This window comes from Diplotaxodon limnothrissa, linkage group LG16 (genome assembly GCF_057381915.1).
Source record: "Diplotaxodon limnothrissa isolate DT_005_m linkage group LG16, D_limnothrissa_male_GT1.1, whole genome shotgun sequence".
NCBI lineage: Eukaryota > Metazoa > Chordata > Actinopteri > Cichliformes > Cichlidae > Diplotaxodon > Diplotaxodon limnothrissa.
The window spans coordinates 13,216,798-13,288,238 of record NC_140611.1 but is presented as its reverse complement, the minus strand read 5'-3'; the positions used below and the strand labels follow the sequence as shown (position 1 = coordinate 13,288,238).

At 39.6% G+C, this 71,441-nt stretch overlaps 2 protein-coding genes across 2 annotated transcripts; both read left to right on the top strand.

The window, feature by feature from the left end:
• Nucleotides 1-32,364: 32,364 nt before the first annotated feature.
• Nucleotides 32,365-41,555, top strand: LOC146615841 (isocitrate dehydrogenase [NADP] cytoplasmic-like). The gene is made up of 6 exons (XM_085373732.1): nucleotides 32,365-32,478; nucleotides 33,308-33,429; nucleotides 35,230-35,521; nucleotides 36,635-36,737; nucleotides 40,429-40,606; nucleotides 40,699-41,555. Exons 1-6 carry the CDS (start codon nucleotides 32,365-32,367, stop codon nucleotides 40,940-40,942), a joined length of 1,053 nt encoding a protein of 350 aa, XP_085229858.1. The 3' UTR covers nucleotides 40,943-41,555.
• LOC146615840 (telomere-associated protein RIF1-like) lies at nucleotides 41,093-51,092 on the top strand. The gene is made up of 18 exons (XM_085374262.1): nucleotides 41,093-41,107; nucleotides 41,571-41,678; nucleotides 41,777-41,926; nucleotides 42,181-42,280; nucleotides 42,364-42,653; nucleotides 42,748-42,950; nucleotides 43,102-43,195; nucleotides 43,277-43,408; nucleotides 43,632-43,774; nucleotides 43,862-43,951; nucleotides 44,035-44,089; nucleotides 44,417-47,332; nucleotides 47,423-47,551; nucleotides 47,629-47,715; nucleotides 49,406-49,521; nucleotides 49,632-49,782; nucleotides 49,873-49,996; nucleotides 50,113-51,092. The coding sequence occupies exons 1-18, from the start codon at nucleotides 41,093-41,095 to the stop codon at nucleotides 50,400-50,402; spliced, it is 5,193 nt and encodes a 1,730-aa protein (XP_085230388.1). The 3' UTR covers nucleotides 50,403-51,092.
• Nucleotides 51,093-71,441: the final 20,349 nt, after the last annotated feature.

Sequence of the window (71,441 nt, the reverse complement as noted above, 5' to 3'; positions counted from 1 at the left end):
TGGAAAGTGTCTTTCTTGCACTGAGGTCTGCTTATTGTAAATATCTTGTACTTGTTTGAACACCTTTTAATGTTAGAGTCAGCCTTTGTGCTTTTCAGTGTTGGAAAGACTCTTTCTTGCACTGAGGTCTACTTATTGTAAATATCTTGTACTTGTTTGAACACCTTTTAATGTTAAAGTCGGCCTCTGTTCATTTCAGTGTTGGAAAGACTCTTTCTTGCACTGAGGTCTGCTTGTTGTAAATATCTTGTACTTGTTTGAACACCTTTTAATGTTAAAGTCGGCTTCTGTTCATTTCAGTGTTGGAAAGACTCTTTCTTGCACTGAGGTCTGCTTATTGTAAATATCTTGTAGTTGTTTTTACACCTTTTAATGTTAAAGTCGGCCTTTGTGCTTTTCAGTGTTGGAAAGAGTCTTTCTTGCACTGAGGTCTACTTATTGTAAATATCTTGTACTTGTTTGAACACCTTTTAATGTTAAAGTCGGCCTCTGTTCATTTCAGTGTTGGAAAGACTCTTTCTTGCACTGAGGTCTGCTTATTGTAAATATCTTGTACTTGTTTGAACAGCTTTTAATGTTAAAGTCGGCTTCTGTTCATTTCAGTGTTGGAAAGACTCTTTCTTGCACTGAGGTCTGCTTATTGTAAATATCTTGTAGTTGTTTTTACACCTTTTAATGTTAAAGTCGGCCTTTGTGCTTTTCAGTGTTGGAAAGACTCTTTCTTGCACTGAGGTCTGCTTGTTGTAAATATCTTGTACTTGTTTGAACACCTTTTAATGTTAAAGTCGGCTTCTGTTCATTTCAGTGTTGGAAAGACTCTTTCTTGCACTGAGGTCTGCTTGTTGTAAATATCTTGTACTTGTTTGAACACATTTTAATGTTAAAGTCGGACTTTGTTTTTTTTAGTGTTGGAGAGACTCTTTCTTGCACTGAGGTCTGCTTATTGTAAATATCTTGTACTTGTTTTTACACCTTTTAATGTTAGAGTCGGCCTCTGTGCTTTTCAGTGTTGGAAAGACTCTTTCTTGCACTGAGGTCTACTTATTGTAAATATCTTGTACTTGTTTGAACACCTTTTAATGTTAAAGTCGGCCTCTGTGCTTTTCAGTGTTGGAAAGACTCTTTCTTGCACTGAGGTCTACTTATTGTAAATATCTTGTACTTGTTTGAACACCTTTTAATGTTAAAGTCGGCCTCTGTGCTTTTCAGTGTTGGAAAGACTCTTTCTTGCACTGAGGTCTGCTTATTGTAAATATCTTGTACTTGTTTTTACACCTTTTAATGTTAGAGTCGGCCTCTGTGCTTTTCAGTGTTGGAAAGACTCTTTCTTGCACTGAGGTCTACTTATTGTAAATATCTTGTACTTGTTTGAACACCTTTTAATGTTAAAGTCGGCCTCTGTGCTTTTCAGTGTTGGAAAGACTCTTTCTTGCACTGAGGTCTACTTATTGTAAATATCTTGTACTTGTTTGAACACCTTTTAATGTTAAAGTCGGCCTCTGTTCATTTCAGTGTTGGAAAGAGTCTTTCCTGCACTGAGGTCTGCTTGTTGTAAATATCTTGTACTTGTTTTTACACCTTTTAATGTTAAAGTCGGCCTCTGTGCATTTCAGTGTTGGAAAGACTCTTTCTTGCACTGAGGTCTGATTATTGTAAATATCTTGTACTTGTTTGAACACCTTTTAATGTTAAAGTCGGCCTTTGTGCTTTTCAGTGTTGGAAAGAGTCTTTCTTGCACTGAGGTCTGCTTATTGTAAATATCTTGTACTTGTTTGAACACCTTTTAATGTTAAAGTCAGCCTTTGTGCTTTTCAGTGTTGGAAAGAGTCTTTCTTGCACTGAGGTCTGCTTATTGTAAATATCTTGTACTTGTTTGAACACCTTTTAATGTTAAAGTCGGCCTTTGTGCATTTCAGTGTTGGAAAGACTCTTTCTTGCACTGAGGTCTGCTTATTGTAAATATCTTGTACTTGTTTGAACACCTTTTAATGTTAAAGTCGGCCTTTGTGCATTTCAGTGTTGGAAAGACTCTTTCTTGCACTGAGGTCTGCTTATTGTAAATATCTTGTAGTTGTTTTTACACCTTTTAATGTTAAAGTCGGCCTTTGTGCTTTTCAGTGTTGGAAAGAGTCTTTCTTGCACTGAGGTCTACTTATTTTAAATATCTTGTACTTGTTTGAACACCTTTTAATGTTAAAGTCGGCCTCTGTTCATTTCAGTGTTGGAAAGACTCTTTCTTGCACTGAGGTCTGCTTATTGTAAATATCTTGTACTTGTTTGAACACCTTTTAATGTTAAAGTCGGCCTTTGTGCTTTTCAGTGTTGGAAAGACTCTTTCTTGCACTGAGGTCTGCTTATTGTAAATATCTTGTAGTTGTTTTTACCCCTTTTAATGTTAAAGTCGGCCTGTGTGCTTTTTAGTGTTGGAAAGACTCTTTCTTGCACTGAGGTCTGCTTATTGTAAATATCTTGTACTTGTTTGAACACCTTTTAATGTTAAAGTCGGCCTTTGTGCTTTTCAGTGTTGGAAAGACTCTTTCTTGCACTGAGGTCTGCTTATTGTAAATATCTTGTACTTGTTTGAACACCTTTTAATGTTAAAGTCGGCCTTTGTGCTTTTCAGTATTGGAAAGACTCTTTCTTGCACTGAGGTCTGCTTATTGTAAATATCTTGTACTTGTTTTTACACCTTTTAATGTTAAAGTCGGCCTTTGTGCTTTTCAGTGTTGGAAAGACTCTTTCTTGCACTGAGGTCTGCTTATTGTAAATATCTTGTACTTGTTTGAACACCTTTTAATGTTAAAGTCGGCCTTTGTGCTTTTCAGTGTTGGAAAGACTCTTTCTTGCACTGAGGTCTGCTTATTGTAAATATCTTGTAGTTGTTTTTACAAATTTTAATGTTAAAGTCGGCCTTTGTGCATTTCAGTATTGGAAAGAGTCTTTCTTGCACTGAGGTCTGCTTATTGTAAATATCTTGTACTTGTTTGAACACCTTTTAATGTTAAAGTCGGCCTTTGTGCTTTTCAGTGTTGGAAAGACTCTTTCTTGCACTGAGGTCTGCTTATTGTAAATATCTTGTAGTTGTTTTTACACCTTTTAATGTTAAAGTCGGCCTGTGTGCTTTTCAGTGTTGGAAAGACTCTTTCTTGCACTGAGGTCTGCTTATTGTAAATATCTTGTACTTGTTTGAACACCTTTTAATGTTAAAGTCGGCCTTTGTGCTTTTCAGTGTTGGAAAGACTCTTTCTTGCACTGAGGTCTGCTTATTGTAAATATCTTGTACTTGTTTGAACACCTTTTAATGTTAAAGTCGGCCTTTGTGCTTTTCAGTGTTGGAAAGAGTCTTTCTTGCACTGAGGTCTGCTTATTGTAAATATCTTGTACTTGTTTGAACACCTTTTAATGTTAAAGTCGGCCTTTGTGCTTTTCAGTGTTGGAAAGACTCTTTCTTGCACTGAGGTCTGCTTGTTGTAAATATCTTGTACTTGTTTGAACACCTTTTAATGTTAAAGTCGGCCTCTGTTCATTTCAGTGTTGGAAAGACTCTTTCTTGCACTGAGGTCTGCTTATTGTAAATATCTTGTAGTTGTTTTTACAGCTTTTAATGTTAAAGTCGGCCTTTGTGCTTTTCAGTGTTGGAAAAACTCTTTCTTCCACTGAGGTCTGCTTATTGTAAATATCTTGTACTTGTTTGAACACCTTTTAATGTTAAAGTCGGCCTTTGTGCTTTTCAGTGTTGGAAAGACTCTTTCTTGCACTGAGGTCTGCTTATTGTAAATATCTTTTACTTGTTTTTACACCTTTTAATGTTAAAGTCGGCCTCTGTTCATTTCAGTGTTGGAAAGACTCTTTCTTGCACTGAGGTCTGCTTATTGTAAATATCTTGTACTTGTTTGAACACCTTTTAATGTTAAAGTCGGCCTTTGTGCTTTTCAGTGTTGGAAAGAGTCTTTCTTGCACTGAGGTCTGCTTATTGTAAATATCTTGTAGTTGTTTTTACAGCTTTTAATGTTAAAGTCGGCCTTTGTGCTTTTCAGTGTTGGAAAAACTCTTTCTTCCACTGAGGTCTGCTTATTGTAAATATCTTGTACTTGTTTTTACACCTTTTAATGTTAAAGTCGGCCTCTGTTCATTTCAGTGTTGGAAAGACTCTTTCTTGCACTGAGGTCTGCTTATTGTAAATATCTTGTAGTTGTTTTTACACCTTTTAATGTTAAAGTCGGCCTGTGTGCTTTTCAGTGTTGGAAAGACTCTTTCTTGCACTGAGGTCTGCTTATTGTAAATATCTTGTACTTGTTTGAACACCTTTTAATGTTAAAGTCGGCCTTTGTGCATTTCAGTGTTGGAAAGAGTCTTTCCTGCACTGAGGTCTGCTTGTTGTAAATATCTTGTACTTGTTTTTACACCTTTTAATGTTAAAGTCGGCCTCTGTGCATTTCAGTGTTGGAAAGACTCTTTCTTGCACTGAGGTCTGATTATTGTAAATATCTTGTACTTGTTTGAACACCTTTTAATGTTAAAGTCGGCCTTTGTGCATTTCAGTGTTGGAAAGACTCTTTCTTGCACTGAGGTCTACTTATTGTAAATATCTTGTACTTGTTTGAACACCTTTTAATGTTAAAATCGGCCTCTATTTTTTCAGTGTTGGAAAGAGTCTTTCTTGCACTGAGGTCTGCTTATTGTAAATATCTTGTACTTGTTTTTACACCTTTTAATGTTAAAGTCGGCCTCTGTGCATTTCAGTGTTGGAAAGACTCTTTCTTGCACTGAGGTCTGCTTATTGTAAATATCTTGTACTTGTTTGAACACCTTTTAATGTTAAAGTCGGCCTTTGTGCTTTTCAGTGTTGGAAAGACTCTTTCTTGCACTGAGGTCTGCTTATTGTAAATATCTTGTACTTGTTTGAACACCTTTTAATGTTAAAGTCGGCCTTTGTGCTTTTCAGTGTTGGAAAGAGTCTTTCTTGCACTGAGGTCTGCTTATTGTAAATATCTTGTACTTGTTTTCACACCTTTTAATGTTAGAGTCAGCCTTTGTGCTTTTCAGTGTTGGAAAGAGTCTTTCTTGCACTGAGGTCTGCTTATTGTAAATATCTTGTAGTTGTTTGAACACCTTTTAATGTTAAAGTCGGCCTTTGTGCTTTTCAGTGTTGGAAAGAGTCTTTCTTGCACTGAGGTCTGCTTATTGTAAATATCTTGTAGTTGTTTTTACACCTTTTAATGTTAAAGTCGGCCTCTGTGCATTTCAGTGTTGGAAAGACTCTTTCTTGCACTGAGGTCTGCTTATTGTAAATATCTTGTACTTGTTTGAACACCTTTTAATGTTAAAGTCGGCCTTTGTGCTTTTCAGTGTTGGAAAAACTCTTTCTTGCACTGAGGTCTGCTAATTGTAAATATCTTGTACTTGTTTGAACACCTTTTAATGTTAAAGTCGGCCTCTGTGCATTTCAGTGTTGGAAAGAGTCTTTCTTGCACTGAGGTCTGCTTATTGTAAATATCTTGTACTTGTTTGAACACCTTTTAATGTTAAAGTCGGCCTTTGTGCATTTCAGTGTTGGAAAGACTCTTTCTTGCACTGAGGTCTGCTTATTGTAAATATCTTGTACTTGTTTTTACACCTTTTAATGTTAAAGTCGGCCTTTGTGCTTTTCAGTGTTGGAAAGACTCTTTCTTGCACTGAGGTCTGCTTATTGTAAATATCTTGTACTTGTTTGAACACCTTTTAATGTTAAAGTCGGCCTTTGTGCTTTTCAGTGTTGGAAAGACTCTTTCTTGCACTGAGGTCTGCTTATTGTAAATATCTTGTACTTGTTTGAACACCTTTTAATGTTAAAGTCGGCCTTTGTGCTTTTCAGTGTTGGAAAGACTCTTTCTTGCACTGAGGTCTGCTTATTGTAAATATCTTGTAGTTGTTTTTACAAATTTTAATGTTAAAGTCGGCCTTTGTGCATTTCAGTGTTGGAAAGAGTCTTTCTTGCACTGAGGTCTGCTTATTGTAAATATCTTGTACTTGTTTGAACACCTTTTAATGTTAAAGTCGGCCTTTGTGCTTTTCAGTGTTGGAAAGACTCTTTCTTGCACTGAGGTCTGCTTATTGTAAATATCTTGTAGTTGTTTTTACACCTTTTAATGTTAAAGTCGGCCTGTGTGCTTTTCAGTGTTGGAAAGACTCTTTCTTGCACTGAGGTCTGCTTATTGTAAATATCTTGTACTTGTTTGAACACCTTTTAATGTTAAAGTCGGCCTTTGTGCTTTTCAGTGTTGGAAAGACTCTTTCTTGCACTGAGGTCTGCTTATTGTAAATATCTTGTACTTGTTTGAACACCTTTTAATGTTAAAGTCGGCCTTTGTGCTTTTCAGTGTTGGAAAGACTCTTTCTTGCACTGAGGTCTGCTTATTGTAAATATCTTGTACTTGTTTGAACACCTTTTAATGTTAAAGTCGGCCTTTGTGCTTTTCAGTGTTGGAAAGAGTCTTTCTTGCACTGAGGTCTGCTTATTGTAAATATCTTGTACTTGTTTGAACACCTTTTAATGTTAAAGTCGGCCTTTGTGCTTTTCAGTGTTGGAAAGACTCTTTCTTGCACTGAGGTCTGCTTGTTGTAAATATCTTGTACTTGTTTGAACACCTTTTAATGTTAAAGTCGGCCTCTGTTCATTTCAGTGTTGGAAAGACTCTTTCTTGCACTGAGGTCTGCTTATTGTAAATATCTTGTAGTTGTTTTTACAGCTTTTAATGTTAAAGTCGGCCTTTGTGCTTTTCAGTGTTGGAAAAACTCTTTCTTCCACTGAGGTCTGCTTATTGTAAATATCTTGTACTTGTTTTTACACCTTTTAATGTTAAAGTCGGCCTCTGTTCATTTCAGTGTTGGAAAGACTCTTTCTTGCACTGAGGTCTGCTTATTGTAAATATCTTGTACTTGTTTGAACACCTTTTAATGTTAAAGTCGGCCTGTGTGCTTTTCAGTGTTGGAAAGACTCTTTCTTGCACTGAGGTCTGCTTATTGTAAATATCTTGTACTTGTTTGAACACCTTTTAATGTTAAAGTCGGCCTTTGTGCATTTCAGTGTTGGAAAGAGTCTTTCCTGCACTGAGGTCTGCTTGTTGTAAATATCTTGTACTTGTTTTTACACCTTTTAATGTTAAAGTCGGCCTCTGTGCATTTCAGTGTTGGAAAGACTCTTTCTTGCACTGAGGTCTGATTATTGTAAATATCTTGTACTTGTTTGAACACCTTTTAATGTTAAAGTCGGCCTTTGTGCATTTCAGTGTTGGAAAGACTCTTTCTTGCACTGAGGTCTACTTATTGTAAATATCTTGTACTTGTTTGAACACCTTTTAATGTTAAAATCGGCCTCTATTTTTTCAGTGTTGGAAAGAGTCTTTCTTGCACTGAGGTCTGCTTATTGTAAATATCTTGTACTTGTTTTTACACCTTTTAATGTTAAAGTCGGCCTGTGTGCTTTTCAGTGTTGGAAAGACTCTTTCTTGCACTGAGGTCTGCTTATTGTAAATATCTTGTACTTGTTTGAACACCTTTTAATGTTAAAGTCGGCCTTTGTGCATTTCAGTGTTGGAAAGAGTCTTTCCTGCACTGAGGTCTGCTTGTTGTAAATATCTTGTACTTGTTTTTACACCTTTTAATGTTAAAGTCGGCCTCTGTGCATTTCAGTGTTGGAAAGACTCTTTCTTGCACTGAGGTCTGATTATTGTAAATATCTTGTACTTGTTTGAACACCTTTTAATGTTAAAGTCGGCCTTTGTGCATTTCAGTGTTGGAAAGACTCTTTCTTGCACTGAGGTCTACTTATTGTAAATATCTTGTACTTGTTTGAACACCTTTTAATGTTAAAATCGGCCTCTATTTTTTCAGTGTTGGAAAGAGTCTTTCTTGCACTGAGGTCTGCTTATTGTAAATATCTTGTACTTGTTTTTACACCTTTTAATGTTAAAGTCGGCCTCTGTGCTTTTCAGTGTTGGAAAGACTCTTTCTTGCACTGAGGTCTGCTTATTGTAAATATCTTGTACTTGTTTGAACACCATTTAATGTTAAATTTTTCCTTTGTGCTTTTCAGTGTTGGAAAGAGTCTTTCTTGCACTGAGGTCTGCTTATTGTAAATATCTTGTACTTGTTTTTTAGACCTTTTAATGTTAAAGCCCGACTTTGTGCTTTTCAGTGTTGGAAAGACTCTTTCTTGCACTGAGGTCTGCTTATTGTAAATATCTTGTACTTGTTTTTACACCTTTTAATGTTAAAGTCGGCCTTTGTGCATTTCAGTGTTGGAAAGACTCTTTCTTGCACTGAGGTCTGCTTATTGTAAATATCTTGTACTTGTTTGAACACCTTTTAATGTTAAAGTCGGCCTTTGTGCTTTTCAGTGTTGGAAAGACTCTTTCTTGCACTGAGGTCTGCTTATTGTAAATATCTTGTCCTTGTTTTTACACCTTTTAATGTACACACACACATAAGCCAAGCCTACTCATATTAGTAACTATGCATACACAAAGTCAGACTCAGGGAGCATCTCGCCACACATTTATTCTCTCTCTCCTTCTCTTTATTTATGAACAAGTGACGTATTCTCTCCACCTGTCTAAGCGACGCACACAGCATACATCCCTAGTTATACACAAACATCTATGGGTACACTGAGGTTCATTACATGGAATATAAATGGAGCTGGCTCCAGAGTAAAGAGGTTAAAAATATTTAACCAACTCAAAAAACTACAGGCAGATGTCGTCCTTTTACAAGAGACCCACAGACCTCTTAGAGGTTCGAATGAACTTAAAACACCTGAGTTTCCCAATGTGTTCTCAGCTTGTTATAATTCTAGACAAAGGGGAGTAGCAATTTTAATACATAAAAATATTAATTTCACAGTACTCGATACAGTTATAGATCCAGAGGGCAGATTCTTAATCATTAAACTATCTATACTTGATAAAAAGCTATGTATTGCAAGTGTATATGGTCCAAATGTTGATGATCCCTCATTCTTTCACGGTTTTTTCAGTGCACTCTCTGAACACTTAGATGGCACACTTGTTCTTGGAGGCGACCTCAACCTTGGACTAAATGAAGACATGGATAGGCTCAGTACAGCGGGAACTCAGCGTAATTGGCAGTCCATAAATATAATCAAACAGTATATGAGCGACTTTGGTCTTTGCGATGCATGGCGCTCTCTTCACCCCACCAGTAAGGAATATACTTTTTTCTCACATGTCCATCACTCCTACTCTCGTCTGGATTATTTTTTGGTCAGCAGCTCACTGCTGAACAACATTTCAGACACTGAGATTCATCCTATAGCTGTCAGCGATCATGGTCCTTTATGTTTAACACTAATGCACAAGAATAATACTACGTCAAGAAAAAACTGGAGATTTAATATATCACTACTTAAAGATGAAGACTTTATTAAATATTTTTAAAAAGAGTGGACTTCATATTTGGACTATAATGACACTCCCGAAACATCAGCTTCTGTTCTATGGGAAGCAGGGAAAGCTGTGATGAGAGGTAAAATAATTTCTTTCTCATCACATAAAAAGAAAAAAGAAAACAAAAATATTCAGGAATTAGAAAAAAACATCAAATCACTAGAAGAAGCCTACGCGTCCCACCAAGATCAGGAAACATTGAACAAAATACGCAAAACAAAACTAGAATTAAATGAGATAATTGATAAAAAAAACAAAATTCTTAGTACAAAGACTACGCCTACAAAATTATGAACATGGTAATAAATCCGGTCAATTTCTAGCAAACCAGCTAAAAATAAATAAAGAAAAAACAACTATATGTGCTGTTCAAGATTCATCTGGGAACACAATATATGAACCGATACAAATAAACAACATTTTCAGGGATTTCTATAAAACGTTGTATTCACCACAAATAAACCCATCTAAAAAAGAAATTGATCAGTTTTTGGACAACATAACTCTTCCAAAATTATTGGACACTCAAGCAATGGCACTGGATTCACCACTGACACCAGGTGAACTCCAGGAAGCCCTGATAAGTATGCCCAATAATAAGGCTTTAGGTCCAGACGGCTTTCCTGCAGAATTCTACAAAGAATTCTGGTCGATTCTAGCACCAGTTTTCTACAGAACGTTGTTGGAAATTAAAGAAAAGGGCAGACTTCCATCAAATATGAATTCTGCAAACATTAATCTCCTGCTAAAACCAGGCAAAGACCCTGTATATCCCTCAAGCTATCGTCCAATATCCCTTATAAACGTAGACCTTAAAATAATCTGCAAAGCTCTCTCAAAGAGACTGGAGAAAATAACCCCCCTCTTAATTAATCCTGACCAAACTGGTTTCATAAAAGGTAGGCACTCATCAACAAATACACGTAGATTACTTAATTTGATAGACTACTCATACAGTAAAAACTTAGAAACTACAATATTCTCTTTAGACGCAGAAAAAGCATTTGACAGAGTTAACTGGAAATTTCTATTTGCAACTTTACACAAATTTGGTTTTGGATCCTCTTTCATAAACTGGTTAAAAATATTATATAATTCCCCAACAGCTTGTGTTAGAACAAATGACCAGACATCCTCCAGCTTCTGTCTCTTGAGGGGCACCAGGCAGGGATGCCCACTCTCCCCTTCACTGTTTGCAATTTTTATTGAACCACTAGCAGCAGCAATTAGACAGAATTCAGTAATTAAGGGCATAAAATGCAAGAACGTGGAACATAAAATCAGCCTTTATGCAGATGATGTGTTACTCTTTCTCCAAAATTCACAAACCAATATCTCTGGGGTGATTGAATTGATAAACTCTTTTGCAAGAATATCAGATTACTCAATTAACTGGTCAAAATCTACAGTTCTACCGATTAATTGCTCCCTCCATAATTCCTCTTCTACACCACTGCAATCGGGAAATATAAAATATTTAGGTATTAATGTTTCTCCCAAGCTTGCAGATCTAACTAAATTAAACCATATCCCACTTTTAAAGAAGGTAGAAGATGATCTGGCTAGATGGAAATGTCTACCCATATCACTCATGGGAAGGGTTGCCGCTATAAAAATGATGGTCTTACCAAAAATAAATTATTTATTCTCAATGATCCCAACCAAACCGCCACAAGATTGGTTCAGATCTCTAGATTCATGTATGTCCAAATTCCTTTGGAAAAATAAACCCCCACTTATAAGCTTAAAAACACTACAAAAGACCAAGGATAAAGGAGGACTAGAGCTGCCTAACTTTCAGCACTACTTCTTAGCCAACAGGCTTCAGTTTATCTCAGGATGGCTAAAACATACCCTCTTAGATTAACCTTGGCTAGATGTAGAACAAGCACTTTGCAATAATCTAGAGATCTCAGACCTACCATTTATCAGCTCAAACATCCAACGACATGAATGCTTTAAAAGCATCAACATCAGCTTTTCTCTGACAGCATGGTGGGAGTTTCTAAAATTGACGGCGTCTTCATTAATCCCATGCAAACGTACACCTATCTGGAACAACCCTGACATATTACAAAACAATAATATGATAAACTTTTCAGATTGGAGTAGTAAAGGAATCAAATACTTAGAACATATATTAGCAGGAACAGAATTTATTTCATTTGACGGACTAGTTACACAATATGGGATCAACAAGAAAAGATTTTTAGAATATCAACAAATTAAATCCATAGTAAAAAAGAAATTTAAACCGGGTCAAGTTGAACTACAAACACCACCAAGTGTGGTTCAATTTCTTACTCTTAAAACCCCCAAATTACTATCCAAAATATACAGAATGCTTTCTAAAATAGATGAATCAATATCACTTCCTATTGCAAAATGGGAAGCGGATTTATCAGTTAACTTAGACCTAAACTTCTGGTCTCAGATTTGCTTAAAAACCTTTCATCTAATTAGAAATCCCAGTCTTCAATTAATTCAATACAAAATATTACATAGAGTGCACTATACAGGTCATCGGATGTTCAAGATGGGCTTTACGTCTACCAACAACTGCTCACACTGCCAAACCAATTCACCGGACAATTATATCCACGCTCTTTGGTTCTGTCCACCAGTGCAGAAGTTTTGGCGCGAGATATGTGAAGACTTATCAAAGTGTCTGAAATGTAACATTCCAACCTCCCCCTTAGTGTGTTTGTTGGGCAGCTTAGATAATGTCACTACAGAAAAGAATATTGCCCATATGGTTTTCACTGCCCTATGCATAGCCAAGAAAACAGTCCTCATGAACTGGAAAAATAAAAACAATCTTAATTCTAACCAATATAGAAATTATCTATTAGATTACATTAGTCTTGATACAGCCTCTGCCACCACATCAGATCAATTGCTCTGGGCTCCTTTGATCAGCTCCATCACCTAGTGGGGGTGGGGGGTCATAGTTTGGTCCCGCATTCACTGTTGTGATTGGTGTGGGGGTGGGGACAGGCTTAGGGCGTCGGGGGGTCCCCGGAGGCATCTTCCTTGGGGGACTCAACCCGGGGTAGCGGTCATGTCCGGTTAGGGGCTCTGTTGGCTCTCAGGTGACTGTTTCCTCGCGGCTGCGTGCAGCGGGGCTAGGGGAGGGTCTGTGCTGACGGACGTGGGTTACTGACCTGGTAGCCTGGCTGCCCCTAGGTGGGTCCGGGATGGGCGTGAGGTTCTGGGGGCGCTCCGTCTCTGGGCTGGGGCCCGGGCCGGGCCTCGGGGGCTCGGGTCCTGGTTGGTGTGTTGCCGAGGTTGTGGGCGGGTGGGTGCATGGGGGCCCAGCCGGTGCATCGAGTCACCTGGGGGGCTCTTCAACTGGTGGGGAAGATTGTCACATCTTGCAGGAGCTTTCCTCTCCTCAGGGGCTCTCTCTGCAGGAGGGGGAGATACAGGAGAGGTGGAGGGGGAGATACAGGAGAGGTGGAGGAAGATCTCAGCCTGGGTGTTTATTGTCTTATGTAGTCTGGAAGAAGAGTGGATGGTGGGGTGGGTGCAGTTTTCTCTGTGGTGGGGTTGGGTGGACTGTCCCGGGCTCTGTGGGGCCGGGAGGCGCTGCTGCGCTGGGCCCCGGTCTGGATGGGCCTGGGCCCCCTTTCCCTGGCGGGTCGCGGAGTATGGGGTGCCTACTGGGGTCAGCGGGGGAGCTGGCCCCAGGGAGGGGTCACTTGCCCCTCCCTTCCTTCCCTCCCCATCTCCAGCTGCCTCCCTCTTCCCGCTCCACCACAACCACCCACACATGCAGGACCTTGGAGTAGGGGTATGTCACCAGGGTGCAGAGGAGGCTACCCCCCCCCCCCCCCCCCCGTCCCCCCCCGTCCCCTTCTGGCTGCCTGTGCCTCAATTTTATCCCACAACTTAGACATTCACATTACTCACACTCTCATTACACATACATATAGGATCTTGGGGGTGGGCACGATACACGGAGTCCAAAGTACCATCAGGGTGTACACCCCACCCCTGGCGTCGTTGCCCACCTCTCAATTTTAAATACACGTAGACATTGAGGGCTAGCAGGAGGGACCATGCGCTTACCTGCTGCTCTCTGGCAGGTAGCTCCATGCCCTCCTGGGTTTTAAATGCACCTTAGAACACACATGCATCAACACTACAATGAGCGGGTGGAGGGAGGTTTGGAGTCTTCTCTCACCCCCATTCTCTGCGACCTGCTGGAGCGGGGGGGCTAGGAGGAGGAGTTGGCCGTCCGACTGCGGTCTGGAGTGTGGGGCCTCCCTGCTGCTGCGGAGTCGGGGCGGTCTGCCTCCCCCCACCGCAGGGAAAAGGGTAACACCACCTGGGTCTGGGTGCAGTTCCCCCCTCCAGGGGCAAGGGTACCTAGACCCGGTTTGTAGAGTACGCTTGGGGAGTGTGATCGTGTGTACAGCGTCTCTTTATGTCTGTCTCCACGTTGGTTGAGTGTGGAGTAAGTGCATATGAGAGCATGAGGGTGGGATGGATGTTTGTATATGTGTGTGTCTGTATTTCTGTGTCTATATGTCAGGTTGGGTGTCAGGCGCCACCTCTCTGGGGACATCTTAGGCCCTCCAAGGTTTGGAGGCCTATCTCCCCCCACCACCACTTCCCCTGCCAGTGGCGGACTCCCTCAGACATCGGTGCGTTGGTGGTTCTTTGTGTCCGGGGATGGGCGTCCAGGTACACACCGGCTCACTCCTTGGCGGCCGCATATCGGGGCCTGGAGCCTGGGGCTCGCTCGGGCCACTTCGGAGGTGGGGTGCCCCCGGCCTCTCGGCCTGGGTCTCGGTCACTCAGGCACGGCTGGCTGCCGGCGGAGCTCACGGGCGCGTCACTGCAACTCCCCCTGGCTTCTGCTCCGCGGCTGCTGAGTGAGCCCTCATCTGGGACTCTCCTCAGCTCTTTCTGGGACAGTGGCGCGGCTGCCCCTCTGTTGGTCTTCCTTGGTCTCTTGTGTTCTGGGGGCCTCTGGATGTCTGGAGTTTTGATCTCCTCCATACCTGCTTCATGCCCTGGAGGACGGGGCTGTGGCCCCCCCACACCCTCTAGCAGATCATTACATGAAGGAACCTTTTAAAAAAAAAAAAACAAGCGCGTCCATGCTCACAGGTGTACACACGGGTGATCACACCCACAAACTACACCCTTTTTGGCTCCTACCTCAAAGCACACTGTGTTCTGTTGATCTTATGTGCTGCACAATAATATTTAATATTTAGTATTTACTGTCATATTCCCATATATCATTGTGATGTTGTTTATTCTACTACTCTTGTTCTCTTCTGCTTGTTTTCTTTTTTCTTTCTCAGCAGGTGACCCAGGTGATCGATATATGCATTTTTTTTTCTTATTTTTTTTTCTGCTCATTCTGTTGGTTTTTGTCTTTTGCCCTTCTCCCCCGTCCCTCTTCTCAGCTGTTTCTCTTTCCCTCTTTCTTTCTCCCCTTCTTTCCCCCAGTCAAGTCTGTCCCGTATTCAGTAAGTGAAAATAACATAAACAATAAAAGGTGAATCAAATGGACCATTACGGCAAGGCTGGGATGGTCAATTTGGTAAAGTAAATCCGTTGGGCATCTTTCTTTGCCTTTAGACAACAATTCTGATGGCAAAAGAGCCAAACGGGACAGGCAAAAAAAAAAAAAAAAAAAGTCTTTCTTTTACTGAGATATTGTAAATATCTTGTACTTGTTTGAACACCTTTTAATGTTAAAGTCGCCCTCTGTTCATTTCAGTGTTGGAAAGACTCTTTCTTGCACTGAGGTCTGCTTATTGTAAATATCTTGTACTTGTTTGAACACCTTTTAATGTTAAAGTCGGCCTTTGTGCTTTTCAGTGTTGGAAAGAGTCTTTCTTGCACTGAGGTCTACTTATTGTAAATATCTTGTACTTGTTTGAACACATTTTAATGTTAAAGTCGGCCTTTGTGCTTTTCAGTGTTGGAAAGTGTCTTTCTTGCACTGAGGTCTGCTTATTGTAAATATCTTGTACTTGTTTGAACACCTTTTAATGTTAAAGTCGCCCTCTGTGCATTTCAGTGTTGGAAAGACTCTTTCTTTTACTGAGGTCTGCTTATTGTAAATATCTTGTACTTGTTTGAACACCTTTTAATGTTAAAGTCGGCCTTTGTGCTTTTCAGTGTTGGAAAGACTCTTTCTTGCACTGAGGTCTGCTTATTGTAAATATCTTGTACTTGTTTGAACACCTTTTAATGTTAAAGTCGGCCTTTGTGCTTTTCAGTGTTGGAAAGACTCTTTCTTGCATTGAGGTCTGCTTATTGTAAATATCTTGTACTTGTTTGAACACATTTTAATGTTAAAGTCGCCCTCTGTGCTTTTCAGTGTTGGAAAGAGTCTTTCTTTTACTGAGGTCTGCTTATTGTAAATATCTTGTACTTGTTTTTTAGACCTTTTAATGTTAAAGTCGGCCTTTGTGCTTTTCAGTGTTGGAAAGACTCTTTCTTGCATTGAGGTCTGCTTATTGTAAATATCTTGTACTTGTTTTTTAGACCTTTTAATGTTAAAGTCGGCCTTTGTGCGTTTCAGTGTTGGAAAGACTCTTTCTTTTACTGAGGTCTGCTTATTGTAAATATCTTGTACTTGTTTGAACACCTTTTAATGTTAAAGTCGGCCTTTGTGCATTTCAGTGTTGGAAAGACTCTTTCTTGCATTGAGGTCTGCTTATTGTAAATATCTTGTAGTTGTTTTTTAGACCTTTTAATGTTAAAGTCTTCCTTTGTGCTTTTCAGTGTTGGAAAGACTCTTTCTTGCATTGAGGTCTGCTTATTGTAAATATCTTGTACTTGTTTGAACACATTTTAATGTTAAAGTCGCCCTCTGTGCGTTTCAGTGTTGGAAAGACTCTTTCTTTTACTGAGGTCTGCTTATTGTAAATATCTTGTACTTGTTTGAACACCTTTTAATGTTAAAGTCGGCCTTTGTGCATTTCAGTGTTGGAAAGACTCTTTCTTGCACTGAGGTCTGCTTATTGTAAATATCTTGTACTTGTTTTTTAGACCTTTTAATGTTAAAGTCGGCCTTTGTGCATTTCAGTGTTGGAAAGACTCTTTCTTGCACTGAGGTCTGCTTATTGTAAATATCTTGTAGTTGTTTTTTAGACCTTTTAATGTTAAAGTCGGCCTTTGTGCATTTCAGTGTTGGAAAGACTCTTTCTTGCACTGAGGTCTGCTTATTGTAAATATCTTGTACTTGTTTTTTAGACCTTTTAATGTTAAAGTCGGCCTTTGTGCATTTCAGTGTTGGAAAGACTCTTTCTTGCACTGAGGTCTGCTTATTGTAAATATCTTGTACTTGTTTGAACACCTTTTAATGTTAAATTTTTCCTTTGTGCATTTCAGTGTTGGAAAGACTCTTTCTTGCACTGAGGTCTGCTTATTGTAAATATCTTGTACTTGTTTGAACACCTTTTAATGTTAAAGTCGGCCTTTGTGCTTTTCAGTGTTGGAAAGACTCTTTCTTGCACTGAGGTCTGCTTATTGTAAATATCTTGTACTTGTTTGAACACCTTTTAATGTTAAAGTCGGCCTTTGTGCTTTTCAGTGTTGGAAAGACTCTTTCTTGCACTGAGGTCTGCTTGTTGTAAATATCTTGTACTTGTTTGAACACCTTTTAATGTTAAAGTCGCCCTCTGTGCTTTTCAGTGTTGGAGAGACTCTTTCTTGCACTGAGGTCTGCTTATTGTAAATATCTTGTACTTGTTTGAACACATTTTAATGTTAAAGTCGGCCTTTGTGCTTTTCAGTGTTGGAAAGTGTCTTTCTTGCACTGAGGTCTGCTTATTGTAAATATCTTGTACTTGTTTGAACACCTTTTAATGTTAAAGTCGCCCTCTGTGCTTTTCAGTGTTGGAAAGACTCTTTCTTGCACTGAGGTCTGCTTATTGTAAATATCTTGTACTTGTTTGAACACCTTTTAATGTTAAAGTCGGCCTTTGTGCATTTCAGTGTTGGAAAGACTCTTTCTTGTACTGAGGTCTGCTTATTGTAAATATCTTGTACTTGTTTGAACACCTTTTAATGTTAAAGTCGGCCTTTGTGCTTTTCAGTGTTGGAAAGAGTCTTTCTTGCACTGAGGTCTGCTTATTGTAAATATCTTGTACTTGTTTGAACACCTTTTAATGTTAAATTTTTCCTTTGTGCTTTTCAGTGTTGGAAAGACGCTTTCTTGTACTGAGGTCTGCTTATTGTAAATATCTTGTACTTGTTTGAACACCTTTTAATGTTAAAGTCGGCCTTTGTGCTTTTCAGTGTTGGAAAGAGTCTTTCTTGCACTGAGGTCTGCTTATTGTAAATATCTTGTACTTGTTTGAACACCTTTTAATGTTAAATTTTTCCTTTGTGCTTTTCAGTGTTGGAAAGACGCTTTCTTGTACTGAGGTCTGCTTATTGTAAATATCTTGTACTTGTTTGAACACCTTTTAATGTTAAAGTCGGCCTTTGTGCTTTTCAGTGTTGGAAAGACTCTTTCTTGCACTGAGGTCTGCTTATTGTAAATATCTTGTACTTGTTTGAACACCTTTTAATGTTAAAGTCGCCCTCTGTGCTTTTCAGTGTTGGAAAGACTCTTTCTTGCACTGAGGTCTGCTTATTGTAAATATCTTGTACTTGTTTGAACACCTTTTAATGTTAAAGTCGCCCTCTGTGCTTTTCAGTGTTGGAAAGACTCTTTCTTGCACTGAGGTCTGCTTATTGTAAATATCTTGTACTTGTTTGAACACCTTTTAATGTTAAAGTCGGCCTTTGTGCTTTTCAGTGTTGGAAAGTGTCTTTCTTGCACTGAGGTCTGCTTATTGTAAATATCTTGTACTTGTTTGAACACATTTTAATGTTAAAGTCGGCCTTTGTGCTTTTCAGTGTTGGAAAGTGTCTTTCTTGCACTGAGGTCTGCTTATTGTAAATATCTTGTACTTGTTTGAACACCTTTTAATGTTAAAGTCGGCCTTTGTGCATTTCAGTGTTGGAAAGACTCTTTCTTGCATTGAGGTCTGCTTATTGTAAATATCTTGTACTTGTTTTTTAGACCTTTTAATGTTAAAGTCTTCCTTTGTGCTTTTCAGTGTTGGAAAGACTCTTTCTTGCACTGAGGTCTGCTTATATTAAATATCTTGTACTTGTTTGAACACCTTTTAATGTTAAAGTCGGCCTTTGTGCTTTTCAGTGTTGGAAAGACTCTTTCTTGCACTGAGGTCTGCTTATTGTAAATATCTTGTACTTGTTTGAACACCTTTTAATGTTAAAGTCGGCCTTTGTGCATTTCAGTGTTGGAAAGACTCTTTCTTGCATTGAGGTCTGCTTATTGTAAATATCTTGTACTTGTTTTTTAGACCTTTTAATGTTAAAGTCTTCCTTTGTGCTTTTCAGTGTTGGAAAGACTCTTTCTTGCACTGAGGTCTGCTTATATTAAATATCTTGTACTTGTTTGAACACCTTTTAATGTTAAAGTCGGCCTTTGTGCATTTCAGTGTTGGAAAGACTCTTTCTTGCACTGAGGTCTGCTTATTGTAAATATCTTGTACTTGTTTGAACACCTTTTAATGTTAAAGTCGGCCTTTGTGCTTTTCAGTGTTGAACAGACTGTTTCTTAGCTCACCCAGCTGCAAAACCTGTTTGCTCAACATGGGGATATTGAATTCTATAAGATAAACCCAAAAATATGTGCGTGTGTGATGATATTTTATTGTGATGTGTGGAGATTAAATTATTCAGGAGAACTCTCCCCTTAACTGCTCTGTTACTGTACCACCTTAATAAACGTAAAAGCAAAATGTCTTGTGCTTAAAACTCGACATGAAAGTTAAAATATATATGTTCAGTGCACATAGATATATAGTGTATATAGTTACATAGTTAAACATATCACACAAAAAACCACCACAATCCCCCCCAGTGGTACCTGGAGGTACCACCGAAAAAGACCCCATAACTAAAGAAGAACAAAAATCGTGAAAACTCATGCGTGCGCTGTTTTTTGCTAACATACTTTAAAGCAAGCTCTAAATAGAACATAAGAATTTGTAAATAGAACATAAGAATTTGACCTACAACTGTAGGTCATTTGACCTACAGTTGTAGGTCAAATGAATAAGCCCTTCCTTCTATCAAAAACCTCATAGTTATCAACATAACATTTTCCAAGACTCCACTTCTCTTGGTTAACCAATTTAAGACATTTGATTCCTCTTCATTTGCAAATCAGACTACACAGTATCCTTAACAGAATACTCAAGCAACTTATTAAAAGCCAGCCTAATTACAGGAAAATGAAAGTTAAGGCATAAAACACATCAGTAGAGTCACATAATACATACACAACACCATATGTGACATTAAAAATAATACAATTAAACAATTAATTCCCAATTTTGGATTTCATCTTGGTCAGGTGCAGCTTTTTTTCTGAACAGACTTCTCAGTGTGGGCTTTGAAATGTCCTTTGATAGCTTCAAGGGTGATATTTCTCTGCAGTCAGCTTCAAACTTTACTCAACTTGTGTCCCTTTGTCAGTCCCATATTTCAACCAATTTATGAGTCCGAGAAAAGTCTCTCTTGGTGCTTCTTGACGGCTGGATCTTGCATAGCTTCTAAGAATACTTGAGACGACTTGGTCCTACTCTTGATTAGAGTCAGGGTTGGCGATGGGTAGTAGTTGGGCTGTAGGCTCTGCAGCAGATTCAGCAGCTACTGGATGGGTCATGGTTCAGCTGTCTGGAGCAGCCTGTTTCACTCCGTTGTCCCCTCGCACTCATCATCAGATCACCAGCACCTGATCCAGGACCTCTGCATCGCCGTCTGTTATCCAGACGCCATCTCCACCTGCAGAAAGATATCTTTGCAGAGTGCATTAGTTGTGTTCACAGTTACCAACACATGCCATGCAATGTTAGTTGTTTTAGTCTTGTTAGTTCACGACTGCATGCACCTTAGTACTAAAGTTAATATTTGTACCCAGTTAACCTATTACTTAACAAATTCCAATTCATTGCTTTATTTTGTGAAGCACTTTGAAATGTTTGTCCCAAATGCTGTTATAAAGAGAAAGCTTTATTTATCTTTACCTAGCTATCAATTTAGGAAATGCATAGTTAAGCTCTACAAGGTTGTTTCATTTAGCTATTAATGTGTCTGTTTTCTGGTGATCAAGACATCTAATGACAGCCACAGGACCAGGGAGCTTTAGAGCGATTACTAGCTGGGTTACTGCCTCTTCATACAGTACACTATTGGGGATCTGTTGGCTTCTCTAAGATCCTCTTTGTTCTTAAACACTATTTGAGCACATGTCACATTTATATGCTGAACTCTGTTACCGGCTGCCTATTCACAATTCATCATTAGCGCTTTTAGCCCTCGACTTAATGTTGCTGGCTATATGGCTGATCAAACTTTCCACACCTCTATAGCCACAGAATCAGAATTTTCAAAGCTAAGTTAGACAATGCCACATTGACCACACTGTGGCTGTAGCTCAGGTGGCAGAGCAGGTCAACCACTAATCAGAAGGTCAGTGGTTCGATCCCAGGCTGCCTCCTGGCTGCATGCCAAATATCCTTGGGCAAGATACTAACCCCATGTTTGCCTACTGGTGGTGGTCAGAGGGCCCGGTGGCGCCAGTGTCCGGCAGCCTCGCCTCTGTCAGTGCGCCCCAGGGCAGCTGTGGCTACAATGTAGCTTGCCATCACCAGTGTGTGAATGACTGAATATAGTGTAAAGCGCTTTGGGGTCCTTAAGGACTAGAAAAGCGCTATACAAATGCAGGCCATTTACTGTTCTTCATGTTGGCAGTATGTCTGTGAAGGTTCTCAGTCATCCAGGTCATCGTAGTCAAATGAGCTTGCAAAGAAAAGCGTCTGGACTTCTTTAAGTTGCTTGAAGACGTTTCACCTCTCATCCGAGAAGCTTCTTCAGTTCTAAGGTCAAATGGTGGAGAGTCCCAGATTTAAACCTAGTGGGAGTATCCCCCCACAGAGGGACAAAAGGACCCCCTGATGATCCTCTAATTGCCTGAGCCAAGGTGTGAAAATGGGTGTGGGTCCCAATCAGCCAGGGTTTCAGGTGAGCTCATTGTGAAACCCGGTCCCACCTTATCATTTAACAGAGGCGGTGGTTTACGACACCAACTGCCATCTATAATCCAGTTTTGAGTTCCCTCCCCAGACGCCTTAACGCCCACTCACATCCTGGGCCATCTGACCTCAGGAATTTGCATAATAAGGTGGGGCCAGGTTTCACAATGAGCTCACCTGAAACCCTGGCTGATTGGGATAGAACTGAAGAAGCTTCTCGGATGAGAGGTGAAACGTCTTCAAGCAACTTAAAGAAGTCCAAACGCTTTTCTTTGCAAGCTCATTTGACCATGTTGGCAGTAGTTAAACCATCACTCAAAAACCATCATTTGACCCAGCTGTCCTAGCCAATTATAGGCCAATCTCCAACTTTCCTTTCATCTCTAAAATCCCCACTAGAGCAGCTGTAAAATAGCCACAAAGGAATGCCTTATTTAAAGAGTTTCAGTCAAGTTTCAGAGCACATTACTGTATAGAGATAGCTTCGATGAAAGTTAAAAATGATCTTCTTCACACCAGGATTTGTTTCTGTTTGCATAACACATGCCTCCTTTAGGTGCCGTGCTGATGACACCCTCTCTCTCATCCATCCATGAAGCCAGGCAACACACCTGTCAGTCAACCTAAAGGAATGCTCTGAATGGCATTACCTTAGTCTTCCTTTTTTTTTTAATCCCAATATGCGGTAATATGCAAATATTAAGGACTGCTTTCTTCGATTTCTGCAATATCTCTAAAGTCGTGTCCCAGAGTGATGCTGGAAGACAAGTTCATACATTTATCACTTCTAGGCTGGCCCGCTGTAATTTGTTATTATCAGGATGTTGTAAAGACTCCATAAAACGCATTCAACTACATCAAAATGTTGCAACATGACTACTGAAAGGGACTAGAATGACAATATATTTCTCCTATTGACTTCTCTTCATAGGCTCCTTGTTAAATCTGTTTTTTAATTACCATCCTATAGTACTATATCTCCCCACTTCACTCTCAAACTTTAAGCTTACTAGAATATTTAAAAGTAGAATGGGAAGCTGGGCCTCCAGTTTTTAGGTCTCTCTTTGGGGTTATTATTAGTTATTAGTTATTATCAACCTCTGCCTCTCCTCCACAGCATGTTTTAGTCCTGTCTCCTTCTCCTTACTCAGCTGGTTGCAGCAGATGACCACTCCCCCCTGTGCCCAGTTCGGGCATTTATTCCTGTTAAAAAGGGAGTTCCTCTTCTCCAAAGTTCTTGCTAAAAGTGGGTCAGATAAATAATTGTTTTGTAATGTTTTATTTTTGCAGTTTATCCTTAGATAATAAAGTGCCTTTAGATGACTGGCATTGTAATTTCATGCCTGTTCAACCTTGAGTTGAATACTGTACAGCTTGACAGCCTTTGTTCTTATAGAAAAATAGCCACTGAAAAGCTAAAACAGCTTTAGCTTTTTAACAGACTAATAAAAAACTTTTCTCAGCCGTGCATGGATTGTTTATAGACAGTACTCATAAGAAATTCCCTAATTGGACCTTGTTACACATTTTGGTGGTGGACTCTGAGGCAGACAATTACTTCACACCCCATTTTCCTTAAGGTCTACTTCAACAGCTTGTATTGACTGTTGAAGTAGTCAACAGTCAATACAAACTGTTGTTTGACTGTACAAACCTAGTACAAATTTGTATTGTACTAGGTCAATAGTTGCTCACCTATAGAGGTTTAATCATGCTGACTCAACTCTGCCTTACTTTAATCGGGGATCAGGCTTTAGCCTCTTTCCCTCTAAAATATCTGATAATTTAGATTTTCTCCTAAATGTATTTATTTTTTTACTTGGTTCATTCTTGGGGAGAGTTAACCATTTACCTCTGCTAAGCTATATGTTCCCCCCTTTTCCCAATGCAGTTAAGATTATGACAGAATCCTTCGCTGCTTTCTCCTTCATTCTTCTTTTTCCTTCCTTTTGAAAGGAACTACAAATTGCTCACACACTGAATTATAGCACTGTGGATATTTTAGTGCTGCACATTTAGAGCTAGCATCTTACTATTAGCTTCAATACATGAACAGAGGTAGCTGCCACTGGTCTATATGTAGCCGCACTGAAAAAGATAAAAGACAGATTATTTATCATATCTGCATTCAGAGTCACACATATGTACACATTTGCACCCACACAGTTACATACATGTCAGGAGGATACCCAAGAGCAGTGTACCAGGGTCAGAAACAGCAGATGTTTAAATTTCTCATTTTGTGTTATCAGGGATCCCAACTTTTAGTAAATCCCCATGTGTAAGTTTCATCCCTTCAATAATGCAATGCTCATAAGGTGTCATTCCTGGATTAATAACTTCTCTAAGTTTACTTATCTGTCCCATGCCCTACTGGGGTTCTAATGCTCTGTGTGTATCTGTTCTAGTGTCAATGAGAGTCATTTCTGCACCCTTTATGTATTAAACTTTTCTAACCTTCATTAATATTCTAATGTAAGAGTGTTAGTAATGAATATATTTTAATAATCTCCTATCTAATGCTTTCATGTGGCCTAGTTCTTATTATGTGTGTTCTTTTCCTACTGGGAGAGTAACACAAGGAGTGGAGCCCAGGGCTTTAAACTTATTAGTTTGCTGGGAGCATTACTGATGCAGCTGCTTCATGTTGTTCACTGCAGATATCATGGATAGTTAGGTACTCTGGTATCAGTCACAGTCCATGTACTGAAGATTTCTCTTGGCAGTAAATTTCTTGTTGTTATGGTGCTGCCTACATTTCTCTTGGAGTTCTCCAGGAACATCCACACAGAGAACATCCCAGATGCAGACGATGTTGGTTCTTAGAGGCCACCCAGCAGATTGATAAATATATCAGCTGACTAAAAGTGTGTTTTAATACACTTTTCCAGCCCTCTGCAGATACAGTCTTTCATTGGACTCGAGGAGACTTTCATGAATTGTGGATCTTCACTTGGAAGATCCTCTCTGATGTTCATGGGTTTTCACACGTGCCAGCCATTGGATGTCGTCATCCAGCTGACTCCTCCTCTCCACCTTTGTGCAGGCCTCATCAGTGACGTAGGCCTTCGCAGTGCCAGTGTTGCTCTTCTCCACAGGCTCTTGGCCTGGTGTCTTCCACTGGTGATCTGTGTTTCTCCCCTTCAGTTGGTGAGCTCCTTCATCTGTAAGGAGTTCTTTTTTTTTTCTCTCATAGCAGGAGAGTCATTGTTTCAAGTATGTGCATACATCAGTTAGTTAGTAACTGTTTTCATTTGCTCCACTATTTTCTTTCGCCTGTGAGCTCGACCTCATGTTAGTCTTCGTTATCTTACTCCTGTTCTTTGAATACTTCTATTTACCTTCTTTTCCTCTGACTCACAGCTTTCTTTGTCCCACCCATCTAATCACCCACACACTCTTCAGCTCCTTTATCTGACTTCCTATATCTCAGACTTTCTCATGTTTACTTCCCCTCTTCTAAGCCATAATCACTTTCCTAACATTTTCTAAATACAAAGGCTCAACTTTTGATTTTTCCTTATTGCATTTTAGGTCAATGTGTTTTCTTTCTAATTACCAGCTTTTGCTTGAACACAGCCTCTGTCATCCCCTCCAAACCCTGCTCCTGTGTATTTCCACCTGCATGATGCACACTGCTTATTCAGGGAGCTTTCTGTTTCCTACTGGCAGCACAGATTTATCTATATTTGCTTTTATTTTCCTTGTAAAACTAAAACAAGATCAGAGGGGCTTTATTATCATATACTACAGTTTTATGTTTTTCTGCTCAACTTTCCTGTAAGTGACAAGATGCAGCTGTGTAAGAGTTACCATATTGCATTTGCTAAGGACAGCATTTTGCAAGTTATTCCTTCAACTCATAAAGTGCAATTTATTTATTAATTTACTTTCTTGGATGGTAAAAATCACTCTGATGTTCTGGGACTCTTAAAACTTAAATACTTCTTGATTCAAGCCTGACACTCGAGGCATTAAAGGGTTAAGGCCCTCTAATGTCACGCACCTCTGACACTCTTCTAAATGTTAATTCTCTTATAGCTATAGAAGAAGGATTACACACAGTCTGACCAGCATCAAGGCAAGTGTTTTAGATACCAAAGATCCCTTTAATAATCCCTTCCTCCATACAATATCTAATCATGCTTCTTTTTTTTTGATCAGCAGTTCTAATGATCCACAGCTGCAGCTTAACCAGCCATGCATCCCACATTTTTATTTCTATTGTTTCTTTTCCCAGCCAAATATTCTTTTTCTTTAGATTTAAACTTTTTTTTTTCTAAAGTGCTCAGGTGTAGTCACTTTGCATTCATACCTACTCTTCCTCTTACTTTACTACTTAATGGCATTATTTATTACATCTTTCTAATTACTGTTTTGTTATTGTTACCATTACACTTTAATCAGTTGTCGTTGTATTTAGGCTTTTTGTTTACTCACTGACAGGGGATTTCTTAAAATCACCCCGCAGCTCTTCAGAGTTAGAAAACACAAACACTGCAGTTGTCTTTACTCGCGAGGACAAGTGACAGAGCGCTCCTACACGTAAGAGACACTCACGGACTTGCGCTCTGTCCCCGTCTGCTTTCTTTATTTATACAACAGGAATTAATACGTTCGTTCAGTGACATGAGCATGTGCGTATGTGATTGTGTGTGTATGTATGTGTGTGTGTGTGCAAGGTCAGAACTGCTTGTTCAACTTCTTACTATCGCTGTGGAAAGATTCAGATACAAATATCAGAACACGTTTCATAAAGAACAATCAGTTCTAGGCAAGGAAAAGATCATCATGCAGCATTCTATCACAAATAAACTTATATCATTAAAAGCTTATACTGACTAAACTAATACAATTTTCTATTGACACTCACTGAATTATATTATTCTCAGTTCTTTCCACTGCTTCTCTACTGTTATGTCTTATGGCCCTCTCTCATTCAGTTCTGTCTTACTTCCCTGTTCTTATTTTAATAGTTTGTTATATTTATTTTAATTTACCCGAGAACCAGTTTACTGGCCTTATCACTTTCCTCCCAGGTGTTTCTTCTAATATTTTATTCTCAAATTTAGAGCTTCTTTCTTCCCATTCCTGACTCTCATGGGCACTATTCTTTTTCATATTTTTTTGTTGTTTTTTGTTCATAGTACTCAGCATTTGATCACTTGTTTAAGCATCTTCACTGACGTGGGCCCTAAACTTTACAAACAAGTTACATCTTTTTTCTTTTTTTTAAGCAAACAATTTTGCTTCCTGTCTCAGGTGACTCCTCTGAGCCTCGCACAAGCTCGCATAACAATAACCTCTTTGAGACATTCAGGTCAGTCTTTTACTCTTCTTCTCACACACTTGCATTTGGCTTAGATCATTTGAAAGCCTGTGCACTGGTCAGGGACACTCTTGGCAGGATGTCGGGGCCCACCCCACACACTCCACAGTCAGAGCAACTTGAGCCAGCTACACCCTGTGACGCTGTTTACAGGCCGCCTCCGGCAGCAGCAGCTCAGCTGATGTAAGCTCTCTCAGTACAACACTTTTCCTTTTTTTTTCTGCTACTGTCTCCCTCTGCCACACTCAACAGGCACTAAACTCTCTCTCTGACTTATTAAACCACCATTTCCAACAAAACTCTTCTATTTCACTTCACTATCATCCATCCAGTGATTTTAGCTATTATGCTCTGGGTTTAATACATCAGTTAGTTGCATTTAAACCCTGTCTACTTTCTTTTCTCTTCCCAACTACTTATTTGTGACGGCAGCATTTTAAACAGATCTCTAGCAGGTGTCTCTTATTGTTAATTTTGTTCATATTTGTCCTCATTACCACTTCACCCCACATGTCGGCCTAATTATTCTGAACTCCTCTAAGCTTCACACACTTTATTTCCAACAATCATTTATTTCACATCATATTATGCAGGTGCCTCTTGCACTCTCTGTATGCTTTTGGGTGAGTTCATGAGCCCTCTGCAGAACTTTCTATCATTATTATCATTATTTACTACTCTCGCACTCCTCTTTGGTGAGTGATAACAAACACTCAATATACATTTCACATGCAAACTCTGATACTCTTCTCACTCGTCCACATACCTTAGGTATGATTTACAAACTGCCTGAAGACACGGTGCTCTGCAGCACAGAGAGCTCAGTTTTTTTTAGTCTCTCAAATCAGTCCCTCTACAATTTTTTTTATTCATCTACCTACTAACTTCCCTTTTCCTTATTTATTTATCAAAACCCATCCTTTACGCGTATTCCTCTGACTCTTATTTACAGCAAGAGTTATTTTAAGCAATATTTACAGCAATACATGGTTATACACTAGACTACTACTTAGCAATATTTACAGCAGTGATTATACTTAAGGGTTAGTAACAGCTATTTACATATTTACACTTTGGCCGAAGGTGTCGCCTTTCATACAGCAAAGCGCGCAATTTACCAGCGCGTCCAGACCGGTGGACTCGAAGGTCCTCAGAATCCCACTGCCAGCCCCAAGCCCACGCGTTACGTGCTGAGTTCTTATCTCCAAAAATCCCCCAAAGCCCGAGCAGACTTGACTACATAGCAATTCACTTGGGTTAACTAGGTTAACCAATTAAATGGTTAACCTATGATAGGTTTGTAGCTTAAACCTATTCGCTGGAACGTTCAAGGTAATTTAATTACACAGCAAAGCAAGAAACGAGTAGGCAAAGTTCTTCGAGGTACTCATGCATGAGGGAGAGAACCACGACAAACGCCATTCCTTCGCTTGACCCCAGTCGCTCTCGTCCACTCCCCCATAACACTGCTCTTTTATTGAGGTTACATGAATATGCATAGGTTCATTAACATATGACGTCTACATACAAACAGAGTACCAAAAGAGTATCTTGCCTGTGCGTTGTGTAAGTATGTGTGTGTGCGTGTGCGAGTGTGTGTGTGGGATCAAGATGTGACCCTGTGAAGACTCCCCAAAGCTGGTGCCAGGAGTCTAGCCGTCCATCTAAACAAAAGGCTCTTAGCCTAAAACTGACATAGCTACGTTTATCCTACCATAAAACAATAAGACAAGGTACGACATCTCCCATGCTCCCAGGATGTAGGTGTGAATGCCAGAACACTCTGGAATGCACACAAAGCCTTTGCAGACTATTAAGGATCACACATCCTATCACTACACAATCGATTATACACCTCTAAGCATATATGGTTAAATATTTCTAAGCATAAATGACAATAAACAATACAAATCTAACAACCTAGTTAGCCTGTGTCAACTTATCAACCTAAATGGATAACTAGGTTTCCAGCGGTAACCACCTTGAGGGTGCCGACATATATTTCACTTTTCATCACTTCATCATCACTTTTCATCACTTCATCATCACTTTTCATCACTTCAACTTTTTTACTTCTGCGCAACTTACTCCTATTCTTCAGATACACTTCCTTAACACTAAAGAATAGCGGAAAAATAAACACAAACTCCCCCAACACAGCCCTGGAGTCATACTCCAGCACAGGAGCATTAAACTCCACTCCTTCAGCATCTGCAACTAACATTATTTCTTACAGTGTAACACTTTATCACTTAGAATAACAGCGACCCTTTGATTAAAATCCTTTTCAAGGTTAGGTGAAATCTACTTGGAAACAAGGTGGGAACCCCCCTTCTGCACTCAGACAACACCAACATTGAGCAGGAAAAAAACTCTGCTTAGCTTATTATAGCGGCCGCTTGGTGTTCTCTGATGTGCAAGGCTTTGGCATTCCCCAAGGCTCTCAGCAATCACCTTAATTCCTTGTCCCTTCGTACGTCGCCAATTGTGGTCGCAAATTTCGAAACCATCCTGATAACCTTCTCCCACCAACGATGTGGAGATCCAACCTCTTTAGATCCAATTAAAGTCAAGACACTCAAAAAGATGCTCTGGAAAAGAGTAGAATTCTTGGAACAGAGTTTAATACACTGAATCACATGAACAGCAGGAAAAATACATACAGACATTTAGCAAGAGAATTACATAGCAGAAAGCAAGCAAAGCAAAACCCCGGGGTGTACAGCCTTAAGCACAGACAGCAGAGCAACACAGAGACGGACAGAGTGAAACAGCAGAGGGGAAAAAGAGCCGGGGGTGTCCTCTGGTCCCCTAATATATAGGGACCAGTATCCCCGCCCCCTGCTGCTGGGTAACTTTCCCACGCGCCCAAACACAGCTGAAGGGGTCAGGTACAGGCCAGGGTACGGGCAGGGCTCTGGCTGGGGGCCCAGCCCAAAGGGACACCCTTAGGTTAACCCTTTGCTTTGCCTTCTGACAATAGGTCACAGCATGGTCAAAGGTCACACATTAATCCTAATTATTAATATATAATCTTATAACTACATAGGTTCTTAAAACACTTCAGTGTAGTTCAAATTACGTGCGTGTGTGTGTGTGATGATATTTTATTGTGATGTGTTCAGGAAATGTTACTGTTTTGGTTGTGCTGCATGAAAGACGTTGAGTGTGTATTCGGGAAGGTTAGTTACTGGGGAGTAAATTATTCAGGAGAACTCTCCCCTTACATTAACTGCCCTGTTACTGTACCACCTTAATAAACCTCGGTGAAGCAAAATGTCTTGTGCTTAAGACTCTACATGAAAGTTAAAATATATATGTTCAGTGCACATAGATGTAGAGTGTATATAGTTACACATATATAGTTATATAGTTATACATATCACACAAAAATCCACCACAAAACCTATACTTTGTTTCATGCGAGAACTCCATTCAAATGCATGTAGCAGTGAGAAACACACTGTCTTGGCAAAAGAAAGCGTTTTTGTACAACTTCATAAAGATAGCTATAACTTTTGATAGAAGACTCAGACACACATATTTATGGCTTTATCCTATACAATTCAATATCCCCGTGTTGGGCAAACAGGTTTTAAAGCTGTGTGAGCTAAGATTTTCAAGTATTCACAAAAATGAAAAACTATACTCTGTTCTTTTCTAGAACGCCATTCAAATACATCTAACAGTAAGAATTGCCTTGTCTGGGCAACAAAAGGTGTTTTTGTACAACTTCATAAAGATAGCTATAACTTTTGAAAGAAGACTTTGTAGTGGCGATTCCTTTTGTTTGGCCAACCAAACATCCTTTAATCCACAAGCCACTGCTGCACTGACATAAGATCTTGTATGCAGGCAAAAGAGCCGACTGTCCAAACTTGAAAGTTGCATTCCATGGTTTATTTATCCAGTTTGGAAAACAATAACAAGACCATTTTTGTTGCTTCCTGTTGCTTCTCCTGCTCTGGTCAAAGAAAACCATAGTCCCACCCCAGTGCATGCTGGTCCTATACCAATCGCTTTATTTATAGAAAAAAATTGCACTACAGTTCTTCCTGGCTGACTTAACGAGATAAACAACAAAACAAACCCAAACAATGAAGCAAGTATTAACCTACAAATAAAACTTGTGAATAACCCAAAAATATAAGTAAACCAACAACAAATTTTAACAAATTTCAAAATATTAACAATAAAGAACACATAGCTCCAACAGACTCAGACAATATTATTTATGGCTTAATCTTATAGGTGTTTTTGTACAACTTCATAAAGATAGCTGTAATTATTGAAAGAAGACACAGGCAAACATATTTATCCATGAATACTATAGAATTCAGTACCGTTGTTTGCAACCAGGATTTGCAGCTGTTTGACCTAAGATTTTCAAGTTATTCAAGAAATGAAGAAACCTTTCTCTTTTGGCGAGAAAGATAACTTATAACCTACTGCGAGTGCATGTAATCCTACATAGCAAGCAGGTCTGGCCCGGATCTGGCATCAAGCCGGCACTGCTGGTTGACTTCTAGCATGGTAAGCCATATGTCATCCAGATATGAGCCAGGTCTGGCAATGATGCCACTGTTTTTGCGCTGGCATGCCACATCTGGCCCGATTGTGGTTTGGTGCATGCCCATAGAAAACAGGTCTTCCCTGGATCCGGCATCAAGCTGGCACTTCTGACTGACTGGTGTCATGGCAGGGTGTATGTCAACACTGGTTCTCTATACAGAGAATTAGCCTGTTCTGGGCAGGAAAATCAGAATCAAAATCCTTAATTGGTTAGCTAATGCTACCGTCAAGTAGTTTCAGTTTTCCAAAGAAAATGTGTATAATTGTTATTGTTTATGAAAGAAAAGTATCCTGATATGCAGCATTAATTATGATGATTTGCGAACAACACCAACACAAAGATTGTGCAATAAGCACAAACTAGAGGAATATATATAAAACAACAGAAAGGCACACGTTGGAGAACAAAGTACTTGAAAGTTGTTCAAAAGACTTGGTCTGAGTCTGTAATTTGTCGTTTATAGCAAAATTATTATTCTGTATGCTGTTTTAAAAAGTGGTTAATAATAATAATGACACATATGATAATATGTGTTTTACCATTAGCGTTTAGCTTTAGTTTCCTACTTTCTTGGAAATTGTATATGGGCTCTGGTGTAATCTAGACTCATTTATGATCAGTTTCTCTTTTTAAAATTAAAATAATAGAATTGTGATCTAGCCAATCAAAATATTGAATCTGTAGTTTGTCAGTTTTACTAATATCCTTTCAGATGGACCATTATAACTGGTGGTGCCGCCTTTTGCCACCAAACTGTCAAATAGCACCCATTGTGCAACAGTCCACGCATAGAACAAGCGTATCGGTGGGCGTGGAAACCCTCATCAGATGGACAATCACCGCTTTCAGACCTACCCTTCTGCGGTGTGGATTTATCTGATTGGCGTTAAATGTTTTCCGCTCTTCTCTGATTGGCCAAGACTCTTGCCAATGAGCTCGCGGAATAGAAACTGGCACCTAGCAGCTAGATACGCCGTCTTCTCCGGCAGGTCATCGTTCGGCTTCCTCATCTCTGGTTGTGTCGTGGATCTTAAACTCAATACGGTAGGCGTTTGTAGCACTGAATTAAACAGCGCTTACTGCAGAACACAATGATGGCGTCGTGCAGGAAAGAAAGAAATACTCGGCGGCTCCTTCTTTTTTTGTTTTTGTTGCTGCTGCTGGCATTAGCCGTCATCTGTCCAAAGAAAAATAAAAGGGGGGTGGTGACAAAGTTGAAGTGACGCGTTTTTCTGTTTGCTTTGCTATGAAATACACTTTTGTGTCGGCTGTTCATTCAAATTAAATTGCGGGTAGCTTAAGCAAACCGACATAGTGGCCATTCAGGCCTGATATCCTCAGCCAACACCTCCTTCCTGGTTTCATGTTTCAGATTGTTATTTATCAGATTTTTTACCTTGTCCTGTTAGTGCTCTGCATTCCTTCTTTGCTTAACTCAAGTCGCTTCTTCTTTAAGTGAACTTTAGGCGAGATTATAAAATGAAATCTTTGAAAGTTGTGAAATCATCTGTTGTGAAACACCACCAATAAGGTCTTTTCAACCGAGATTATTAAAATAACAATGGTAATAACAAAAATAATAACCAAGGAGGTAATCCCCCCCCCCCCCCCCCCCTCTTTTTTTTTTGGCCACTGGGATAATTGAAGAGGGTTATTATGGATTTACGCCGAGTCATAGCTCTGGATACTTTAAGCATCTTGTGAATGAATTCATTCATAGTCTACAGACCTTTTCCCCCCTCTTGGGTATCAGCATGTCATTTGACAAATTGTTGTGTAATAATAATCTCTCTCCAGTCACTTCAGTTATCAGAATAAGTGTCAGAGTAACTTATTTGTTTTTGTCTTCTTCGTGGTCATTCTATTGTGACAGATGTCTCCCAAGATCAAGGCTGGCTCTGTGGTGGAGATGCAGGGAGATGAAATGACTCGGGTCATCTGGGAGCTCATTAAGGAGAAACTCATCTTTCCGTACCTGGAGCTTGAAGTGCACAGGTGAATACACCTGTACTCCTACACTGTGTAAAGATCCCATTGTTCTAGCAGCTCAGTGCACTCAGATCGCTTACATTTAATGGTTTCTTTTTAAATATACTTTTGTTTACATGACAGTGGTGCAGTGGTAAGTACTCCCAGCAGGGATAGTCTTAGTAAAACAGAATCAAAAACGGAATTCAAGCAACACTTTCTGCATGCCTGGTACTTCTTGTTTGGCTTGAATTCTTGCTTTAATGCATCCCCCATCATTGACCTTTGCCCTGAAAATACATTCCCCCCCACCCGAAAGGTGTCTAATGGTTCAGCTGCAAAGCAGAATATACTAACTGCAGCTGCTACCTCAGAAAAAAAAAATCACCATTGCATTAAAAGCTATTTACAAAAGTCTTGTAATCAAGAAGACAATGAAAAGTTTCAACAAGTATTATTAAATCAAATGCAATGATGGGTGATATTGTAGATCAGAAATGTCCAAACAAAGTAATAACGATAATTGGTAGTATAACATCCATTTGCGTCATCGGTTTCTTAATTTGACCTTCCTCTACTTATCTGTTTCATGGACTTTGCACTGTTGTTAACCATCCACGATAGTACAATGGTTAAAAGTCCCACCACACAGTCAGGTGGTTCACTGGGCACGGAATTCTTGGAAGCACATAGTTTGGAACATGTGCAAGGTTTTCTGCAAAGATTCCAAAGAATGAACCTCATCGGTTCATTCATGTGGCTTGGATTTTCAGTTGAGGAAGGAGGGAAGTGGGTAAAAGGTCAAGGCCACTTTCATACAAAGCCAGCACACAAGATAATTGCCAAAGAGAAGTCTAAGGACACTGAGCTGGTTTTCACCCCCTCCTCTAACTGTTTGTTAAAGCTGTGAGGTTTCTCAAGTATAACAAGTGGAGCAAACCGATCCAGTTATGCTGGCAGAGTGCCTGGTTTCGTTGCACAACTGATTCCTTTTTTTTGCTTTCTTCGTGTTGCTTCGTTGCAGTGGCAGCGCCTAAAAGAAAATGGAACAGAGGGTTAATAGAAAGTCTCCTTCATAAGAATGCTGTGTCAGGGCCTGCAGGCAAGAAAATTGCCTTCATAATGAAGTGCAAAAAGCTCTGGCAGCAGTTCAAATTATTCCATAATCAGATTCACTTTCACCACTCATTCAAGTCATTCATGTCCTTTGACACAGTTATTGTGTTCCACATCACAGTAGGTGCACTTTGACATTCTCCGCTTTGCATTTCACTCAGCTAAATCAATAGCATAGTGTTCGGTAGTTAGTGCACTGGGGTCTGCTGCTAAGTTATGTGTAAATACTTGTAACGCTCATAGCATTCAGTGCCTCTGCTGCTGAGATTATCAATGTTCTCTGTGTGTGTTTGGTCCCTGTCTTCATTCTTAATCTCATACTCTAATTCTTAGAAGCACACAAATATTCTCAATTATAATTACTAATCAGTTATATTTACTAATCATTTGAGCCCTGTAGTAGTTACTACCACTAGCTCCCCAGTATAGTGGTTTACATCATACCCTAACAAGCAAAAAGAGGCAAAAACCCTTGGCAATGTGTGATGAAGGGCATTGGGCATAAAAGTTTACTAAGTCACACATGTGGAGCTGCGTCCTGGTGACACCTTGTGAAGGAGCAGCTAAAATGCTTAAAGTATTCTTTGCTTTTTGTACTAAAACTTTGAGGTTTTTATTGACAGTCTAGGTACATTTACAAGACATTATAAATTATGTATTAGCTTTCTCTCGGCACCATTAATCATGTTCTCTTAATCTCTCCTTGCAAAGCTATGACCTTGGGATGGAGAACCGAGATGCAACTGATGACCGGGTGACAGTTGAGGCAGCAGAGGCAGTCCACCGTTACAATGTGGGCATCAAGTGCGCCACCATCACGCCAGACGAGAAACGTGTGGAGGAGTTCAAGCTCAAGCAGATGTGGCGCTCACCCAACGGGACCATCCGTAACATCCTCGGGGGCACGGTGTTCAGGGAGGCCATCATATGTAAGAATATCCCCCGCCTGGTGTCCGGCTGGACCAAGCCCATCATCATCGGCAGACATGCCCATGGAGATCAGGTACCCTATCGGTCCCACTTACTGAAAACTTTGAAGTATGCATGCTAAGGGAGGGGGGGGGGGGATATATGATCTGTGAATCTCTAGTCAAGATTTCACACATCTCATGTAAATTTTTCAAAGTCTCCAAAAAAATAAGGTTGTAATTATAGAGAATTTCATTCCAACAGTATTTAAAAATGGCAACCTACAAATGAATATGTGACACATAGACACCTTTTTCCATCTTTTAAGATGTAAAACTACTCAGATTTTTGTAGTTTCATGTCGTGTATATTATTGTGTCAATAGGATGTTGAGGAAATGACTCAATGTCCTGTTCTAGAGTTAGTTTACTGTAGAAGTCTGTTTATGCCCTACAGATTTATAGAGCGTCTGTGAAGGTAAGCTGGCTCAGGCAAATTAGCATTTAGAAGGAGGTAGGGAGGTGACAATGAAAGCCTGTAGGAAAGTGTGTCCAGACATCACATTCATTTGCAAAGCCACACATTTATTCAAACCCTTGCATTAGAAGCAGGATGTGTATTCTACACCAAAGAGCAAAGAATAGTGAGTCTGTCTTCATCTAGTTTTAGTGTGAAATAGTATTTTCATGGCTTATGTTGTGGCAAAGAAAAATAATGCCCATAGTTTTCTGAAGTTTTCCAAATGAGGTTAAAATAAAATGTGTTTTAAACTAAAACTTCATCTTAATTATTGTTACCATTTCGGAGGCTGCCTGTAATTTTCTACCACACTTCTGTAACTGCTCTTTCCCTCCGTCAGCTGATGTATGAGCTCAGGGAATTGACAGTTATATCGGACGTTATGTTAGGAGTGACTTGGTCAATAATTAGGTTTCATCAGCTGTCCTTTGGACCACAGTGTACCACCTCAACAGCCACAGAAGTAAATCACAGGTTGGTTCATGGTGCATAGCCAAAGTCAACAGTTCTGCTTCCAGTTGGGTGACGTATCAGATGGCTGCTGGTTACATAATATCTGTTAGATGTCAGAAAGAACAATGCTGTACACTCTGACTAGTCCTCTTTAGGTGTTTATGACAGTCTTTCTTGCTGTTATGGCATATGTTGGGGATTGTATCTTTTTTCTTACTCACTGTTCTCCCCACAGTACAAAGCCACAGACTTTGTGGTGCCTGGGCCTGGGAAAGTGGAGATGACCTACACACCCGCAAAGGGAGAGCCTGTCAAATATGTCGTCCATGAGTTTGAGGGTAAGAAGCCTGTGTGTGTGTGTGTGTGTGTGTATGTATATATATATGTATGTATATATATATATATGTATGTATGTATATATATATATGTATGTGTATATATATATATATATATATATATATATATATATATATATATATATATATATATATATATATATATATATATATATATTCCGGAATGGCTAACTGAAGGCCGGACGGTCCTGATCCCCAAGGACCCCAAGAAGGGACCGGTCCCCTCCAACTACCGACCAATAACCTGCCTCAGTACTACATGGAAGCTCCTGTCAGGCATCATATCGGCTAAGATGAACAGGCACATGGGTCAATACATGAGTGGGACACAGAAAGGAATTGGCAAGAATACCAGAGGTGCAAAACACCAGCTACTGGTAGACAGAACAATCAGCCGAGACTGCAAGACCAGACTGACCAACCTGTGCACTGCCTGGATTGATTACAAGAAGGCCTATGACTCGATGCCCCACAGCTGGATACTGGAATGCCTAGAATTGTACAAGATCAATGGGACTCTAAGAGCCTTCATCAGGAACTCAATGGGGATGTGGCGTACAACACTAGAGGCCAACTCCAAGCCCATAGCACAAGTTACCATCAAGTGCGGGATCTACCAAGGAGATGCTCTGTCCCCACTGCTGTTCTGCATAGGCCTGAACCCCCTCAGTGAGATCATTAACAAGACTGGCTACGGATACCGACTACGGAACGGAGCAGTTGTCAGCCACCTCCTGTACATGGATGACATCAAGCTGTATGCCAAGAGTGAACGAGACATCGATTCACTGATCCACACTACCAGGCTATACAGCAATGACATTGGAATGTCGTTCGGGCTGGAGAAGTGTAGTCGGATGGTAACAAAGAGAGGGAAGGTAGTCAGAACTGAGGGGATTGAACTACCAGAAGGCAACATTGCAGACATAGAGGACAGTTACAAGTACCTGGGGATCCCGCAGGCAAATGGGAACCATGAAGAGGCCGCTAGAAAGGCTGCAACCACCAAGTACCTGCAGAGGGTCAGGCAAGTCCTGAGGAGTCAGCTGAATGGTAAGAACAAGATCCGGGCAATCAACACATACGCCCTGCCCGTGATCAGGTACCCTGCTGGGGTAATAGGCTGGCCAAAGGAGGAGATAGAAGCCACTGACATAAAGACAAGAAAGCTCCTGACCATGCATGGAGGGTTTCACCCCAAGTCCAGCACCCTGAGGCTGTACGCTAAGCGGAAGGAAGGGGGCCGGGGACTGGTGAGTGTCAGCACCACAGTCCAGGATGAGACAAGGAACATCCAAGAATACATTGGGAAGATGGCCCCAACTGACCGAGTGCTCAGTGAATACCTCAGGCAGCAGAAACCCAAGAAAGAGGAGGGAGACGAGGAACCATCATGGAAGGACAGGGCCCTGCACGGTATGTACCACCGGCAGATAGAGGAGGTGGCTGATATCCAGAAATCCTACCAGTGGCTGGACAAAGCTGGACTGAAAGACAGCACAGAGGCACTAATCATGGCAGCACAAGAACAAGCTCTGAGTACAAGATCCATAGAGGCTGGGGTCTATCACACCAGGCAAGACCCCAGGTGCAGGCTGTGTAAAGATGCCCCAGAGACAATCCAGCACATAACAGCAGGGTGCAAGATGCTAGCAGGCAAGGCATACATGGAACGCCATAGCCAAGTGGCCGGCATAGTGTACAGGAACATCTGTGCCGAGTATAACCTGGAAGTCCCGAGGTCAAAATGGGAGATGCCCCCAAGGGTGGTGGAGAATGACCGAGCTAAGATCCTGTGGGACTTCCAGATACAGACGGACAAAATGGTGGTGGCTAACCAACCGGACATAGTGGTGGTAGACAAACAGAAGAAGACGGCCGTAGTGATCGATGTAGCGGTTCCGAATGACAGCAATATCAGGAAGAAGGAACACGAGAAGCTGGAGAAATACCAAGGGCTCAGAGAAGAGCTCGAGAGGATGTGGAGGGTGAAGGTAACGGTGGTCCCCGTGGTAATCGGAGCACTAGGTGCGGTGACTCCCAAGCTAGGCGAGTGGCTCCAGCAGATCCCGGGAATAACATCGGAGATCTCTGTCCAGAAGAGCGCAGTCCTGGGAACAGCTAAGATACTGCGCAGGACCCTCAAGCTCCCAGGCCTCTGGTAGAGGACCCGAGCTTGAAGGATAAACCGCCCGCAGGGGCGTGCTGGGTGTTTTTTTTATATATATATATAAAAAAAAAAACACCCAGCACGCCCCTGCGGGCGGTTTATCCTTCAAGCTCGGGTCCTCTACCAGAGGCCTGGGAGCTTGAGGGTCCTGCGCAGTATCTTAGCTGTTCCCAGGACTGCGCTCTTCTGGACAGAGATCTCCGATGTTATTCCCGGGATCTGCTGGAGCCACTCGCCTAGCTTGGGAGTCACCGCACCTAGTGCTCCGATTACCACGGGGACCACCGTTACCTTCACCCTCCACATCCTCTCGAGCTCTTCTCTGAGCCCTTGGTATTTCTCCAGCTTCTCGTGTTCCTTCTTCCTGATATTGCTGTCATTCGGAACCGCTACATCGATCACTACGGCCGTCTTCTTCTGTTTGTCTACCACCACTATGTCCGGTTGGTTAGCCACCACCATTTTGTCCGTCTGTATCTGGAAGTCCCACAGGATCTTAGCTCGGTCATTCTCCACCACCCTTGGGGGCATCTCCCATTTTGACCTCGGGACTTCCAGGTTATACTCGGCACAGATGTTCCTGTACACTATGCCGGCCACTTGGCTATGGCGTTCCATGTATGCCTTGCCTGCTAGCATCTTGCACCCTGCTGTTATGTGCTGGATTGTCTCTGGGGCATCTTTACACAGCCTGCACCTGGGGTCTTGCCTGGTGTGATAGACCCCAGCCTCTATGGATCTTGTACTCAGAGCTTGTTCTTGTGCTGCCATGATTAGTGCCTCTGTGCTGTCTTTCAGTCCAGCTTTGTCCAGCCACTGGTAGGATTTCTGGATATCAGCCACCTCCTCCATCTGCCAGTGTTACATACCGTGCAGGGCCCTGTCCTTCCATGATGGTTCCTCGTCTCCCTCCTCTTTCTTGGGTTTCTGCTGCCTGAGGTATTCACTGAGCACTCGGTCAGTTGGGGCCATATATATATATATATATATATATATATTTCCAAACCATTTACCACATACAAAAGGTCTGATTGTTTAAAATAAACAAATATTCTATTGAATCTACTCTTTACTGTCTCCATCTTATCATCAAGCTTCTCTGTAGTATAAACCCATATCTTGCATGTCCACCCCACAGAGTGTATAAAACAAGGATTTAGAAGAGCTGACAGCTTGTTTCCTCCATATTTGTTTTATAGTACAGTTTCAAAACTAGCAAGTTTGGTAGAAAATTTAAAAAGTCTGTTAGTACAATTAACCTTATATTGTATGGGTTATATTGTGAAATACTGTGAAAGATGATATCTTTGTTCATGCTCTTGTAAATATTGATATGTTCAGGTTTAACACTGAATGAACTGAAATAAATTTTAAACGGAGTAAGAGGTAACACTGGTTTCTTTTCTACATTTTTCCAAGTTTGTCCAAGATTGTCTGCCTTTAAAGTCGATAATTCATGTGAATTTAGTCTGTCTGTATGTCTATTTGTTTGTGTCTATCCAGGCACAGGTGGTGTGGCCTTGGGAATGTACAACACAGATAAGTCCATCAGGGATTTTGCTAATAGCTCTTTCCAGATTGCTCTGTCCAAAGGCTGGCCTCTATACCTCAGCACCAAGAACACCATCCTGAAGAAGTACGATGGACGCTTCAAAGACATCTTTCAGGAGATCTATGAGAAGTAAGGACAGCACATGCACAAGCAGCTTATGCAAACATCCTTGTAGCAGACATGGGCCAGAACTGTGTTGTCCACCTTCTTGTGTGCTTCAGAGAGTATCGTGCTCAGTTTGAGGCCAAGGGCATCTGGTATGAGCACCGTCTCATTGATGACATGGTGGCCCAAGCCATGAAACTTTCTTCCATGGTAGAAAGAGAAGAACTGTGCCTTCTGCAACAAAACCATCTTCATGCAAGACAATGCACCATCTTATGCTACAGCGAACACCTCTGCATCATTGGCTGCTATCGGCATAAAAGGAGAGAAACTCATGGTGTGGTCCCCATTCCTCCCTGACCTCAATCCTATTGAGAACCTTTGGAGCATCCTCAAACCAAAAAATAAGAGGGTGGGAGGCAGTTCACATCCAAACAGCAGCTCTGGGAGGCTATTCTGACATCCTGCAAAGACATTCAAGAAGAAACTTTCCAAAAACTCACAAGTTCCATGGATGCAAGAATTGTAAAACTGCTATCAAATAAGGGGTCCTATGTTAATATGTAGCTTTGACCTGTTAAGATGTTTTTGATTTCAGTAAAATTGATCTAATGCTGCAAATTCAACAAATTACCATTTTCAATTCTCTACTATCTATAAAATGTTTTGAAACTCTGTGCGTAATAATTTGGAACAGTGCATTTTGAGTTTATTATTTTTGAAAAACATACTTTTTCATTGGCAGTTTTGTTGAGTAACATTTGAGTTGTACTCTAATGGTTGATGACTCTAAAATTATGCTGACTGTCATTTGAATCGACTATTCAGAGAAAAAAAAAATCAGAGAAAAACATCATTTGCATAAAAATTTGGAACGCAGTGTAAAGTTTTTTTGTTTTGTTTTTTTGTACCTTAACGTCCTGTTAAAGTCTTATTTAACAAATGTAGCACCAGCGTTTAACTTCCTTTGACTCTTTTATTTTGACAGACTAATGAAGTGAACCAAGGTGACGCTCTGGAGCACAACTTCAGTGCTATGCACTCTGCCCTGATGCTCCCCATTACACATCTCTTACACGGCACACCACTGCCACAGGTCTGGTGCAAATGGAACAACCATAAAGAAATAACAAAGTCATGCTTTCCATTCAGTCCGCTTCAATGACCTCATTCTCATTCCTTTAATTTCTTCAGCTGGCTCAGAAGTCGATGCTTTCTTCATGGTCCAAGCTCTACAAAGTATTTGCTTGCTGCTCTGCATTGGTGGTCACAGCTGAGGAGAACATCTGCTGCGAGGAGCTCTGTGCAAAGATGGATGCTGCAATAGACAGAGAAGCCCTAAGGGTGAGTACATGGTGACGTATAAACAGCTTTACATAGAAGCTTTCCAGCCGAGTATAACAAGCTCAAACCTAATAAACATGACTTTATTTCATGTTCCATAACAAATATGGACAAAAAATAAACATTTTCAGAGATGTGAATATTTGGAAAATAAGCTGATTCATCAATCTGTCATGATTTAAAAAAAATTCCACAGAGGTAAGAATATTGCTTGCAGCCTTTAGAAGAACTCTAATCTGACTCTGATCCTTCAGGTTCCTTCGACGTGTAATGCTGTTGCCAGTATCCTCCATGTCATGGTCGAGTGTGTGGACTTCTCTCCGTACACGCCTCAGTTTCAGCAGAAGCTTAAGTGTAAGAACTGAAACGAGCTTTACTTCATCTTTTATACAAATTACACACATGCACTTAGTTTCTAAACCTGTCATTTCTTCCAGCCCCCCATACTCCTGTGAATTGGATGCGAAAGAGGAATAAAGCCCTGGGCAACCTGTCTATGTTCCAGTCCCTGCTGGTACAGTGTTTAGAGGTTTATCTGGAGGACCCTGAGACTTCCTCTGAGGCAGTAGGCTCGGCCCTGCTGTCCGTCCTTTCTGCTCTCTTCACAAACCTCGTTCTGGCAAATGTTGTCCAGGAGGCTCTGAACTCTCTGATTCATCCCCTCACTCTCCTTTATAAAAATGCAGCCAGTGAGCCATCCAAGTTCACCTCACAGCTTCTGGGAAAGGTGGGCTCCTCATCAGCTGACCAAGTAGGTTTTTAGCATTTGTCATTTTAGGGTTTAGTTTTAATGTCTGTCCTTTTCTCTTCCCTTCCTACAGTTGGAGAAGCTTCTTGGTGAGGTTTTCAACTGCTTGCAAAGCCGTTCCTCTCTGGCCCACAATGATGAACTCCTGGCTTTGCTCTCTCCTCTGCTTTGTGTGGTGTTTCCGCACAAGAACAAGCACCTCCGCACCTCAGTCACCCAGTTCTGGAACTCCACCTTTGCCAATGCAGTCAGCCTCACGTATCCTGATGAGATGAGGTGATTGTCTTCATTAATTTTTTTTAATGAGTTCACAATTTTTATTGCATTTAAAAACTACTACTGTGGAAAAAGTACTCCTACAGAGGCTCCTAGTCCCTGCAGGGGCATTCCTATGGCTTTAAGACTCTAATGTTTAATATAAACACAGGCCAGTACTGAGCCAGGTGAAACAGAAGACCCCCATCATTCTTCCTGGCTTCGAGGTCGTCAGTTATCCCGATGAGCTCAGTGGACAGTATTCAGTGAGTTGCCCTAGTTATCTTTGTTTTTCACTTTTGTGATTTCAGCTTTATTCAGCACTTTCTCTCTGTCTCTGTGTTCAGAGTGAGAATTCTCAGTTGGAGACAAAGCTCAGCGGGATGCCGGTTTCATCTGTGGGGAAGAGGGACTCGCTGCTGGGAAAGACTGCTGAGCTGAAGGAGAAGAGCTCAATGAAGACCAACAAGCCAGTTTCTGTAATTTTAGAATCAAACTTGATAATTTCCTGAGGGACATGTTGGATGAAATAAACACATTGGGGGGGGAGGAAAAAAAAGACACAATTAACCAGCCAGCTTATCCATATTGATTTGTTTAGATACTCATATTAAAAACACAACATCAATTAGACATGTTATAATTAATAATCCCTTATTGTCGTCCTTAATTGCAAAACTGATTTCATCTGTTTCCCTTCAGACAAAACTGGACTTTGGTTCACCCAAGCCACCCCGCAGGGAGGTCTTGGAAGAAGAGGCATCCATCGACTTTGTGTTCATTCCTCCTGAGGCGAAGGAGAGAGTTCTGACAGAGCATCAGAAAGAGGTGAAAAGGACTAAAAGGTCAGGTTTGCCCTCTTCAGCCTGTTTTCATTTGCTCATTTGGATTTCACATGATTGTTTATGTAAAGCAAATGCTTTTTGTTAAAGAGTTGACATTCCTGCCATGTACAACAACCTTGATGCCTCTCTGGATACCACGGCCTTCACACAGTACACGCAGAGTCAAGAAGACTCTTTGTAAGTTCTCATAATCACAATAAATCCCTGCAATAAAACATATTCAGAATTAACAGAGAATTTATTTATATTTTCCTCCACAGGGACAAATTGCCAACTGAACAAGTCGATGTTGTAAACAAAAAGACTACTGACAAGGTAACAAAACGCACAACTCCAGTCGGGTTCAAAGTTCCAAGTCTCCTCTTGGGGGAGGGGGTTGATTCGATGTTTTTGATTTTTTTTTTTGGACAAATCAAATGGACATTTTTAGTTGACTACATAAGCTAACAGCAATGAGTACATACAGAGATAACATAGACATTGTTTTGTTCTTTTCTATAGGCACCAAGCAGCTCAACATTGAAACCAAACTGTGCAATTGCCAAATGAACACTATATAGATATATTGATCAGTTAGTTCTGGTGTACATCTGTAGAGAGAGTTGATAACTTTTATATTTTTGTTTCTTTTACCTTCCTCAGATGGACACTGAAAAAGAAGATGCTGAAATTCAAACGAAAGAGACGCAAGACTATGCCAGCCCAACAGATGCAGAGAAGTTGACAGAAAATGGCAAGCAGCAAGAGACTATCCCAGAGTGTGCAGATGTTTCGATGGAGGAGCATGCAAAGAGTGACGATAGGGGTGAAGATGTAGACAAAGAGTCTAAAGAAGGCACAAGCCCTAACATCTCTCCCTCATCCGATTTGGTTTCAGGGACTCCCCAGAAACCCAACAGTCGTCGTCAGTCTTTCATTACTCTGGAGAAGTATGTTGAGGGAAAACCCGCCAGCCCCAGCACTGCGTCCTCATTTACAGGCCCTCTTTTAAAGATATCCAATAGCCAAGAACCCTCTAAAACCAGCAAGACATCAGCCTCTCGGGACTCATCTCCTGTCACTTGTCCAAACTCTCAGGATTCCCAATCCATTCAGACAGGAAAATCTAGCTCTCAGTGCTCAGTTAACAATGCCGACGAGTCCCCTCGAAGACCCAAAGACTGTAGAACAAAAACTGAGCCCGTAAAGCTGACTGAGAGACTGTCTAGTGACTCAATGGAGGATGAAAATGTCATCCCAGATACACAGACTGAAATGGAGAGCACAAAAAGACCTTCTATTTCACAGGATATAATTCCCTCAAGTCAGGAAGAGGAATCTCAATCAGCTCTGGAGGATTCTCAGTCATCTCCAAGTCAGACATCTCCCAGTGAACCCAGACGATCTGGACGCCAGAGAGTCAGACCTCAGCTCCCTGGAGAGGACCCTGAGGAACGGGAAGCCAAATACTCACATGTCAAAAAGAGACGTTCTGGAGAAGAGCCTATCAGTGATTCTCCAAAGTCTCTGATGCAGAGCAGACCAAACACAAGAAGTAAGCAAGCTGCAGAGGATACCGGTAGAGAAGGATTGCGCTCAAGAGCTCAGAGGGACTCGGGTGAGTCGAGCCAAACCAATTCTCAGGGTAGAGCTCGCAAGAAGATCAAACTGAACACCAGTTCACAGGAGTTACTTGATAAACCTGGACGTAAAAGGAGAAGCACCAATGAGTCCAGCCAAACTGATTTAAGATCAGACAAGCAGTCGAATCATGAAAGCCAATCACAGGGTGGGCTTAGTCAACAGAGCAAAGCATTCAGTGATGAAGATGGATTGGAAAAAAACGTTTTGCCTGACACAAAGGAGTCTTGTCAAACTGCCACAGATGAGCAAGTAAACCACATTGAAAAAGACAAGGAGTCAGATACAGACTCCCAAGCAATCATTCTTTCTCCTCAAACTGGCGGTGAGTCCCAAAAGTCAGAAAACAATGGCGAGAAACCGAAGGGCTCTGAAATGGTTATTTCTTCACCTCAAGTTAAAGGCCAGTCGCAGGAGTCTGAGCCTAATGGAGACGCCAAAAAGGATTCTCAAGTTGTCACTACTTCTCCAACTAATAAGTCCCAAGTTGGCTCAAGCACGACAAATATTTTAGGCAAAGAACTACTCAAGGATGAAGACAACGAACTAGAAAGTAGAGAAGACTCTCAAGTGATCACACCTTCATCTACTGATAGCCCCTCTAAACGTAGATCAAGAAGAAGTAAGGTATCATCTGAAGTGTCAGAATCTGAAGACAAAAATGACGATACAATTTCATCAGGAAGGCAAATGAGGTCTAATTCTCACATAACAAATTCTGTAGTCGGCCAGGCAGACGCTCGAATTGGAGGAAGGACTAGAAGGAGCAAGTTATTAGAGGAGCAACTAAAATCAAGTCCTAGCTCTACACCAGAGAGTTCTCAGTCATTAGATCTTTCCGGTTCAGAGTCCTCTCAAGGCAGGGGCAGATATTCCAGACGAAGGTCCTCTCCAGCGTTAATGGCAAGTATGGAGTCCTCAGAATCTGAATCCTCTGAGGTCAGAGAACACTCAGTCATTCCCAAAAAGAAAAGAGGGAGGCCCCGAGCATCACTTCAGAGACTTCTTGCAGTCGAATCGAAGGACACTATTGAGAAAGATATGGAAAAGTTTGACACCGATGCCTCTCAGGAGTTGGATAGTCAAATCACCGAAGCAAAAGATGTCACTGATTTGGAGGAATCAAAAACCCAAGATTCACCTAGTTCTGAGTTGATCCAGCATACAAATACAATTGAAGCTCAAAGTAAAGAAGAGTTGCCGATGGAAGTAGATGATGTTCTAGGTCCAGAACCTCAAGCTGATGACTCAAAGCAAAGGACTGTGCCAGCTAGTGAGACAGAGCAAAGAGACTCTGAAACAAATGGTGATGATTCCACCACACAAAATCACACAGGGGACTTGGAAATGATTGAATCTGTCGAAGTGTGTAATGAGCAGACACTTGCACCTCCTAATGAGGCAACGCACAGTGTGCAAGTCAGGGAGTCACCAGAGGAGAAAGCTGATGAAGTGGTGACAGAAAAACAAATGTTGGATTTAAATTCAGGTCCCCGAGGACCTCCTGAGGAGAACACGGACACGCAAATGGAGAGTCTAAAAGTTACTGGTTACCTTTCTGAGGAGGAACAACAACATGCTGCTTCAATTCAGCATTCAGAGGCCAGTGCTGAGAAAGAGACCACACCACCACAGGAGAATGAAAAAGATGGTCAAAGTGAGATTGTGGAGGATGAACAGAATACTGCCAGCACTGATGCTTTGACTGATGTTTGTAAGACTTCATTGCAATCAGAACCTACAAGTAAAGGCGATTTTCTTGATTCTCCAGTGAAACAGAAGGACCTGGAGACTGTAATGGCTCCAGATATTGGACATAGCCCCAGCAGTGGCAAGACCAGAGGTACCTGGTCTCCTTCTGCTTCACCCTCTACCAGTATTCTTAAGAAGGGCCAGAAGAGACCACTGGAAGTGGACACTCCTTCACCTCTTGTTAAAGTGAGTGATGAACACATTTTGGTAAAATGTATTTCAAATGAACATTGGCTTGAAATATTTGTAACTTTTTTTTTTGTTGTCGACTTGTAGTCCAGGCGTGTGTCCTTTGCTAATCCAATCCAGCAGCAGGAAACTGCAGACGACATCGATCGTCGTAGCCCAGCCATCAGAACCAGCTCACCTAGAAGGTCAAGGGTTACTAATATTCCACAGCCAAAGGTATGTTTGAGCATCAGTGTTTGTAATTGCGATATTTTACAACCATGCAAACCCTGACGGTCTTCTGCTTCTTTTAGCATGTCACTACTCCAACAAAGGGCTTGGTGATACTGAATCCTAGAAATCTTCACAGCCCAGGTTACAAGAGCTCCAAGAAATGTCTGGTAAGCACACAAATGTGATATTTCTCACCAGTAAGCTGCCACACACAAACAACATTTTAGCCCAGTGTGTTCTTTACTTCTAAAGCTTAGTTTCAGACTTCTGAAAAATACATGTGGCTTTTCTTTTGGATTAGATGGTGCCAGTTAGCTGCCCAGGTAGCATGCTGGCTGGTCAGGTACAAATATGAAAGAACTTTAATGTACCAATCAGATTTCTTCTTAAAGAAGTTCAGAAAGAAAGTGCTGTTGCCATTGGAGATTATTAATACTCTGGTCTTTAATAGTTATTGATAACGCTGATCTCTCCTTAATGTCCCATCTCTCTCCCCTCATCCCCAACCAGACTCGGCAGATGTATTATTGTAGGGTCTTCACCTTCAAGCGACTGTTGGGATTTGGCACTGTATAAATTGAATTGAAAAATGTAGCCTCAAGCCCATTTAGTACAGCTGGATTTCAGTACCCGTCCTTAGTTTTGCAACTGGGGTGTATCTTGAATAGGGCTGCCACAAACGATTATTTTGATAGTCGACTAGTCACCGGTTGTTTTTGCGATTAGTCGATTAATCAGATCATGCATCCATTGGCCGTAAAACGTTCAGCTTATTGCACCAGCAGCATCTGCTCTTATATAACTATCATTAGCTTACAGCTTTAAGTGTTTAAGGTATGTGCTAACTAAAAATAAAAACGGATGATAGTTTATTAAACTTTTAATGAAATTTGCAGATTGTCTCAGTGGAACTTAATAAACTCAGCGGTCTGCTCCTTGCTATCTAAAATATAACAGGACACTGGAGTAAATTCGATGTGCTGGGAGTTTGGTGTTCTCGCCGGCTCTAGTGAGCCTTGAACCCCGGCTAGCTATTGAGCTGGTGGGTAACAGATGTCTCAGAAAATGTCCGATCACTTTTGCAAATACGTGATGTCTTGATAAACCGAGAAGATATTTGAAGTTTACACAGCTACATTCTTGCCTGAAAATAGGTTAAAAGTTTATTTTGTGACCCAGAAAGAGTAATAGGAGTAATATTAAAACTACGTAGCTGCCGCTATTGTTGGAAACTGGAACTGGCTGAGCTGCGCTATGAATTCTGGGATAGGTTGGGCCACGAAGTATACACCCCACCCATCCTTCAAATCTGGGGAAAAGGAGGACGCATTTGGAGGAGTGTTCAAATTTTCATGGCCTTTGTCGCGTTGCTGTAACGTAATCGGCCTACAAATACAGTCTCTGAAGGATGTGGCCCCTGAATTTGGACACAGCTATGATACCGGACACAGCTTTTTCTTCTTCGGGGTTTAATGGCAGCTGGCATCCTTGTACATGCAGTGCTGCCATCTTCTGTTTCAGTCTGCTTTTACACTCTTAAATCCTACTACTTATTCCTGCGTCTTTCGGGATCTTACAAAGCTTCAAACGACGCGTTGACTATTAAATTAGTCGTCGACGTAATTGCGACTAGTCGACTAATCGTGGCAGCCCTAATCTGGAATCCTGCATGAGGCTTCACTCATGTTTTTAGAATCATTTTTGTTGTTGTTTTCTTACCAGAAAGAGAAGGAATGACCCAAAAAACGCTGGCATAGGTCCAGAATTTCAGTCCCAGTAGCATTAACATGTTGATTATTACAGCTTCACATAGGTATCAGACTTCATCCTAATGATACATAGAACCTTTTTTGTCAGATTTCTGAAATGGGCCAGGAACCTCGACCTGTCTCCAGAGACTGCATCTACCCTGCCCTGGTTGGCTGCTCTACACCTGTGGAAGCTGTGCTGCCTCAGATTTCCTCTAACATGTGGTGAGGACAGCACGGGGTTCACCAAAGGAAAATTTTGGTCAAATATTTATTCTCTGTTAATCTCTGACCAAAGTAACCAAGACTCATTTTACCTTCAATCTTCCTCATAGGTCTCGAGGTTTTGGGCAGCTTGTTCGTGCCCGAAACATTAAAACGATCGGTGACCTGAGTGCACTGACTCCCAGTGAAATCAAGACTCTGCCAATTCGCTCCCCGAAGATCTCTAATGTGAAAAAAGCACTCAAAATTTATGAACAACAGGTACCTCAGTAGGCTAACACCACCCAGCACAAACACTAACATTACTGCAGCTTTTCCACATGTGCCTGATGTCTCACTGTCATTTTCCAGCGTAAAGGACGGGGCGGGGATGAATTGAAGAGCTTTGATGAAACAGAGATGATGACTTCTGAACTGGAAGAGACAAGTGTCCCTCAAAACACAGAAGAGGATAAACCGTCAGGCGACACACTGGGTATGTAAAAATTGTGTATTACATCAGTGACAAGTTAATGTCCTGAGTGATGCCATGCAAATAATCTCTTGATCTCTTTAGAATTATGTAAACAGAATTCCTCTTTGTGTTTGTAGCAACAGAGCTGGTGGACGAGCCTGTCTGTGCAGATGAGAGACCTGAGCAGGACGCCTCTGGGAATCTGACACCAGAGGTGCCAGATGGAGATGAGACAATTGAATGCCAGCTACCCCGAGACAGTCTGTCATCAGAAATAGAGACACTGTCCTGCAGAATGACACCACAGGAACTGAGCGTCTGCTCACCACAGCAGCTTGTTGAGATGCACGATCAGTTGGGAGGCATGATGAGACGTGTCGTGGTTGAGCTGCAGACTCGCCTTTGCCAGACAGACGGCAAACACTGAAAGGACTGAAGCGTCAGACGGCTGTATCTGTTATGAAGCACACACCGAAGGGTTTCAAGGACTGCAACAAAAGATACAAATATTTGAGGATGGTTTAATGAGCCCATTGTACAAAGAAGATTTTAGGGTTTTAACTTAGTATCCCTTTCGGGGGGGGGGGGCGGCGGTTTCCCTCTTGCTTGAAGGATTTTTTAATAAATGCAAGCAACACATTTCACATCATCTCTCATGCTATGCTTGAGGTTGGGTTTATACATTTAAGAAACACTGAAAGGGAAGCACAGTTGCACAGTGATGATTTTTAATAGCTGCAGTCTCTGCATTTTACATTTAAACTTTCTCTGCACATTGTTTTAAAGGACTGAGACATTTATAAAGTAATTCAATGTTCCCCATGTGCAGCTGAAGCCTTCATGCCTTGTTCATATGCTTTCCTCCCATGTGCATATTCTACAGGCTGATAAATTCCTGTGTTGTGATGTTTTGTAGTTTCAGAGTTTCTTTGCCTTTTGTCATCTCACTTAAATATCCTGTTTTGTTTTGATTTGTTTTTTGTTTTTTTACGTAGACATTCAGCACTTCATTCTTTGTGATTTTTATTTTTTTTAATGCTTAAATAAAATAATTTGAATATGCTCATTAAATCCTTAAACAGGTCTACATCTCCTTCTGAAAAAGTACAAAGATATTCGGTGCATTTCTCAGTTTTCTTGACATGTCTCCATACTGTTTGCTGGTCACAGTAAAGTTTTCTGCGCAGATTGCTGACTTTAAACAAAAGTCATAGCATTGAAATATACTTTTAAATACTAGTACTGCTTGTTTTGCTTACCATCTGATTTCACACTTCCTTCTATTATGGGATCATAGCCGTTGATATGCTACTGTTATACATTATTGCAGTTATGGATTCAAAGGAGGAGAGGAAAGGAACACTCGTAAATCCATAAGTTTCCAGCTCCAGTCTTGGCACAGGCATCATTTTAGCTTCTCCATTTGGATCAAACTGATCTGTTACTACGTGAAGTATTTTATCAATATGCCACACAGATGTGTGAATTAAAGTGAATGATCTCTGCTGTGTGCTCATGTTGTGTTTTTGATATCGGTCTTTGCTGGAAATTCAAAATGCATCCAATCAGCACCGTCGCTATTTCCAAGCACTTCTATCCACATTGTAAATGTTTCCCTGTCCCTTTGGTGCCTGTTGCACCTGAAGCCCCTGTCATAGTACAGTGATGACAAACCCTGACACACCATAGTAGCCAGAACCCTAGAAAGAAGTTATTAAAAAAAAAAAAAAAGACCTAGTCTTCCTCATAATGCTCTTCCCTCAACCCTCTGTTCTTCTCTACAACAAATCAAATTACAGGTAAACACATCTGCCCCCTACACGACTTCACACAGATTCTAATCCAATCTCTGAAGCTAGTATACACTTTAATACACTCACTGTAATAGAACCTGTTACAGGTAAACTAATAAGTTGGAAATTTGGTCTCAACAAAATGGCCATTTCCAGGGCTGAATGATGTCCATTTCGCAATCCTACTACTACTTGAGGCTGCTAAAATTACCGCCGGTGGGTTTATATTGGAGTCAATTGAGAACCCAGAGCAGATAATAAGGACGTGGAAAGGTACCCTTTGCTTCAGTATGAGACCCCTAGGGGTGCGACAAATCCCAGTATTTTACACGTTGGGAATGATAATGTTCTGGATCCCTGTTTCTCCCCAGCTAGCTCACTCTTGGACGTGTTTGTTGTTTTTTTGTTTCCTCTCTTGCTCTCTCTCTCACTGCCTCCTGTCTGTCTGGGCAGAGCTCATTATGGGCTCCTGCCCTTGGCCCACGCACCTGGACTGATTATCACCAACTGCTGGTCATTGACCTAGTTTCCCTAGCAACTACTTGTGACTCAGAGCGTCTCAATGCTGGATCGTTGTACAACCTGAGTTTGTGTAGCCCCGGCAAATTCCTCATCTTATTTCCTTGTGATTCTCTAGCTTTTTTCTAACTATTTGTCTCTGTAAATAGATTCCCTGGACCTGCCCCTGTAACCTGTCCCAGATTCCCGAGTTCGGCTGAGTGCCATGGAGTGAGAAGGAGTCAGTGGCAGAAGAGCAGTGTGTGTAAACAGAAGAGAGTGTGGTTGTGTGCAATTTCCTTCCTTTGGAGCCCTGAACCCCTGCACATTGTATATATTTTGCAAACACACACACACACACACACACACACACACACACACATTATGTTTAAAAAAACATAAACAGACGGGCTGTTCAGACTATTTCACAAACTGATGATCTTTGAATTTTCACGCACAATCATTTGTACTTACAATGATCTGAAAATGAGAAAAAGAATCCAGTGATCATCAGTTCTCTAGGTAAAAACGCCCTGTTGATGTCTTATATATACAGTCTATATATACAGACAGAACATGTTTTGTTTTTTGTTTTTTTCTCTCATCCACATCGAAAGGAGCCAGTTAAAGTGGTTCTGGCATCTGACAAGGATTCTTCCTGGGCGTTTCCCAGGTGAGGTGTACTGGCCGTCTCCCACCAAGAGGAGGCCCTGAATCAGACCCAAGACATGATGGAGTTCCCGTAGATAAGCTGGATGTGGAGAAGGAGGTCTGGAGTTCTCTGCTTAGGCTGCTGCTCCCACAACCCGGCCACAGATAAATGAAATAAGTAGACCAAATATAACTTGGTGTTCTAAAGAATATTGTTGTTTCCTTGCAGGACACCAGGAGAGATGAGCTCTCGATCACAGATGGTGTGGTCACCTGCAGGTTCATTGCATCTCCAGCCCACATCTACTGCCACTGTACTTAAGGGAAGTTGGGACAGTGTTAAAGACTTTCTTCAGACAATTGCATTTTGATGAGCTAAATTCATGACAGGCATTCAAGCAGTAATGCCTCGACTGACAAACGAACATACCAAGCTTCTGTGTTGTTTGAGCCAGAGACTACACTTGTGGATGAACAATAAAAACATTTATATTTATTATATTAGTAATGTAACTTGCAATAAAAAGTTATGGGAAGCTTGAACTTAGTTTCAGAATAATTAAATCTGAGACTTTGTTTTATTGAAAGGTTATTAAAGTTTTAAATTGTGTGACAAATAAAATAATCAATTATTAAGTAACACCAGCTACAATATTGGAAATATGTGTGTTGTTCAGCAGAACAGTGTCCAATATGTTGGCTGAAATGCTTTATTTAAATTAAAAAATAAAAGTTGGGCTGATTTCAACGCATTACAAGGAGTGTTTTAATTATTATTTTTCAAAATAAGCATACAGTGTTTATATTACGTGTTGAATTAGAAATAAGTTAAGGTAATGTGATTTAGTTGCATTCAACTTATATGCAGCAAAACTAAAAATAAGTTACTGAAGTGTTCAAATAATATGTGCTTTTAAAAATGCTCGTCTATTTAAAGACTACACAATCTGTGTTAATTATAATTATACCACAATCCCTTGCCTGTTGTGTTAAATATACATAAACAGTATGTGTTATCAGATGAAAGTACAAAACTCTCAAGAACCCCCCTCCTTGCACTGGTTGCATAAATTTCAGGTGGCATTTTTAAAACATGCCACGACATAACACACAGCTGCTGTAATCATACAGGCTACATCCACACGTACCCGGTTATTTTTGAAAACGCAGATTTTTCTATGCGTTTACCACCTTTCGTCCACACATAAACGGCGTTTTTGGTCACTGAACATGGAGATTTTTAAAAACTCCGGCCAGGGTGGATATTTTTGAAAACTCAGTTTTTGCGTTTAGGTGTGGACGAGAAAAACCGAGAAAATGCAGTGTCAAAGGTGTGCGCATTTTTTGACGTCACACTGTGCTCCACATTATTGTTTCGGTGAAATTAATTTCTACAATACTATTACTGTTAATTGTACTCTCTGCAGTGTTTGAATGCTTACATATACACACACAGTTACTGTCCCTCCACACATACAACTAGGTTCTGCTTCAATGCCCCAGCTTTGTTTACTTTTTCCCACTGAGGCTTCTAGACTTCTGATTGGCCAACATTTCTGCACGGTTAGGAATATATCGCCACCTGTTGCTTTCCCATGTTCCTAGCAGCATTTTCCTTAATTTCTGCCTTTACGTGTGGATGGGATTATTTTTTAAAACGAAAACGGAAAATCTCCGTTTCCAAAAATACCCGTGTATGTGTGGACATAGCCCAAATGTCAATAATCTTTATAGGTTCTTGCTATGACATAAACACAGCACAGTGGTAAGAATAATAGTTTCTAGGTTCTAAGGATTTTTGTCAGCTGGAAACAAGACCTCAAGCAATCCTAAGGCTAATTAGCAGGGCTAGCATTTTAAAATACATTTGTTAAATGTTGTCATTGCTAGGATATACCTGTATTACAGCATGGTAAGTAGCGAGAACGCTAAGTTTTTGTTACCTTTGAAAAGAAAAATGTGAAAATGTAATATTAGCATGAGCTATGCTAATGATTTTCACTCAAGCAAACATCTCAGGCACTGACTTACTGCTTTCTAATATCTGTGTTTATTTCTGGATATACCTACATGGTTATTAGACATCCCACATAAAGGGTGACAAAGGCAGTAACTACAAATGACCATAACTTTACTGTAAATTACACTGCTATGGGCTCAATTCATATAGTTCTATCACGTGCACATGCATGTTAGCAACCGTAACTAAGGCCCGCTGTAGCTATATGAATGCTGCACAAGGTTCCAGTGGAACCGTTCCTGTCGTCCCTTTACACTTGCTCTTGGACTTGTCTTGACCTGCTCCAAGCTCAGCTTGTGGATAGACAACGTTTGGAGAATATTTCTACAGAAAGCGGATTTTTACTAGAAAGCGACAACAACTACTGCATCTTTGGATCTTTTGTACTTGTGTTTCATCATAACAGCAAAGCTTGAAGATGGCTCGTCGTGGACCCCCAGTCGTCGACAGTCACCAGGTACATTTCAAAATTTCTTCAGTTATTTTAAGAGTCACTAGATGACTATAATAATTTAACAAGTTCCAGTTTGAATATCAAGTTTTAATGTGATCAAAATAAGTGTATTCCAAGACTTTTCCGGTAAATTGCTTGTATGCTTTAAATTTTCCAGGAGAGGTGTATAATTTATTCCCGACTGGTGTATGAATGTGAAAAAAGGTGTTACTTTGATTTGAAGCCTTCAAATTTGACACTTTTTTCCAGTGCAATGGTTAAAATTAGCTTAAAATTCGTAAAATGCCCCCCTCCCCCAAATATACATATATATGTGTATATCGGTTTCTATGGTAACAGCATATCCTCACAATGGTAGAACATATAGGAGTGAACATACCAGGTCCCCTGTAGGTCCTAACATCATTTTCTTCTCTGGATCAAAGGCTTCATTTAAATAAACTATAACTTTTTCCCAGCTACATAATGCCATGATAAAAAAAAATAATACTGAAACTGTTACAAAAATGTGTTTTATTTTTAAAATTGTGCTTGGAGTTCTACTGCCTTTTTTGTATTGCAATATTTAGGACATGGAATTGGTACATGGGGAGTTTAAATGTTGCGTTATATTTTACATCGTTAATGAAAGAATTTAAAAAAAAAAATAAGGGAATGAGCTGCGAAGTTAGTTATAAATTTACTATACTATATTTATATAATAAGCTATTCATGTCCAGTTCTTTACAAATCACTACCTATTATCCATTACCCTACTCCAACGTAGTGTTTGCATAAAGGTTTAAAGAGAACAAATAAACAAAATGAACACAAAATACAATGCTGTCACCTTAAAAGTGTAGTGTGCGCAGAGTGAGCTGGCTTGGCAGAGATTTGGTGCTCTTCTTTAAAAAATGGATCTTCACTTAATGATTGTGGACATAGTTGAAATCTTGTTTTCTTCTCACATGAACAAGTAAAGTGTCATTCAGTCTGACATAAATGAAGCCTGTAGCTTTAGCACTGGGTGTTTACTAATGTTATTTTAAACTCGTTTCCTTACAGGCTATCTTGACTACATTGTTGAACGTCCCGTGAACGAAGCATTTCTGAAGTCATCAAGATCCTTGATGACAGTCCCCTGAGTGCCATCTCTTCTGATGAAGCATGGGACACTGATACCGAGCGTGTCAGTAAAGGTGAGTACATCGTCCTCTCACCCTCCCCCTCTTCTCATGAAGAACTGGATGGTGAAGCAGGTCAGGGAAGTGGAAGGTGATCCCCCCCCCCCCCCAAATTCCCTTTCTTAAACTGAGGTGAGGTCTGCTTATTGTAAATATCTTGTACTTGTTTGAACACACTGGCCCGGTGGCGCCAGTGTCCGGCAGCCTCGCCTCTGTCAGTGCGCCCCAGGGCAGCTGTGGCTACAATGTGGCTTGCCGTCGCCAGTGTGTGAATGTGTGTGTGAATGGGTGAATGACTGAATGTAGTGTGAAGCGCTTTGGGGTTCTTAGGGACTGAGTAAAGCGCTATACAAATGCAGGCCATTTACCATTTAACATTACCTGTTAATGTTAAAGTCGGCCTTTGTTTTTTTTTAGTGTTGGAAAGACTCTTTCTTGCACTGAGGTCTGCTTATTGTAAATATCTTGTAGTTGTTTTTACACCTTTTAATGTTAAAGTCGGCCTTTGTGCTTTTCAGTGTTGGAAAGACTCTTTCTTGCACTGAGGTCTGCTTATTGTAAATATCTTGTACTTGTTTTTACACCTTTTAATGTTAAAGCCGGACTTTGTTTTTTTTTAGTCTTGGAAAGACTCTTTCTTGCACTGAGGTCTGCTTATTGTAAATATCTTGTACTTGTTTGAACACCTTTTAATGTTAAAGCCGGACTTTGTTTTTTTTTAGTCTTGGAAAGAGTCTTTCTTGCACTGAGGTCTGCTTATTGTAAATATCTTGTACTTGTTTTTACACCTTTTAATGTTAAAGCCGGACTTTGTTTTTTTTTAGTCTTGGAAAGAGTCTTTCTTGCACTGAGGTCTGCTTATTGTAAATATCTTGTACTTGTTTTTACACCTTTTAATGTTAAAGCCGGACTTTGTTTTTTTTCAGTGTTGGAAAGACTCTTTCTTCTACTGAGGTCTGCTTATTGTAAATATCTTGTAGTTGTTTTTACACCTTTTAATGTTAAAGTCAGCCTTTGTACTTTTCAGTGTTGGAAAGACTCTTTCTTGCACTGAGGTCTGCTTGTTGTAAATATCTTGTACTTGTTTTTACACCTTTTAATGTTAAAGCCGGACTTTGTTTTTTTTTAGTCTTGGAAAGAGTCTTTCTTGCACTGAGGTCTGCTTATTGTAAATATCTTGTAGTTGTTTTTACACCTTTTAATGTTAAAGTCGGCCTTTGTACTTTTCAGTGTTGGAAAGACTCTTTCTTGCACTGAGGTCTGCTTGTTGTAAATATCTTGTACTTGTTTGAACACCTTTTAATGTTAAAGTCGGCCTCTGTGCTTTTCAGTGTTGGAAAGACTCTTTCTTGCACTGAGGTCTGCTTGTTGTAAATGTCTTGTACTTGTTTGAACACCTTTTAATGTTAAAGTCGGCCTCTGTGCTTTTCAGTGTTGGAAACAGTCTTTCTTGCACTGAGGTCTGCTTATTGTAAATGTCTTGTACTTGTTTGAACACCTTTTAATCTTAAAGTCGGCCTGTGTGCTTTTCAGTGTTGGAAAGACTCTTTCTTGCACTGAGGTCTGCTTATTGTAAATATCTTGTACTTGTTTGAACACCTTTTAATGTTAAAGTCGGCCTTTGTGCATTTCAGTGTTGGAAAGACTCTTTCTTGCACTGAGGTCTGCTTATTGTAAATATCTTGTACTTGTTTGAACACCTTTTAATGTTAAATTTTTCCTTTGTGCATTTCAGTGTTGGAAAGACTCTTTCTTGCACTGAGGTCTGCTTATTGTAAATATCTTGTACTTGTTTGAACACCTTTTAATGTTAAAGTCGGCCTTTGTGCATTTCAGTGTTGGAAAGACTCTTTCTTGCACTGAGGTCTGCTTATTGTAAATATCTTGTAGTTGTTTTTACACCTTTTAATGTTAAAGTCAGCCTTTGTACTTTTCAGTGTTGGAAAGACTCTTTCTTGCACTGAGGTCTGCTTGTTGTAAATATCTTGTACTTGTTTTTACACCTTTTAATGTTAAAGCCGGACTTTGTTTTTTTTTAGTCTTGGAAAGAGTCTTTCTTGCACTGAGGTCTGCTTATTGTAAATATCTTGTAGTTGTTTTTACACCTTTTAATGTTAAAGTCGGCCTTTGTACTTTTCAGTGTTGGAAAGACTCTTTCTTGCACTGAGGTCTGCTTGTTGTAAATATCTTGTACTTGTTTGAACACCTTTTAATGTTAAAGTCGGCCTCTGTGCTTTTCAGTGTTGGAAAGACTCTTTCTTGCACTGAGGTCTGCTTGTTGTAAATGTCTTGTACTTGTTTGAACACCTTTTAATGTTAAAGTCGGCCTCTGTGCTTTTCAGTGTTGGAAACAGTCTTTCTTGCACTGAGGTCTGCTTATTGTAAATGTCTTGTACTTGTTTGAACACCTTTTAATCTTAAAGTCGGCCTGTGTGCTTTTCAGTGTTGGAAAGACTCTTTCTTGCACTGAGGTCTGCTTATTGTAAATATCTTGTACTTGTTTGAACACCTTTTAATGTTAAAGTCGGCCTTTGTGCATTTCAGTGTTGGAAAGACTCTTTCTTGCACTGAGGTCTGCTTATTGTAAATATCTTGTACTTGTTTGAACACCTTTTAATGTTAAATTTTTCCTTTGTGCATTTCAGTGTTGGAAAGACTCTTTCTTGCACTGAGGTCTGCTTATTGTAAATATCTTGTACTTGTTTGAACACCTTTTAATGTTAAAGTCGGCCTTTGTGCATTTCAGTGTTGGAAAGACTCTTTCTTGCACTGAGGTCTGCTTATTGTAAATATCTTGTACTTGTTTGAACACCTTTTAATGTTAAATTTTTCCTTTGTGCATTTCAGTGTTGGAAAGACGCTTTCTTGCACTGAGGTCTGCTTGTTGTAAATATCTTGTACTTGTTTGAACACATTTTAATGTTAAAGCCGGACTTTGTTTTTTTTAGTGTTGGAGAGACGCTTTCTTGCACTGAGGTCTGCTTATTGTAAATATCTTGTACTTGTTTTTACACCTTTTAATGTTAAAGTCGGCCTCTGTACTTTTCAGTGTTGGAAAGACTCTTTCTTGCACTGACGTCTGCTTGTTGTAAATATCTTTTACTTGTTTGAACACATTTTAATGTTAAAGCCGGACTTTGTTTTTTTTAGTGTTGGAGAGACGCTTTCTTGCACTGAGGTCTGCTTATTGTAAATATCTTGTACTTGTTTTTACACCTTTTAATGTTAAAGCCGGACTTTGTTTTTTTTTAGTCTTGGAAAGAGTCTTTCTTGCACTGAGGTCTGCTTATTGTAAATATCTTGTACTTGTTTGAACACCTTTTAATGTTAAAGTCGGCCTCTGTGTTTTCAGTGTTGGAAAGACTCTTTCTTGCACTGAGGTCTGCTTATTGTAAATATCTTGTAGTTGTTTTTACACCTTTTAATGTTAAAGTCGGCCTTTGTACTTTTCAGTGTTGGAAAGACTCTTTCTTGCACTGAGGTCTGCTTATTGTAAATATCTTGTAGTTGTTTGAACACCTTTTAATGTTAAAGTCGGCCTTTGTACTTTTCAGTGTTGGAAAGACTCTTTCTTGCACTGAGGTCTGCTTATTGTAAATATCTTGTACTTGTTTGAACACCTTTTAATGTTAAAGTCAGCCTCTGTGTTTTCAGTGTTGGAAAGACTCTTTCTTGCACTGAGGTCTGCTTATTGTAAATATCTTGTACTTGTTTGAACACCTTTTAATGTTAAATTTTTCCTTTGTGCATTTCAGTGTTGGAAAGACGCTTTCTTGTACTGAGGTCTGCTTATTGTAAATATCTTGTACTTGTTTTTTCACCTTTTAATGTTAAAGTCGGCCTCTGTGCATTTCAGTGTTGGAAAGACGCTTTCTTGTACTGAGGTGTGCTTATTGTAAATATCTTGTACTTGTTTTTTCACCTTTTAATGTTAAAGTCGGCCTTTGTACTTTTCAGTGTTGGAAAGACTCTTTCTTGCACTGAGGTCTGCTTGTTGTAAATGTCTTGTACTTGTTTGAACACCTTTTAATGTTAAAGTCGGCCTCTGTGCATTTCAGTGTTGGAAAGAGTCTTTCTTGCACTGAGGTCTGCTTATTGTAAATATCTTGTAGTTGTTTTTACACCTTTTAATCTTAAAGTCGGCCTGTGTGCTTTTCAGTGTTGGAAAGACTCTTTCTTGCACTGAGGTCTGCTTATTGTAAATATCTTGTACTTGTTTGAACACCTTTTAATGTTAAATTTTTCCTTTGTGCATTTCAGTGTTGGAAAGACGCTTTCTTGTACTGAGGTCTGCTTATTGTAAATATCTTGTACTTGTTTGAACACCTTTTAATGTTAAATTTTTCCTTTGTGCATTTCAGTGTTGGAAAGACGCTTTCTTGTACTGAGGTCTGCTTATTGTAAATATCTTGTACTTGTTTGAACACCTTTTAATGTTAAATTTTTCCTTTGTGCATTTCAGTGTTGGAAAGACTCTTTCTTGCACTGAGGTCTGCTTGTTGTAAATATCTTGTCCTTATTTGAACACCTTTTAATGTTAAAGTCGGCCTCTGTGCTTTTCAGTGTTGGAAAGACTCTTTCTTGCACTGAGGTCTGCTTGTTGTAAATATCTTGTACTTGTTTGAACACATTTTAATGTTAAAGCCGGACTTTGTTTTTTTTAGTGTTGGAGAGACGCTTTCTTGCACTGAGGTCTGCTTATTGTAAATATCTTGTACTTGTTTTTACACCTTTTAATGTTAAAGTCGGCCTCTGTGCTTTTCAGTGTTGGAAAGACTCTTTCTTGCACTGAGGTCTGCTTGTTGTAAATATCTTGTACTTGTTTGAACACATTTTAATGTTAAAGCCGGACTTTGTTTTTTTTAGTGTTGGAGAGACGCTTTCTTGCACTGAGGTCTGCTTATTGTAAATATCTTGTACTTGTTTTTACACCTTTTAATGTTAAAGTCGGCCTTTGTGCTTTTCAGTGTTGGAAAGACTCTTTCTTGCACTGAGGTCTGCTTATTGTAAATATCTTGTACTTGTTTGAACACCTTTTAATGTTAAATTTTTCCTTTGTGCTTTTCAGTGTTGGAAAGACTCTTTCTTGCACTGAGGTCTGCTTGTTGTAAATATCTTGTACTTGTTTGAACACCTTTTAATGTTAAAGTCGGCCTTTGTACTTTTCAGTGTTGGAAAGACTCTTTCTTGCACTGAGGTCTGCTTATTGTAAATGTCTTGTACTTGTTTTTACACCTTTTAATGTTAAAGCCGGACTTTGTTTTTTTTTAGTCTTGGAAAGAGTCTTTCTTGCACTGAGGTCTGCTTATTGTAAATATCTTGTACTTGTTTGAACACCTTTTAATGTTAAAGTCGGCCTTTGTGCTTTTCAGTGTTGGAAAGACTCTTTCTTGCACTGAGGTCTGCTTATTGTAAATATCTTGTACTTGTTTGAACACCTTTTAATGTTAAAGTCAGCCTCTGTGCTTTTCAGTGTTGGAAAGAGTCTTTCTTGCACTGAGGTCTACTTATTGTAAATATCTTGTACTTGTTTGAACACCTTTTAATGTTAAAGTCGGCTTCTGTTCATTTCAGTGTTGGAAAGACTCTTTCTTGCACTGAGGTCTGCTTATTGTAAATATCTTGTACTTGTTTGAACACCTTTTAATGTTAAAGTCGGCCTCTGTTCATTTCAGTGTTGGAAAGACTCTTTCTTGCACTGAGGTCTGCTTATTGTAAATATCTTGTACTTGTTTGAACACCTTTTAATGTTAAAGTCGGCCTCTGTTCATTTCAGTGTTGGAAAGACTCTTTCTTGCACTGAGGCCTGCTTATTGTAAATATCTTGTAGTTGTTTTTACACCTTTTAATGTTAAAGTCGGCCTGTGTGCTTTTCAGTGTTGGAAAGACTCTTTCTTGCACTGACGTCTGCTTGTTGTAAATATCTTGTACTTGTTTGAACACATTTTAATGTTAAAGTCGGACTTTTTTTTTTTTAGTGTTGGAGAGACTCTTTCTTGCACTGAGGTCTGCTTATTGTAAATATCTTGTACTTGTTTGAACACCTTTTAATGTTAAAGTCGGCCTTTGTGCATTTCAGTGTTGGAAAGAGTCTTTCTTGCACTGAGGTCTGCTTATTGTAAATATCTTGTACTTGTTTTTACACCTTTTAATGTTAGAGTCGGCCTTTGTGCTTTTCAGTGTTGGAAAGACTCTTTCTTGCACTGAGGTCTGCTTATTGTAAATATCTTGTACTTGTTTGAACACCTTTTAATGTTAAAGTCAGCCTTTGTGCTTTTCAGTGTTGGAAAGACTCTTTCTTGTACTGAGGTCTGCTTATTGTAAATATCTTGTACTTGTTTGAACACCTTTTAATGTTAAAGTCAGCCTTTGTGCTTTTCAGTGTTGGAAAGACTCTTTCTTGCACTGAGGTCTGCTTATTGTAAATATCTTGTACTTGTTTTTACACCTTTTAATGTTAAATTTTTCCTTTGTGCATTTCAGTGTTGGAAAGACGCTTTCTTGTACTGAGGTTTGCTTATTGTAAATATCTTGTACTTGTTTGAACACCTTTTAATGTTAAAGTCGGCCTTTGTGCTTTTCAGTTTTTGAAAGACGCTTTCTTGCACTGAGGTCTGCTTATTGTAAATATCTTGTACTTGTTTTTACACCTTTTAATGTTAAAGTGGGCCTTTGTGCTTTTCAGTGTTGGAAAGACTCTTTCTTGCACTGAGGTCTGCTTATTGTAAATATCTTGTACTTGTTTTTACACCTTTTAATGTTAAAGTCGGCCTTTGTGCTTTTCAGTTTTTGAAAGACGCTTTCTTGCACTGAGGTCTGCTTATTGTAAATATCTTGTACTTGTTTTTACACCTTTTAATGTTAAATTTTTCCTTTGTGCATTTCAGTGTTGGAAAGACGCTTTCTTGTACTGAGGTTTGCTTATTGTAAATATCTTGTACTTGTTTGAACACCTTTTAATGTTAAAGTCGGCCTTTGTGCTTTTCAGTTTTTGAAAGACGCTTTCTTGCACTGAGGTCTGCTTATTGTAAATATCTTGTACTTGTTTTTACACCTTTTAATGTTAAAGTGGGCCTTTGTGCTTTTCAGTGTTGGAAAGACTCTTTCTTGCACTGAGGTCTGCTTATTGTAAATATCTTGTACTTGTTTGAACACCTTTTAATGTTAAAGTCGGCTTCTGTTCATTTCAGTGTTGGAAAGACTCTTTCTTGCACTGAGGTCTGCTTATTGTAAATATCTTGTACTTGTTTGAACACCTTTTAATGTTAAAGTCGGCCTTTGTGCATTTCAGTGTTGGAAAGAGTCTTTCTTGCACTGAGGTCTGCTTATTGTAAATATCTTGTAGTTGTTTTTACACCTTTTAATGTTAAAGTCGGCCTTTGTGCATTTCAGTGTTGGAAAGAGTCTTTCTTGCACTGAGGTCTGCTTATTGTAAATATCTTGTACTTGTTTGAACACCTTTTAATGTTAAAGTCGGCCTCTGTTCATTTCAGTGTTGGAAAGACTCTTTCTTGCACTGAGGTCTGCTTATTGTAAATATCTTGTACTTGTTTGAACACCTTTTAATGTTAAAGTCGGCCTTTGTGCTTTTCAGTGTTGGAAAGACTCTTTCTTGCACTGAGGTCTGCTTATTGTAAATATCTTGTACTTGTTTGAACACCTTTTAATGTTAAAGTCGGCCTCTGTTCATTTCAGTGTTGGAAAGACTCTTTCTTGCACTGAGGTCTGCTTATTGTAAATATCTTGTACTTGTTTGAACACCTTTTAATGTTAAAGTCGGCCTTTGTGCATTTCAGTGTTGGAAAGAGTCTTTCTTGCACTGAGGTCTGCTTATTGTAAATATCTTGTACTTGTTTTTACACCTTTTAATGTTAGAGTCAGCCTTTGTGCTTTTCAGTGTTGGAAAGACTCTTTCTTGCACTGAGGTCTGCTTATTGTAAATATCTTGTACTTGTTTTTACACCTTTTAATGTTAAAGTCGGCCTTTGTGCTTTTCAGTGTTGGAAAGACTCTTTCTTGCACTGAGGTCTGCTTATTGTAAATATCTTGTACTTGTTTGAACACCTTTTAATGTTAAAGTCAGCCTTTGTGCTTTTCAGTGTTGGAAAGACTCTTTCTTGCACTGAGGTCTGCTTATTGTAAATATCTTGTACTTGTTTTTACACCTTTTAATGTTAAAGTCGGCCTTTGTGCTTTTCAGTGTTGGAAAGACGCTTTCTTGTACTGAGGTTTGCTTATTGTAAATATCTTGTACTTGTTTGAACACCTTTTAATGTTAAAGTCGGCCTTTGTGCTTTTCAGTTTATGAAAGACGCTTTCTTGCACTGAGGTCTGCTTATTGTAAATATCTTGTACTTGTTTTTACACCTTTTAATGTTAAAGTCGGCCTTTGTGCTTTTCAGTTTTTGAAAGACGCTTTCTTGCACTGAGGTCTGCTTATTGTAAATATCTTGTACTTGTTTTTACATCTTTTAATGTTAATTTTTTCCTTTGTTCATTTCAGTGTTGGAAAGACTCTTTCTTGCACTGAGGTCTGCTTATTGTAAATATCTTGTACTTGTTTTTACACCCTTTAATGTTAAAGTCGGCTTCTGTTCATTTCAGTGTTGGAAAGACTCTTTCTTGCACTGAGGTCTGCTTATTGTAAATATCTTGTACTTGTTTGAACACCTTTTAATGTTAAAGTCGGCTTCTGTTCATTTCAGTGTTGGAAAGACTCTTTCTTGCACTGAGGTCTGCTTGTTGTAAATATCTTGTACTTGTTTTTTCACCTTTTAATGTTAAAGTCGGCCTCTGTTCATTTCAGTGTTGGAAAGACTCTTTCTTGCACTGAGGTCTGCTTGTTGTAAATATCTTGTACTTGTTTTTACACCTTTTAATGTTAAAGTCAGCCTTTGTGCTTTTCAGTGTTGGAAAGACTCTTTCTTGCACTGAGGTCTGCTTATTGTAAATATCTTGTAGTTGTTTTTACACCTTTTAATGTTAAAGTCGGCCTTTGTTCTTTTCAGTGTTGGAAAGACTCTTTCTTGCACTGAGGTCTGCTTATTGTAAATATCTTGTACTTGTTTGAACACCTTTTAATGTTAAAGTCGGCCTCTGTTCATTTCAGTGTTGGAAAGACTCTTTCTTGCACTGAGGTCTGCTTATTGTAAATATCTTGTACTTGTTTGAACACCTTTTAATGTTAAAGTCGGCCTTTGTGCATTTCAGTGTTGGAAAGAGTCTTTCTTGCACTGAGGTCTGCTTATTGTAAATATCTTGTACTTGTTTGAACACCTTTTAATGTTAAAGTCGGCCTCTGTTCATTTCAGTGTTGGAAAGACTCTTTCTTGCACTGAGGTCTGCTTATTGTAAATATCTTGTACTTGTTTTTACACCTTTTAATGTTAGAGTCAGCCTTTGTGCTTTTCAGTGTTGGAAAGACTCTTTCTTGCACTGAGGTCTGCTTATTGTAAATATCTTGTACTTGTTTTTACACCTTTTAATGTTAAAGTCGGCCTTTGTGCTTTTCAGTGTTGGAAAGACTCTTTCTTGCACTGAGGTCTGCTTATTGTAAATATCTTGTACTTGTTTGAACACCTTTTAATGTTAAAGTCAGCCTTTGTGCTTTTCAGTGTTGGAAAGAGTCTTTCTTGCACTGAGGTCTGCTTATTGTAAATATCTTGTACTTGTTTTTACACCTTTTAATGTTAAAGTCGGCCTTTGTGCTTTTCAGTGTTGGAAAGACGCTTTCTTGTACTGAGGTCTGCTTATTGTAAATATCTTGTACTTGTTTGAACACCTTTTAATGTTAAAGTCGGCCTTTGTGCTTTTCAGTTTTTGAAAGACGCTTTCTTGCACTGAGGTCTGCTTATTGTAAATATCTTGTACTTGTTTTTACACCTTTTAATGTTAAAGTCGGCCTTTGTGCTTTTCAGTTTTTGAAAGACGCTTTCTTGCACTGAGGTCTGCTTATTGTAAATATCTTGTACTTGTTTTTACATCTTTTAATGTTAATTTTTTCCTTTGTTCATTTCAGTGTTGGAAAGACTCTTTCTTGCACTGAGGTCTGCTTATTGTAAATATCTTGTACTTGTTTTTACACCCTTTAATGTTAAAGTCGGCTTCTGTTCATTTCAGTGTTGGAAAGACTCTTTCTTGCACTGAGGTCTGCTTATTGTAAATATCTTGTACTTGTTTGAACACCTTTTAATGTTAAAGTCGGCTTCTGTTCATTTCAGTGTTGGAAAGACTCTTTCTTGCACTGAGGTCTGCTTGTTGTAAATATCTTGTACTTGTTTTTTCACCTTTTAATGTTAAAGTCGGCCTCTGTTCATTTCAGTGTTGGAAAGACTCTTTCTTGCACTGAGGTCTGCTTGTTGTAAATATCTTGTACTTGTTTTTACACCTTTTAATGTTAAAGTCGGCCTCTGTGCATTTCAGTGTTGGAAAGACGCTTTCTTGCACTGAGGTCTGCTTATTGTAAATATCTTGTACTTGTTTTTACATCTTTTAATGTTAATTTTTTCCTTTGTTCATTTCAGTGTTGGAAAGACTCTTTCTTGCACTGAGGTCTGCTTATTGTAAATATCTTGTACTTGTTTTTACACCCTTTAATGTTAAAGTCGGCCTTTGTACTTTTCAGTGTTGGAAAGACTCTTTCTTGCACTGACGTCTGCTTGTTGTAAATATCTTGTACTTGTTTGAACAGATTTTAATGTTAAAGTCGGCCTTTGTGCATTTCAGTGTTGGAAAGACTCTTTCTTGCACTGAGGTCTGCTTATTGTAAATATCTTGTACTTGTTTGAACACCTTTTAATGTTAAATTTTTCCTTTGTGCATTTCAGTGTTGGAAAGACGCTTTCTTGTACTGAGGTGTGCTTATTGTAAATATCTTGTACTTGTTTTTTCACCTTTTAATGTTAAAGTCGGCCTTTGTGCTTTTCAGTGTTGGAAAGACTCTTTCTTGCACTGAGGTCTGCTTATTGTAAATATCTTGTACTTGTTTGAACACCTTTTAATGTTAAAGTCGGCCTTTGTGCTTTTCAGTTTTTGAAAGACGCTTTCTTGCACTGAGGTCTGCTTATTGTAAATATCTTGTACTTGTTTTTACACCTTTTAATGTTAAAGTCGGCCTTTGTGCTTTTCAGTGTTGGAAAGACTCTTTCTTGCACTGAGGTCTGCTTATTGTAAATATCTTGTACTTGTTTTTACACCTTTTAATGTTAAAGTCGGCCTTTGTGCTTTTCAGTTTTTGAAAGACGCTTTCTTGCACTGAGGTCTGCTTATTGTAAATATCTTGTACTTGTTTTTACACCTTTTAATGTTAAAGTCGGCCTCTGTTCATTTCAGTGTTGGAAAGACTCTTTCTTGCACTGAGGTCTGCTTATTGTAAATATCTTGTACTTGTTTGAACACCTTTTAATGTTAAAGTCGGCTTCTGTTCATTTCAGTGTTGGAAAGACTCTTTCTTGCACTGAGGTCTGCTTATTGTAAATATCTTGTACTTGTTTGAACACCTTTTAATGTTAAAGTCGGCCTTTGTGCATTTCAGTGTTGGAAAGAGTCTTTCTTGCACTGAGGTCTGCTTATTGTAAATATCTTGTAGTTGTTTTTACACCTTTTAATGTTAAAGTCGGCCTTTGTGCATTTCAGTGTTGGAAAGAGTCTTTCTTGCACTGAGGTCTGCTTATTGTAAATATCTTGTACTTGTTTGAACACCTTTTAATGTTAAAGTCGGCCTCTGTTCATTTCAGTGTTGGAAAGACTCTTTCTTGCACTGAGGTCTGCTTATTGTAAATATCTTGTACTTGTTTGAACACCTTTTAATGTTAAAGTCGGCCTTTGTGCTTTTCAGTGTTGGAAAGACTCTTTCTTGCACTGAGGTCTGCTTATTGTAAATATCTTGTACTTGTTTGAACACCTTTTAATGTTAAAGTCGGCCTCTGTTCATTTCAGTGTTGGAAAGACTCTTTCTTGCACTGAGGTCTGCTTATTGTAAATATCTTGTACTTGTTTGAACACCTTTTAATGTTAAAGTCGGCCTTTGTGCATTTCAGTGTTGGAAAGAGTCTTTCTTGCACTGAGGTCTGCTTATTGTAAATATCTTGTACTTGTTTTTACACCTTTTAATGTTAGAGTCAGCCTTTGTGCTTTTCAGTGTTGGAAAGACTCTTTCTTGCACTGAGGTCTGCTTATTGTAAATATCTTGTACTTGTTTTTACACCTTTTAATGTTAAAGTCGGCCTTTGTGCTTTTCAGTGTTGGAAAGACTCTTTCTTGCACTGAGGTCTGCTTATTGTAAATATCTTGTACTTGTTTTTACACCTTTTAATGTTAAAGTCGGCCTTTGTGCTTTTCAGTGTTGGAAAGACGCTTTCTTGTACTGAGGTTTGCTTATTGTAAATATCTTGTACTTGTTTGAACACCTTTTAATGTTAAAGTCGGCCTTTGTGCTTTTCAGTTTTTGAAAGACGCTTTCTTGCACTGAGGTCTGCTTATTGTAAATATCTTGTACTTGTTTTTACACCTTTTAATGTTAAAGTCGGCCTTTGTGCTTTTCAGTTTTTGAAAGACGCTTTCTTGCACTGAGGTCTGCTTATTGTAAATATCTTGTACTTGTTTTTACATCTTTTAATGTTAATTTTTTCCTTTGTTCATTTCAGTGTTGGAAAGACTCTTTCTTGCACTGAGGTCTGCTTATTGTAAATATCTTGTACTTGTTTTTACACCCTTTAATGTTAAAGTCGGCTTCTGTTCATTTCAGTGTTGGAAAGACTCTTTCTTGCACTGAGGTCTGCTTATTGTAAATATCTTGTACTTGTTTGAACACCTTTTAATGTTAAAGTCGGCTTCTGTTCATTTCAGTGTTGGAAAGACTCTTTCTTGCACTGAGGTCTGCTTGTTGTAAATATCTTGTACTTGTTTTTTCACCTTTTAATGTTAAAGTCGGCCTCTGTTCATTTCAGTGTTGGAAAGACTCTTTCTTGCACTGAGGTCTGCTTGTTGTAAATATCTTGTACTTGTTTTTACACCTTTTAATGTTAAAGTCGGCCTCTGTGCATTTCAGTGTTGGAAAGACGCTTTCTTGCACTGAGGTCTGCTTATTGTAAATATCTTGTACTTGTTTTTACATCTTTTAATGTTAATTTTTTCCTTTGTTCATTTCAGTGTTGGAAAGACTCTTTCTTGCACTGAGGTCTGCTTATTGTAAATATCTTGTACTTGTTTTTACACCCTTTAATGTTAAAGTCGGCCTTTGTACTTTTCAGTGTTGGAAAGACTCTTTCTTGCACTGACGTCTGCTTGTTGTAAATATCTTGTACTTGTTTGAACAGATTTTAATGTTAAAGTCAGCCTCTGTGCTTTTCAGTGTTGGAAAGAGTCTTTCTTGCACTGAGGTCTGCTTATTGTAAATATCTTGTAGTTGTTTTTACACCTTTTAATCTTAAAGTCGGCCTGTGTGCTTTTCAGTGTTGGAAAGACTCTTTCTTGCACTGAGGTCTGCTTATTGTAAATATCTTGTACTTGTTTGAACACCTTTTAATGTTAAAGTCGGCCTTTGTGCATTTCAGTGTTGGAAAGACTCTTTCTTGCACTGAGGTCTGCTTATTGTAAATATCTTGTACTTGTTTGAACACCTTTTAATGTTAAATTTTTCCTTTGTGCATTTCAGTGTTGGAAAGACGCTTTCTTGTACTGAGGTGTGCTTATTGTAAATATCTTGTACTTGTTTTTTCACCTTTTAATGTTAAAGTCGGCCTCTGTTCATTTCAGTGTTGGAAAGACTCTTTCTTGCACTGAGGTCTGCTTATTGTAAATATCTTGTACTTGTTTGAACACCTTTTAATGTTAAAGTCGGCTTCTGTTCATTTCAGTGTTGGAAAGACTCTTTCTTGCACTGAGGTCTGCTTATTGTAAATATCTTGTACTTGTTTTTACACCTTTTAATGTTAAAGTCGGCCTCTGTGCTTTTCAGTGTTGGAAAGACTCTTTCTTCTACTGAGGTCTGCTTATTGTAAATATCTTGTACTTGTTTGAACACCTTTTAAGGTTAAAGTCGGACTTTGTGCTTTTCAGTGTTGGAAAGACTCTTTCTTGCACTGAGGTCTGCTTATTGTAAATATCTTGTACTTGTTTGAACACCTTTTAATGTTAAAGTCGGCCTTTGTGCTTTTCAGTGTTGGAAAGAGTCTTTCTTGCACTGAGGTCTGCTTATTGTAAATATCTTGTACTTGTTTGAACACCTTTTAATGTTAAAGTCGGCCTTTGTGCTTTTCAGTGTTGGAAAGACTCTTTCTTGTACTGAGGTCTGCTTATTGTAAATATCTTGTACTTGTTTTTACACCCTTTAATGTTAAAGTCGGCCTTTGTACTTTTCAGTGTTGGAAAGACTCTTTCTTGCACTGACGTCTGCTTGTTGTAAATATCTTGTACTTGTTTGAACAGATTTTAATGTTAAAGTCAGCCTCTGTGCTTTTCAGTGTTGGAAAGAGTCTTTCTTGCACTGAGGTCTGCTTATTGTAAATATCTTGTAGTTGTTTTTACACCTTTTAATCTTAAAGTCGGCCTGTGTGCTTTTCAGTGTTGGAAAGACTCTTTCTTGCACTGAGGTCTGCTTATTGTAAATATCTTGTACTTGTTTGAACACCTTTTAATGTTAAAGTCGGCCTTTGTGCATTTCAGTGTTGGAAAGACTCTTTCTTGCACTGAGGTCTGCTTATTGTAAATATCTTGTACTTGTTTGAACACCTTTTAATGTTAAAGTCGGCCTGTGTGCTTTTCAGTGTTGGAAAGACTCTTTCTTGCACTGAGGTCTGCTTATTGTAAATATCTTGTACTTGTTTGAACACCTTTTAATGTTAAATTTTTCCTTTGTGCATTTCAGTGTTGGAAAGACGCTTTCTTG

What these genes read in the sequence shown, in the direction of transcription:
- LOC146615841 (XM_085373732.1), top strand. Translation starts at nt 32,365, where the DNA reads ATGAGCTCGCGGAATAGAAACTGGCACCTAGCAGCTAGATACGCCGTC. An exon ending in CTGGAGCTTGAAGTGCACAG is followed by an intron (nt 33,430 to 35,229) that starts GTGAATACACCT and finishes CTCCTTGCAAAG; the next exon opens with CTATGACCTTGGGATGGAGA. An exon ending in TTTCAGGAGATCTATGAGAA is followed by an intron (nt 40,607 to 40,698) that starts GTAAGGACAGCA and finishes TGTGTGCTTCAG; the next exon opens with AGAGTATCGTGCTCAGTTTG.
- LOC146615840 (XM_085374262.1), top strand. An exon ending in CAGAGTCAAGAAGACTCTTT is followed by an intron (nt 43,952 to 44,034) that starts GTAAGTTCTCAT and finishes TTTCCTCCACAG; the next exon opens with GGACAAATTGCCAACTGAAC. An exon ending in CTAATATTCCACAGCCAAAG is followed by an intron (nt 47,552 to 47,628) that starts GTATGTTTGAGC and finishes TGCTTCTTTTAG; the next exon opens with CATGTCACTACTCCAACAAA.